This window comes from Triturus cristatus, chromosome 6 (genome assembly GCF_964204655.1).
Source record: "Triturus cristatus chromosome 6, aTriCri1.1, whole genome shotgun sequence".
Classification (NCBI taxonomy): domain Eukaryota; kingdom Metazoa; phylum Chordata; class Amphibia; order Caudata; family Salamandridae; genus Triturus; species Triturus cristatus.
This window is the reverse complement of record NC_140589.1, coordinates 1,513,082,315-1,513,154,403: the sequence shown is the minus strand read 5'-3', so window position 1 is coordinate 1,513,154,403 and position 72,089 is coordinate 1,513,082,315.

Below are 72,089 nucleotides of genomic sequence, written 5' to 3'. Positions count from 1 at the left end.
AACTTACTCTTTTCATCTGCCTCCAGCATTTTTTGTCTTTTTTGTCTTTTTTAATTGCCTCTTCAAATTACCTTTTGTTTCGTGACTGACACCTGACTATTATCCTTCTATATCTTCTGGCTGGGATCATTTTTATACTCAATCCTCACTCTGGATCCAATTTCAATCTGTTGCCTTCAATAAAACTTCACACCATCCAACTTCACCACTACAGATCGGAAATATATGGGAAAGTTGCGCAAGCCGACATTTGTTTTTGTTCCATCAAGACCTACCTCTTTGGCAAGTTCATCACCTTCCTCAATCTCGAGTCCTACTTCCACCTTAGGTCAAATGGCTGGAACGTCCTCTAATCGGACCTCATCGGCGCAATCTGCTCCAAGTAATCTCCCATCTCTTTCTTCAACTAAACGTTTGAAGCATGACCCTCCCTCTCTGGATAAACCATCATCTCCTATTTCTATGGAGCTGCTTCTGGAAGAAATACGTGCCTTGCGCCCGTTCGTGGAGGAAACTAACAATAAAATGCAATTCCTTGAAGAACAATGGTCTACTATGGACAATAGAGTCACTTCACTGGAGTTGCGGGCCTTAGACACGCAGGCTAACTCCCAACGAATTTCTGTTCTAGAAAAAACTGTTCTTGCCCTTCAACAGCACACTGAGGATTTAGAAAACAGAAATAGGAGGAATAACCTACGTATTTATGGTTTTCCAGAATCCGTGGAAGGTGATGACCCTGTTTCATTTTTCTCCTCTTTCCTCCTGAAGCTCCTAGAGATGCCACTGACCACCTCTCTTAGCATCCACAGAGCTCACAGGCTGGGCCCAGTCTTTCCTCTTCAAACACTCCAGCTAAGCCTCGAGGTGTCATCATTCTTTTTTTGAAGTTTACAGATCTTCTCTCAGTTCTCTCTGCTGCAAGGTCTAAACGCCAAATCTCTTGGCTGGGTCAGAGAGTGTTCCTGTCTCAATATGTCTCCAATGTGTTGTAATGTTATGCACTTTTCTTTTCCCTGCTTGCCTGTAGTCATGGCGATATCTGGGTGTTCTGGAACCTGACCATGACTACAGCTGGACAGAGATCATACTGAGGCAGTTGGGTGGATGAGCTGTTGTACATGATGTACTTAATAAACCTCAAGATGAAACTTCTCCATCTTCTCTGATTCATTGAGAGACTTCACTATTTTAACACTGGCGACGAGGATTGTCCGTTTTGATTAATGACGTTTTGGGTCATCACTGAACCGCAAGCGGAGTCTCATCGTTGCCCAGTAACAAGCTATCCTTGGATTCTTATGCGACGCTGACGCTCTTCAAACGCGTGTCATTTAACGCGTGAGAAAGGTTGCCTGGTTACAGAGTTTCCCTCGCTACCATCTGACTCGGATGCTTCACCGTTGCCTGGTTACAAAGATCGCTACCACGTGACACGGACGTCTCGCCGTCACTCTTACACGGGCTCAGACTCGGATGCCTCATCGTTGCCTGGTTACTAGATTGCTTCCACGTGACACGGATGCCGCGCCGTCACTCAAACGTCTTCCTCGGTAACTAGGATTGTTACTCTTCTAGCGCTGATGCGCACAACATCCCACAGAGAGGTTTTTCTATCTACTCCGTGGTAATGTACAGTTCTTCTATCTTCTAGCGCTGATGCGCACAGCATTCTGCGTGTGAGAGTTGGTTCTTTATTAAAAAATAAAAGGGGGACAATATTGATATTCTTTCCCCAGCTTCATTCAAAAGTTGCACGATCAAAGCAGGCATGTCGCGCTGATGTGCACAGCATTTCAACCTGCTGATACTGGTGGGTGTGTTTTGTAACTCTGTTGGAAGAACAAGTTTCTTAACATCTTATTGCATGATCCAAGCAGGCGTGTCGCGCTGATACGCACAGCATATTTGACCTGTTGTTACTTTTGGGTGTGTATTACAGTTGAGCATAGTTACGTCGCGCTGATGCGCACAGCCTCATAGACTTAAGGAAAACTATTGCAAATAAACAGTACAAGGCTTAGGAGGTTTACTTGTGCTAATGTGCACAGCTTTGGGGAAAACATTTAGTACGAATTACTTTTTCCATCTTGTTTGTTATAACTGTCATGAGCTTAACTTCATAGTGTTCATGTTACATAGCTTATACAGTTCACTCTCATATTGATTATTTTCATTCTCTTATTTTGTTAAATTCATTTATTTGTTTATTTAAATATTTTGCTGTATTAACCATGCAGAACGTCACGGCTGCACCATTTTTTCTACAAACACCTGGTGAACCTCCGATAAAGTGGTCTAAGTGGAAAAAGGTTTTTGAGCGATATGCTCGTGTATGTGGCACGTCTCTTAGTATTGAAAGGAAAACAGCCCTACTTATGCACTGTCTTGGTTCCGAGGGTCAAGATGTTTTTGACCACCTTCCTAGTGTTCCAGTCAATGCTGCAGTGGGTCTCAATGAGTTTGAAATTTGTATGTATAAATTAGATCTGCATTACCTACCCAAGGTTAGTACCATACTTGAACGTTATCATTTTGGGAAACGGATGCAAAAGGAAGGAGAAAGCATTGAGAACTACGTTACAGATTTAAGGAGACTAGCTTCCACCTGCAAATTTGACGCACTCATTGAGGAAAGGATACGTGATCAGTTCATGTTAGGTTGTGTTTCTGAAAAAATACGTGATGAATTGTGGTTAAAAGACGAACCGACTTTTGATGAAGTTTTACTGGTGGCTAAGAGAATTGAGCATTCCGTTGAATGTGTTAAAGAGATCAAAAAAGATTTATGTAAAGATGTAGCGAGTGTGAGTATCAATCCTGCCCCTGATGATAGTGTTAAATCGAAAGGGCCTCAATTAAAATCTCAGGTTAGAGACAAACAGCTTAAGAAACCTCGTCCACAGTTTAACAAAGAGAATAAATGTTTTCGTTGTAATAATAGTGGCCACTGGGCCAATGACAAATCCTGTCCTGCTTTGAATGCTGTTTGCTCATACTGTAAAAAAAGGGGTCACTTTGTTGTAGCTTGCAGAATTAAATCTTCTAAACAATCCATAAATGAGATAAGACAAGAAGATGTCAATCAATCAATCAATCAATCAGTGACACTTGTAAAGCGCGCTACATACCCGTAGGGTCTCAAGGCGCTGGGGGGGGGGGGTGCCGCTACTGCTCGAACAGCCAGGTCTTCAGCTTCTTCCTGAAGGAGAGGTGGTCTTGGGTCAGGCGCAGGTCGGACGGGAGGGAGTTCCAGGTCTTGGCGGCCAGGTAGGAGAAGGACCTTCCTCCTGTAGTTGCTCTGCGGATGCGGGGGACGGCGGCGAGGGCGTGGTTGGCTGATCGGAGGTGGCGTTTGGGAGCGTAGAAGTTGACTCGGTTGTTGAGGTAGCTCGGGCCTTGGTCGTGTAGGGCTTTGTGTGCGTGGGTGAGGAGGCGGAAGGTGATTCTCTTGTTGATGGGGAGCCAGTGAAGGTCTCTCAGATGTCCGGAGATGTGGCTGGATCGTGGGATGTCGAGGATGAGTCTGGCTGAGGCGTTTTGGATCCGCTGGAGTCTCTTCTGGAGCTTGGCGGTGGTCCCGGCGTAGAGGGCGTTGCCGTAGTCCAGTCGGCTGGTGACGAGGGCCTGGGTGACGGTCTTCCTGGTCTCTGTGGGGATCCACCAGAAGATCTTCCGTAGCATGCGTAGGATGTTGAAGCACGCCGAGGAGACGCTGTTGACTTGCCTGGTCATGGAGAGGGAGGAGTCCAGGATGAAGCCCAGGTTACGTGCATGGTCTGTCGGTTTGGGTGCGGTGCCCAGGGCGGGAGGCCACCAGGAGTCGTCCCAGGCGGAGGGAGAGGAGCCCAGGATGAGGACCTCCGTCTTGTCCGAGTTCAGTTTCAGGCGGCTGGTCGTCATCCATTCGGCTACCTCTTTCATCCCTTCGTGTAGGTTGGCTCTGGCGGCGGCGGGGTTGTTGGTCAGGGAGAGGATCAGCTGGGTGTCGTCGGCGTAGGAGATGATGCTGAGGTGGTGTTTGCGTACGATGGCCGCGAGGGGGCTCATGTAGACGTTGAAGAGGGTGGGGCTCAGGGATGATCCTTGGGGGACGCCGCAGATGACTTCGGAGGCCTCTGACTTGTAAGGTGGTAGGCGGACTCGCTGTGTTCTTCCGTCGAGGAAGGAGATGATCCATTCCAGCGCCTTGTCCTGGATTCCGATGTTGCTGAGGCGCCGTATTAGGGTGCGGTGGCAGACCGTGTCGAATGCCGCGGAGAGGTCTAGGAGGATGAGGGCCGCTGTTTCTCCATTGTCCATCAGGGCTCGGATGTCATCGGTGGCGGCGATGAGGGCGGTCTCGGTGCTGTGTTTGGCTCGGAAGCCGGACTGTGAGGGGTCGAGGGATCCGTTCGTCTCGAGGAAGGCGGCCATCTGCTTGTTGACGGTCTTCTCGATGACTTTGGCTGGAAACGGGAGAAGCGAGATGGGGCGGTAATTCTTGAGGTCGGTGGGGTCCGCTGTTATGTTATGTTAAACGGGGTTTTGTTAAGCGCTCAGCTACTCAAGCAGAGTGTCCCGGCGCTATCAGACCCGAAGCCACAGAGCTCTAAACAGGGGGGGGGGGGGGCTTATTGGCTAAAGAGCCAAGTCTTGAGCTCTTTTCTGAAGGACAGCAAGCTCTCACTCATCCGTACAGAGAGTGGGAGGGCATTCCAAGCCCGGGGCGCAAGGTACTTGAAGGAGCGTCCACCAATGCGGGCGCGCCTAATTGCTGGGACCGTGGAGAGAGATAGAGACGCTGAGCGCAAAGCTCTGGCTGGTTTATAGAGGATGAACCTCTTTCTGAGATAACTAGGGCCCATGCCATGAAGGGTTTTAAAAGCAAGGGTGAGCGTTTTAAACTCAATGCGCCTCTGGATCGGCAGCCAATGAAGGGTTTGCAACAGGCCAGACGCATGGGCGCGATGACCAAGACCAAAAATCGCACGAGCGGCCGAATTTTGCACAATCTGCAGGCGCGAGAGGAGAGACTTCGGGAGGCCCAGATAAAGGACATTGGCATAATCAAGCCTGGATCCTATTAGGGCCTGCACTGTCGTCTTCCTGTGGGCAATGGGGAGGAGGGGAAGGAATTTTCTAAGTGCTTTCAAGACCCCGAAACACTGGCCAACCAGACTCATAATTTGTGGTTTCAGAGAGAGGGAGGTGTCCAGCTTAACCCCAAGATTTTTTGCCACCGGTGTTGCATTAGAGGGGGGGGACATGTCCAGCGGCCACCAGGATTTCCAACACGTATCAGGGGGACAGCCAAAAAAGAGAACCTCGGATTTTTCCGAGTTGCATTTGAGTTGATTCATTTGAAGCCAATTAAAGACTGCCTCCAGACAGCCTTTGATGAGAGCACCATCGAAGTCCATATCTTTCTCGCATGAGAAAAGGAGCTGAGCTGTTGGTTTCTTGAGTAGAGCGCTGAGTTCGGCGTGTTTCCAGCTCTCGGGGAAGATGGCGGTGTCGAAGGATGTGTTGATGATGTCTCGCAGGTGGGGTGCGATGACAGCGTCGGCCTTGTTGAAGATGTGGTGGGGGCAGGGGTCGGTTGGTGATCCGGAGTGGATGGAGTTCATCGTGCGGATGGTGTCTTCTGTGCTGATCGGGGTCCAGGCGTGGAGGGTGGTGGTGGGGGGGGCTGGCTGGTCGGTCGTGGTGTGCGTTGGTTGGTTGTTGAAACTGCTGTGTATGTCCGCGATCTTGTTGTGGAAGTATGAAGCCAGGGAGTTGCAGAGGTCTTGCGAAGGGGTGATGTCGTTGTTTCCCGCGTTGGGGTTGGAAAGCTCTTTCACGATGTTGAAGAGTTCCTTGCTGTTGTGTGCGTTGTTGCCCAACCGGTCCTTGAATGCTGTTCTCTTGGCGGCGCGGATCAGCTGGTGGTGTTTCCGGGTGGCAAGTTTGTAGGAGGTCCTGTTGTCCGGTGTCGGATCCCTTTTCCAGACTTTCTCGAGGGCTCGGCAGTTCTTCTTGGAGCTCTTGAGTTCGTCGGTGAACCATGGGGCCTTCTTGCTGCCGGGTCTGCTAGGCGGGGTCCTCAGCGGGGCGAGTTCGTCCGCGCAGTTGCTGATCCACTTCGTGATGTTATCGGCGGCCTGGCTGGGGTTCGCTGAGCTGGCAGGAGGGTGTTGGCTCAGGGAGGTGGCGAGCTGGTCTGCTGTGATCTTGTTCCAGCTTCTGCGGGCGGTGTGTTGCTGGTGTTGGTGGGTCGTTGTTCTCTTGAAGGTGAAGTGGACGCAGCTGTGGTCCGTCCATTGAAGCTCTGTGGCGTGGCTGAAGTCGATGTCTGTGCTGGATGAGAAGACGGCGTCGAGTGTGTGTCCGGCGAGGTGGGTGGGGGTGGACACCAGTTGCTTGAGTCCCAGGTTGGCGAGGTTGTCGAGCAGGGTGCTGGTGTTGTGGTCGTTGTTGTCAATGAGAAACATGATTTTGAGTGCGGACAAATTATTGTCCAAGTAGGCAGTGAAGGTCCTTTGGATTACATTCTGGTAGAAGGGGAAAAAACAAAGGTAATGTTTGACTCTGGTGCTAAAATAACGATCGTATCGAATAAGTTCTTTAATGAGAATCTTAGCAACAGAGTTCATCTAATCAAGCCTGACATCTGTCCTACTGCGTATGGTGGGGACCCTATAGAGTTAAAAGGGTATTTCATTGGTTTGATTTAATATGAGGGTCGGTACGTATCTGGGAAAGTGTATGTGTCGAAGAAAGGGGACAGCATCATTAGTTGGTGGCATCAAAAGGACCTGGGAGTCATGTTAGATCCTAATAATGATCCCCCAATAATCCTTAAAGGGAAAACGAATGTGGAAACAGTTTGTCTTGATTCTTCCTTACAAGCACAACTTATGGCAGAGTTCCCTCGTGTTTTTGGTGATCAGTTGGGGTGCTTGAGGGGGTATTGTCACAAAATAAAATTAGCCTCAGGTTCCACACCTGTTTCTAGTAGAGTTCGCAATGTCCCTTTTAGTGTCAGGGAGGAGATGTTACGGGAATTACAAAAACTTAAATCGCAAGGAATTATAGAGGAAGTGGAAGGCACTTCTTGGTTGGCTCCGGTTGTAGCCGCAAGGAAATCGGATGGATCCTTGAGGTTATGTGTGGACCTCAGACAACTTAACAAGTGTGTGCTTGTTGATAAGTACCCCTTACCTAATATTTCGGAACTTTTAGGCATGGTATGTGGTGCGAAGGTATTTAGCACCATTGACTTAACTTCCGCGTACCATCAAATTATGCTTGATGAATCTTCCAGGGATTTAACTTCTTTTGTGACACCTTTTGGAACATTTAGGTTTGTGAGGCTTCCTTTTGGTCTCGTTCCTGCTGCCTCTGTCTTTCAGAGGGTTATGGAGAAGGTTTTGGTTAAAATTCCTGGGATTTGTGTTTATCAGGACGACATCTTGGTGTACGGTCCTGATGAATTGGAACATGCAAGGAGGGTTCGTTTGGTTTTAAGCAGTCTTGCTTCTCACAATCTTACTATTAAGCGTGAGAAGTGTAAATTTGGTTTGGACAAAATTGACTATTTGGGCCATTCAATCTCTGCAGGTGGTGTAGTTCCCAAAGCTGAGTTAGTTAACACTATTAGGGATCTCACTTCCCCCTCATCCAAAGAAGAGCTGATGAGCTTCTTGGGTATGGCTGAATTTTATAACAAGTTAGTAAAAAATTTTGCTGAGGCTACTCATCATATGAGGAATTTACTTAGAAAAGGTGTCAAATTTGTTTGGGATCAGTCTTGTGAGAAAGAATTTGGTGATTTAAAGGAGAAGTTACAAGCTGCTCCTAAACTTCGTAATTTTGATCCAAAAAAATCTTCAATCATTTCCACTGATGCCAGCCTCAAAGGGTTAGGTGCTGTGTTGTATCAAGGAGGGACTAATCCTGAGAATACCATAATGTTTATCTCCAGGAGTTTGAAGGGGGCTAAGTCCAGATATTCAGTAATTGAGAGGGAGGCTCTGGCAATCTATTGGGCCATCAAGAAATTAAAGAAATTTCTATGGGGGACGTCTTTTATGGTTAGGACTGATCATAAGCCGTTATGTGAGGTTTTAACAAACAAGGGGATTGACTCCATCTCACCAAGAATCTCTAAGTGGGTCGTTGGTTTACAAGGTTTTGATTTTTCGGTGAAACATGTGCCAGGTTCAGACAATGTGGTTGCTGACACACTCTCAAGATTAATTTCTTCTGATCATGCTCCCTCTCATGATGACTCTGACTGTAATCTATCTCATGATTTTGTTTGTGGGATTGATTTTAAGATAATCTCTCAAGAGCGTTGGTCTTCTGCATGTTTGGAAGATCAGTCTATTCAAGAACTTTTAAACTTGATTCATGATGGGTGGGGTCACAAGGAACAAGCAGGGTCTTTCGTGAGGGACTTTTGGTTTGTGAAAGATCAATTGTCTAATAGTGAAGGATTGTTGTGGAGAGGCCATAGACTGGTTCCTCCTGTTTCTTTAAGGGAAGAGTTACTTAACTTAGCCCATGAGGCACATCTTGGAATTTCAAAAACTAAAGAGAGACTGCGGTCTTCTTATTGGTGGCCAGGGATGGACATCCAAATTGAGCGGTTGATTAGGGAATGTGCAGAATGTTCTCTCAGTGAGAAGTCTTTGAAGATCAGGACTCAACCAATGGTAAAGAGGTCCCGCCCTTCTGGGCCGTGGAAAGACATTGCTCTTGACATTTTGGGGCCTGTGCATGGTGATGGCTCGGATACATTTGTCATTGTGCTTATGGATCTTTATTCTAGGTGGCCGGAAATATCATTTGTGAGGAATGTTTGTACAAAGACTGTGATTGAGTTTTTGAAGAACATTATCTCCAGAGAGGGCATACCTGAAAGTCTTCTAACTGACAATGGGGTGCAATTGGTGTCTAAGGAGATGGAGGACTTTCTCAGTAATTGTGGGATTGTTCACAAGAAGTGTGCTCTTTACCACCCTGAATCAAATGGTACTGTGGAGAGGTTTAACAGGGTGATTAAAGAAACCATTTCCTTAGCAAAACAGAACAATCTTGATTGGAAAGAAGAGGTTTCAAGGAGAGTTAGTGTTCATCGCTTTGCTCCTCATTCCGCTACTGGCAAATCACCCTTCATTTTGTTCCGAGGAAGGCAACCTGACACTTTTCTTGAGCCTCCTTGGTTTAATAAACTTCTGTCTGATAAGGGTGTTTGTCCTGATTTGGGTTCATGGAAGGATAGGGAGGAACGTGTTTGCCAGAAAAGTAAAGAGAATTATGACCTAAGGCATGCTGTCAAAAATACTAAAGTCAAGATTGGGGATCTGGTCAAGATTAAGTGTCCTGGGTTTGGGGTTTCTGGTTTCAAGTTTTCTAAGCCTTTTAAGGTAGTTAAGGTGTTTCGGAATGCAGTCAGGACCTCTGATCATAAAGTGTGGAATTTGAACAGAGTGGCTGTGTGTGGCAAGACAAATGGTTTGGAGCATTGTTCCACTGATAGTGGTGTTCAGGTTCAGGATGGATCTCTGAGAAGATCTGATAGGCAAAAGCATAGTCCGTCCTATTTAATGGACTATGTTACAGGTAAATAGTTTCATGTGGAGAACGCATATTTCTCTACACTGAAAGGTTTCATTAATTTATTTTGTTTTATGAACAAAATGTATGTAATGTTTTTCTCTTCCTTATGTGTTATGTTGTTGTATAAAGGAGGGAGATATGTTGTAATGTTATGCACTTTTCTTTTCCCTGCTTGCCTGTAGTTATGGCGATATCTGGGTGTTCTGGAACCTGACCATGACTACAGCTGGACAGAGATCATACTGAGGCAGTTGGGTGGATGAGCTGTTGTACATGATGTACTTAATAAACCTCAAGATGAAACTTCTCCATCTTCTCTGATTCATTGAGAGACTTCACTATTTTAACACAATGCTACTGCGTCCAGACGAAAGGAGTTCCTTAACCTCTTCGATCGCTTGGTGCCAGATATGGACTATTTCATCCATGTATTTTCAAAGTCATGTACCAAAACAAAACATGGACCTTTCAGGATCCTGCGGAACTTAAGAACTTTATCCTTCTTCACAATGCTCCTGGCATGGATACTGCTTTCTCTTCTAGTGGCTGAACATTTAACTAAGCTTCTTTTTCTTCCCTACAGGATATAGTTCATTGTTTTTTTGATTTTCTCCACAGTCTGTTCATTTTGTCGTTATATATCTCCCTGAGTTTATTTCTTACTGTTATGTTCTTCTAATGTAAGGTTTATCTCACAGGTTTACTATAAATTTCTGTTTATTTTGTTTGCTGGTCGCTCTCTTTGGTTTTGTATCATTCTCATGTTAATGTTAATTGCTTCTTTTGTTTCCTCATATAGGTCTGTTTATGTCTTTAACCATTTGGTCTTCCTTCTTTTTCTTTTTCTCTTCTCTCCGTCCTGATGCAGTCCGGATCCCCAATCTTGGCTGGTTTATCTTGTTGCGTGTCGCCATTGCTCCGTTGTCCTTCTTTTTGTTCCCCTCAGGTATGTCATTTTCAGTCATCCTTTTTGGATATGTACTGTCTCTTCTTATTATTCTTTTTTCTTTTCCTTTCCCTCTTCTTCCTTTCCCTTTTTCTTTCTTTTTCATTTGCTATCATACTACTCCATTTTCTCTCCTTCTTCTCCAGTTTTATCTCCTCAGTTGTATTCTGGTACTGTTCTCTCTCTTCTTGTATTTCTTCTTTCTCTTCTCCCTTTTCTTTTCTCCTTTTTTATTCTTTCCCTTACTCCTGCATTGAACTTTTCTTTTTTTCCACATGTTATTGCATAATTGGTTATGTATAAGTCTTTACACTTTCCAATGTTTTTACATTCAGAGTTATATCTTGGAATGTAAAGGGTTTTCTCAATCCTATTAAACAACAGAGAATCCTTTCCCACCTTGCTTCGTATAATCCTGATATAGTTTTCTTGCAAGAAACTCATCTTACCGAACAAGAATCCCTTAAGTTAAAAGGAAGCTGGGTGGGTACGGTCTTATTCTCCCCGTCTACCAACAAAACAAATGGTGTTATCATTTTATGTCATAAGAAATTGAAATGTAAAGTTCTCTCACAAGAAAATGACGCAGATGGTAGATGGATCATAGCAAAGTTGTTAGTTAATTCTGTTTCTCTCACTGTTTTCAATATTTATGGTCCTACACAGCCTGATTATTCCTTTTGGCCGTTGATTGCACAAAAATGTACTCAATTTCGAGATGATTTCTTCATTCTAGGTGGTGATTGTAACCAAATAGTAGATCCATTTCTTGACCGTAAGTCCACTGTCCGTTTCACCCCGCACAAAACTCATAACCGATTCCTGGATACTATCTCCCACATGCACTTCCTAGACTCCTGGAGGCTATCTCACCCTGACACTCTTGATTATTCTTTTTTCTCTCCCCCACATGTCTCTTTTTCTCGCCTAGACTATATCTTTCTCTCTCAATCTTTGTCTCAGAACTTATTGTCTTCCTCCATTGAACCTATGGTCATTTCTGATCATGCCCCAATTGTCACAGATCTTGATCTACTTCCTCCACGTCCACACTCTTCTCAATGGCGTTTCAACAACTCCCTCCTTGCCGATCCCCTTTTTTCCTCCTCCTTTCGCTCTTTTGCTCACAAATTCTTCTATCTTAACTCTTAGTCTTGTCCTTCTCCCCATACTCTTTGGGATTCCTTCAAAGCCTGAGCGAGAGGTTTCATTATAGACTTTGTCGCTAAGAAGAGGAAACGCTTTCTACAGAAACAGAAATCTCTCTTGGCACACATTAAGATTTTACAGCATCATTTTTATACATCCTCAAATAACTCTGCCTTACCAGAGCTCATAAGAGCTAAACTTGAGTTTAATAAGTCCTCTACCGATAATACATCCTCTATACTCCTCCGCAGCTCCGCTCGTTACTATGGTGGTCGCAACAAGGCAGGGAAACTATTAGCAAACTATCTCAAATCTCGTAAAGAACGCACGCTTATAGATTCTATTTATTCTTCTACTAACTCTCTTCTGCACAAAGCCCAGGAAATACTTAATGAATTTAAACTCTTTTACCAAAACCTTTATACACCAGAATCTCCCCCCTCCTCTGCTCTCATTCAGACTTATCTTGACAAGATTCCGATTCCTTCTACTTCCCATTTTATTTTTCTTGCCCTTTAAAAAGAACTTTCCCTCACAGAACTTTCCAGTGCTTTGTTTACTCTTACTAAAGGGAAAACACCTGGCCCAGATGGATTTTCTGTTGAATTTTATTTACATTATTCTGATGTATTACTATCCAAACTTTTAACGCTTTTCCATTCCTTTTATTCACTTGGCAGGACAGAAGGCACCTTTCAGGAAGCCACTATCTGTCTTATTCCCAAAGATGGGCGTGACCCTCAATTTTGTAAAAATTATCGACTGATCTCTCTTGTTAACGTTGATTATAAATTATTTGCTAAGCTCCTTGCATTACGTTTAGTTCCCCTCATGCCCCATCTTATTGGTAAAGAACAATGTGGTTTTGTTAAGGGTAGATTAACTTCTGATAATTCCCGTCTTTTCCTTAATGTTCTAAATAAAGCTTCCTCCCTCTCCACTTCTTTAGCCGCTATCTCAGTTGACGCGGAGAAAGCTTTTGATAGAGTGGATTGGTCTTTTTTGTTTGCAGCACTACGCTGGCATGGCTTTGGTCCTAAATTTCTTTCACTTGTTTCTTTGCTATATTCTGCTCCGAAAGCTTCAGTACTCGTTAATGGCTGTGTCTCTTCTTATTTTTCTCTTAAGCGTGGCGTCTGCCAACGTTGCCCTTTATCTCCTCTTCTTTTCGTTCTTGCTCTTGAATCCTTTTTGACTGCCATACGTAACAATAATTCCATTTCTGGTTTTCCTTATGGTATTCATCAATTAAAAATTTCTGCATATGCAGATGATATTCTTTTATTCATTTCTTCCCCCGAAACCTCTATCCCCCCTTTGCTAACTGAATTTGAAGCTTTTTTGCAAGTTTCCGGTTACAAAATTAATTCAGATAAAACTGAAATTCTTCCCCTTACAAAATGTTGCCTTCCTCACTCCTTTTCTTCTACTGGGTTTGCCTGGAATAGCTCAAAAATTAAATACCTAGGCATTTGGTTCTCTAATTCCATTTCTTCCTTGATCAAATTGAATATGTCTACAGTCTTATCTCATATTGAAAAATTAACATCTTCTTGGAATCCTCTTTTTCTCTCCTGGTGGGGTCGTTTAGATTCGATCAAGATGATGATTGCCCCCATTTTAATTTACATACTCTCCATGCTCCCTGTTCACATTCCCTCCCTCCATTTTAAGCTTATTGATTCGTGCCTTTCCAAATTTCTTTGGAAAAATAAAAAGCCCAGAATCGCTTTATCCTCTCTTCGAAAATCAAAATCTAACGGTGGCGTAAACTTCCCTGACTTTCGTCTTTATCATAAGTCCTTCTCCCTGCGCCAAGCCTCTAAATGGCTTGTATCGGGCACTTCCTCTTCTGCTCCTCTCTGGCTTTCCATTGAACGAATCTCATTATTTCCCCATTCCTTCTCGGATGTTCTTTGCTTTTCTGCCACATCTTCCCTTGTTTAGACATACTTGTTTGTTATTGAAACCGTTGTTTCGTCCTGTTACTATCTCTAGTGAATCTTTCTTAGACTCCCCTATCTGGTATAATTCACTTATCCTCTTGAATAATAGACCTATTTTCTGGAAAACGTGGAGATTAAAAGGCATTATATGGGTTAAACATCTTTTTGATGGTGTATCCCCTTGCTCATTCCCACAATTCCAATCCCTCTTCCATTTCCCTCGCTCCTTTCTTTGCAGGTTTACTACACTTATGGCAATTATTCTTGACATTTACTACTCTCTTCCCTCTTCACCTTCACTGGATACTCAACATCCTCTTCTTAAAATACTACATGCTTTACCTAAAGCCTCTCTTGTATATAAATTCTTTTTAGCCCCTAATCCTGATCGTGCTAAATCTAAATTAGAACTTTTTGGGGAATCAGACTTGGTTTGTTAATGGTCTATTCTCTTTTGGGATAAATTGTGGACCAGATCTTTAAAGATATCTCGCTCTGCCTCCCTTACCCAATCTATGTTTTTCTTTTATCACAGGCTTTATCTCTCCCCTGTTTCTTTATCGCGTTTTTCCTCCTCCACTGATTCTAACTGTTGGACCTGTGGTTCTCCTAATGCCGAACTTCTCCATCTATTCTTTCTCTGTCCTGCGGTTACTGTTTTTTGGGGTAAAGTTTGGTCTTACATTTCTCGTGTGTTCACAATTTCTATTCCTTATTCTATTCCACTCCTCTTCACTGGTAGTCTTTCTGACTCTTTAGATCTTCCCCCACATACTCATGGTCTTTTTGACCTCATGCTAGCTTTAGCTTTTCAACAAATCTCCTTCAATTGGAAGCACCTCACAGCACTATCCATACAACATTGGTGAAATACCCTTTGTCATTTTCACAGACTAGATGTTGCTTTTGCCTCCTCTTGTACTGCCACGCTTAAGAAGGATTTGTTCTGGTTGCCTCTCACCGCCTACCTAGACCGACTTGTATTGAAGAACGTCTCGCACTTATCTTCTGAAAATTTTAAACCTCCTTGAATGATTATATCTCTGGTTCCTCATATTTTATCCTGTTCCACTGTTATGTGTTTTGCTTTAACTTACAATTATTTTTACTCACTTGTGGTATGTATCCTAGTATGCATTTTTCTTGTTCTGCTTTTATATGTCATACTGCTGATACTTATTTTTTTCTTTTCTTTCTCCTTCTTGTCCCTCCTTTTCTCTCTTCCCCCCCTGTTTTATGGATAAACTCCAGAAAAAGTGCTTTTATTCTTCTTTTTCAGGTATCAACATATTCATCTGTTTTATTTCTACTTTGATCTCTTTATTTATTGTTGATCGATTTGTTGATTATTAATTGCTAATAAAGCCTTTTAAACACAAAAACATTGCGTGTTAAGCAATTTCCCAATATACTACTTGGTATTTCACTTAATTATCCCCAAAACCGCTATCATGCCACCAGTTCCAACTGTGCAAACATTATGAAATAAATACGATATATAAAAATACAATAGCAGCAGCAGAACCAGAAATATGGATGGAGAAAGACAAAATATGGCACTTAAAAGTACATAAACTAACTATAGTCCCGCAAGTGCAAAATAAGCAAACACTATATAATGGATACATTATATAAAATATATTCGCAACAGAAAGAGCAAAATATTAAAGACTAAAAAAGGCAGGATTCCAGTTGTAGAATTATTGAAAACCAGAATCCCATTCAGACTAAAACATCATTAATACAGCGAAAAAAAGCACTTAGAAAGCTAAATATTCTATAAGAAAACATTTCATTTAGAGGTGCATAAGGTGACTGTAAAACTGTTTAGGCTGAGAAAATGGACAGCTGCAAACATATGGGCCTCAGCCAATTCCGCCAAAGTAATAAGAGAGCAGGGCAGACGAATAAAACATGGTTAAGATCTTGGGGACCATTTTGACACAAATGGCAAACCACCAGATACCTATACCATTTAGCCAGAAGGGGATTTAATGGAAGCAGACACTGCCTCAAGAGAATCCAAAAAAGTCTCAAACCATGTGGCAAATTCCAAAGAAAATATGGGTGCGTTTTTATAAGCCCGTATTTGGACAAATCGGAGGTGTGGAGACTGAGGTTCTTAAAAGGTGGTTTTCGAAAGGATTTCCTTCAAGAGAGAAAGATTAATGATGATAGGTAGAAACATATGATAACTAAACAAAGCAGTGTGATGTTCCATATAATATAGTGTATAATGTTATTCCTCCTGGGGGTAAACAGTAATTAATTTATGAATTTTCTTGCTATGGTCAAAAAGTTGAGTCACACTTTGCTGGTTATGGTGGTGGTCCAAGCTGGTCCTTATTGGTCAACATGTTTCAGTTTAGTATCGCATAGGCAGGTTGGTGGCATTCATCAGGTCTAAGGTAGAGTTATATAAACCCTACATAAATCATGCCCTTAAGCCAGCTATGCATAAATGTTAAAAAATAGGGCACATTTGACAACTTACACTGAGAAAGGTAATAGAGAGCTGCTACACTAAACTGATTGCTGCATCGACTCTACAAATCTTATTGGTCTGTGGGTAAGATGCCATGAGGAGCAAGGTCCTGCTGTAATGCGGATAACCAGACTATCGTCACAGGTTGCACCTGTAAGTAACGGATTAAGTGCTGGCTTATGTCTTTAAAACATAGGTACAAATAAATAGTCATGCCCTTCCAGTATCCATGCTGCTGTCGGACCTCTGAGAGAGTCAGAAGGCTTAAGATTGTGGAGAAGTGTCACAATATCACTTTTAGGAATTGGATTTTTAATTGTTTTTTGATTAAAGAAACTACTTGGGTTGTCACGAAGCTCTTTACAAGGCATGACAGGGAATGACTGATAAGAGCCGTTTAAGGTTGAAGTGACTATTTTCCAAATAGCAGCATGGTGGCTTGTAGCGTTGCTGTTTTAAGTATCCCAATGGGCTTTTTTGCTGTCAAAATAACATATTTTAAATTTCTTCAGCAGGCAGAGTTATTCCAATTCAACTAGGGAACACATATTTTCATGCCACTTTGTTTCTAGGCATCACTTCAAGCCATCTAACTTCTGAAAGCAGCTTAATGAGATTGTGCCCTGGATTTACAGACTGCCATAAGTTGTAAAATGAAGGGTTCCACTACCAAAGAGAATAAATTAAAGGTCTCTCAGCAATGGTATTTAAGACTGCAGTTAAAGGGGGCATTAGTTGACCCCAATGACCAGGGCCTGCACTCAGATTAGAACAGGGAAGTTGATAACATTTGTGATGTTTTGAAAATGATAGGATGGTCGAGAGAAACGGACAGTGCACAGTATTTTGGTCAGATGAAGGAATAATGACGTAAATATTAGCAGATGCACTTTTACTGAACATATATGTGGCACATGACCTTTGTTGTCAGTAGGACTATAACTAGTCGCCGAAATAAATTTCTGCCTTTGAGCTACTCAAATCTCTCAAGATTGCTCATGAACTAAAACAGGCAGTTTTTTAAGGCAGGGTATGCAATCAAATGGATCTTTCATGTAGTGAAACTTTACAGGACACAAAAAGCATTAGCATCCATGGTATATGAGATTAGCGGATAGTGGTTTGTTATGGGAAGTGGATTTAAAAATTAGACCTACGACTCCTCCCATCGCCAACATGCAGTTGCAAAGAGCATTGTAAAACGGAATAATAACATAATGCCCTTAGCCACCACCCTTTTACTGTGGTATGGCGCTGCCTGGTTGGAATGGAGAATAAATACTTCTTGTCTTGTTCATTCCATTATAAAAGAGGACTAAATGCTCCAGAATTCAAAGGATAAACATGGACTGGAACAGCACATCATTGAAGTGTAAAGATTTTTCTTTTGAAAAAACTCTGTGAAAATCCTATTTTTTTTCCAGAATGCTACTGTGTAAAGACATACCTGGCAGAGAAACTGTTATACTTCAATCCTGATTATCCCTGTTGGTTACAATATGTCTTATAACTTCCGAACACAGCCAGTATTGGAATATGCTCAGTGAATACTGTAACATGTGGATGTCGGTGTGGTAAGTACCAAGATAAGCATGTTTTGCCCCATTTGTTTGGTAAAACTTCGAATTGGTGATACATATTGACTCTGATAACATAGCTACCAAGTTTTCAGTTAACCCATGCATGATAGTTTCATATTTTCATAATGCTTATGTGTGACACTTTCAGCGACACTTTACCAGTGCATAGGAGAGGAATAAACTGACAGGGACAGACAGCACAGCGCCATAGAGAGAAGAGGTGGAACAAATCGAGATGGACAGAAACAGAGCGCAGAAGACATGAGGACAAAAGTGCCACGAGGCAAAGAGCATGGTGAACAGAGAGGAGGAGGGGAATAGGATCGGAGCTGGCAGCATCGGTAGTATAAAAGACACGGAGGCACATAAGAAGGGCAGAGAGTACAAGGAGGAGAAATGGTGGAGGCGTAGCATGTATGGAGCAGACATATCACACTTCCCCTTATGCTGAACCCACCCTGTATTGTTGGTCGTGTCTCCTCGGTGCTCCAGATTCTGCTGCCACTTCAGTGCTCATTGATGCTCTCTGCTATGCCAGGCAGTGGGCATAGATGTACCAGGGGAGGAGGCAGGATGGAGGGTAGAAGTCCCCCTGTACAACGTTGTCAGAGGATCTCAAGTGCTGGAAGTTTTCAGATTTATGCTGGCTGCATTGAGCAGAGGTCAGTGAGGGTGGGGAGATTACAGGTATTGCCTGACTTTAGTTTTAGTTTCGTTTTTCAGTCAGACTATGTTGAAAGCCCAATCACTGTGGGGCAAAGCAAGACTTTGGTGACTCCAAGGCATCCTGACCTCTTCACTAACCCAGGCTGTGCCCGGGCACTTGTCACAAGAAGGCTGCAGGCAGTGTAAAGCGTGGTAAATATGTTTATTCAGGAGATCACTCTCTTTATTACTCTAACAGTACTGGTACTTTTACGATTAGACAATTTACAGCACTTCCATTTAGCAAAAATGATACTGTAATGAATCTTTCTCCCCCAATAGGAGGGGTGTAAATTAGGATGACCAAGCACCATGTTTGCTGACCAATGAGGACCATTAATTGACAGCCGTCTCACAAAATTCAGATCAGCTTCAGGTACACCACTCTTAAAACCATGCTATAGCAATAAGGAATAACCGCTGGGAGACCCAACCTCCTGAAGAAGTAAAGTCGAGCTAGCATTACACAAACCAAAAGCTCTGCAATGACAACACAGAATAAAATAAGTAAAACCTGATGTTCTGACAGAGCTCGCTGACTCTCCCACAATGCATTTAAATAATTTGTAGAACAACACAGTTTAAATGGGAGAACCAACAGGACTCGATAATAGACTCAGATATAATTAGATTAATTTGGTTATTGTATTAAGGATTCAAAATTTGTTGCAATAAGCAGTCTCTTAAAGATTTTAGTCAATATTACACAGCCTGCATTAAAGCACCAAACACTTAGGCAAATCGTTATCGGATGGTTGTTAATTAAAATTCAGTTTGCAGAATTACAGTCCCACTACCATTAAGTTAGAAGGATGGCTCTCTCATCTAACTGCTCAGATCTTACAGAGTAAAAGGAAAAGGTTCACATTTAAAAGTCTATTAGGGGCAAGTCCTTTAGCATAGAGCTAAAATAATAAAGGAAATGGTTTGGAACAGAATGACTCAGTCCATCAGATACTGGTTGCCGCATCGACAAGGCAGTTCAAAGTAAAAGATCGACAAGCATAGCATCCTCTTGCAAGGGGAAATTAAACAATATGGTGCTGTTCATTGCAGAACAAAAAATTAAGTGGTGTTGCCCCTCCTTTGGGGTTTCTTCTTTTATGAAGTCTCTACAGATGTGCCGGTGATGTAGCATCACACCACCATTGAAAGATCATTATATGGTCAGAATCACGTAATGTAACCTGTGATACTTGAAAAATTGTGGGGGTTTCCCATGCTAGTCATGAGAAACAAGAGATTCAAAAGGCCACATAGGCCTAACATTGATGGAAAAATAAATACAAAGTTGCACCATTGTGTTAACTCAGGGGAAAGGTCAGCTCAAGAGAAAAAGCATTTCGAAAAGGCCTTTAAGTTAGCATCACATGTTTAAATGAACATGAGCTTTAAATCAATGTCAAATATATTGAAATTAAATCAATTCATAAAACGATTTTGTAGCATATTCACCAGTCATAATTATATGAAACAATAGGTAGCGCTAGAAATACCCTACTAAGTCAATATTTCACAATATTCATATAAATGGATATTTTCTCAATTCATACCTCAAACAATGTTTTTACTTTTCTATAAACTATAAAGTCTCTAGTATTACTATGCAAAATGTAAAGCTTGTACTTCATTTCTACACATTTTTGCACCAACTTTTCTAAATGGTGCATTATCAAGAGACAGCATTTGAATCAGTAAACCACCTTTATTGCATTAGTAAATGTTAATAAAGAACATTTTCACAAGAGCACTTATTAGCGCAACTCATTTAAAAGTATTAGTGTTTTTTGGCATGTATGTTTTCTCTATCTCATGATTTAAAGCATGCTTTTACGGTACTCTTATTAAACTTGTCTCTAATTCTTGTGTGACTTTCTCGAACATATGCAAACTACTTTCAGCTTTTCATGTTTTTAGTTCGCAAATGTGTTGTGAATCATGATTTCTAAAATCTCTCTACCTCAAGGCTATATTCAAACCACTGCTCTGAGAAATTCCTCAAATAGTCCCAAAGGGTAGGAGGAGGTGCGATTGCATTACTAATGCATTGTGGTAATGTGGGGACAAGCACATAAATATGTTAATCTAACCCTTGATGTGTGGCACTTGGCAGGGCTATGATAAATACTGCAAACATTGGTGTTGAATTTTATTGGGTGCTTAAATTAACACTTTTGCCACAGTGACACTCATAATTAATGCCCAAGTGTTATTTTCCTATTGAATGTCACTGGGCTTAAAAAAGGTCTCAAATGCTAAGCTTGTAGATAACAATTCAGCTCCATTTTCCATGTTAGATAGTGTTGGTAATGGCCATTTTATGCGTGGCACCACCAGAGATTTTTGCATTGTCTGCTTTTACTGACTGTATGCACTTTATGCATGCTAGGCAGTGATAAACTGCCTCTGCTCCCCCTTTCACTATGAAGAAATTGGCAGCTCCCTGATTGGCATATATAGCTTACCAATAAGATCCTTGTATATGTTTGGTACCACAGTGTATCCAGGGCCTGTAAGATACATTTCACAAGTGGACTGCAGCACTTATTGTGCCATCCATTACAGTGGCAATGTAAACAAGACTGCAATCCTGCCACGTGTAGCTTCACTGTGCAGGTATAACCTGCAAATTCAACTTGTAAAAATAACCCCTTTACTCATGCCTAAATCCTGCTTTTAAACATTTATTAGTCTCTCCTAAGTTGGCTTACATGCCCATATGGCAGGTGTCATGATATGTAAATGTAGGACAAGTAAAGTCTTAAAGTTAAACATGTTCGTACATTGATAAAATGCCCCTATAGTTATTCTCATTGTAGTAGGGGTAGCTGTTCCATAGCAAAGCATTGGCATACAATACTACATTTGATATTAGCTATTGCCACTTAAGAAACCACTACAAAGTTCATATTTGCACATTTTAAATAAATGTTTAAGAAGAGGTTCTTTTTGAAAACTTACATGTTGCCTGCTTCTAGAAACCCATTTGCATGAATTTTCAACTGTCACCCAGGAGCTAAATAGCTCCTCTGATGAGGAATTAACTTGCTCCTAGAGCTGAGACAAAGGCCTTGGATGTTGGGAGGTGTTTTCTTTCTCTGGAAGGCTGACCATCTGGGCTGTGCCCAGGATCTAAATTCACTTCACTTTGTCCTCTTAGCCCAGGCAGGCACCAGACCCATTGGCAGAGGAGCTGCCCAGAGAACCAGTTTTGGGTGAACACAGAGAGGCGGGTGTTCATTTCTAGGGGTGCACATCTAGGGTGAGCACAGGAGCCCTGCACATGAGAAGAAAGGTTGATGAAAGACAGAGAAGGAACTATGGGATTGATTGCATTACAACACACAGGAAGTGCTTAAGAAGTGATTAAGATCATCCCTGGGAACTTTTAAACCTTGGATCGGTAGTGGCAAACAGTTCCCCCACCAACAGCCTTGCAATGGCATAACTGTGGCACTCAGAGTACCCTCCTTAGATCACTTCTGGGTCTGTGAAAGAATAAAGAGGACTAGGCCTGCTGTCTGGCATGAGTAGAGCCCTGGAGACTGGATCTGCTCTTGTAACCAGGACAAAGAAGTGTTCTCCACAGGTCATAAGGTTGACTTGCTGTTTGGCTACAGGGATAAAAAGAATTTCAAGAGGCCTTTTCCTGCACTTCCAGTTGAACAATTCTAATTGGACTTTCCCTGAACCCTCACAGCTGGAGAAAGTATTGACCCCCAAGTTCTGTACCCAAGGTCTGAGCCCTTAGCTGGTGTCAAAATATACTTGTCCATACAAATCTTAAAACCTGGGACTTAGAAACTTTTTGCCAACTTTTGCTCTGAGAACTAACGTGGTATCGGGATCAACCTGTCAATCCAGTCTGACGAAGGTGTATTGACCTTGGACCAAAGATTCAGGTATCTTACATTACATACTTCTCTACAGCAGCACATCCAATTTAGTTGTACCTCTCAGAGAAGGTATCTGGCTGTGTGGAGCCATCTTTGGCTACAGGCTGCAGCCTTATGCCACTGGAGGAATCTGAGCTCCAAAAAGTGACTAAGTCTGAAGGTAGAGAACTTCACCGGGCAAAGGCACCAAATGTTTCCGGCCAGCAAAGGACATTTTCTGGGCATGAAATTTAAATTTCTCCCATTCATGGGTTTCCCTCCAAAAGTCAACGGCATCACTGAGACCTCATTCAGTGACTATCTGACAGCATGGATCCCTCTTCGGTTGTAGCCTGCTGCCTTGCCCCGCTGAGAATGTTTGACATCCACTTCAGAAACTAAGCCCAAAAGTAAAACTCTTTACCAGGACGAATGTGGTCCTTGTACCTGACCTGCACTGCACATCCAGTTCTACTTATTGGATTTTTGTCGTTTTCGTGTCATATAATTTATTTACATTTACTCCATTTGTCTAGATTGAGTTGGGATTTTTTAGAGTTGTATTTTGACTTTATTACTGTTTGAGTACTGCAAAATAACTTTACACATTTCCTTTAAGTTAAGCCTGCCTGCCCTGTGCTATAGTGAGAATGCCCTGGGCCATTTCTTCCAATTCAACTCTGGTCAATTGACCTTTGTAGTAACCTGCGAAGAAGAGGGGTTAATGACAATTTAAATCTCAAAATACAGTACGATCATTAGGACCACCCAATAATAGTCTGAATTAGTAACTTGGAGTCAACAAGTTTTATTACAAATTCAAAGCCAGACTGATATATAAATCAATCTAAAAAACATAGAATAAAAGTACAAAATTACTAAAGAGAGAATAACAAGTCTTACAATATTGGTCCTCAACAGCAGAAAACATATAAGGATCTCAGTAGCGGCGATACAAAAAATAAGGAAAACAATTTGATGACTGGTCCAATAGTTTTGATCCTTCTCCCCATACATGGAAAAGATTTGCAGCATCTACTAAACACTACTCTAACCTAAGGATAGGGGAAACCCTATTGAATCAAGATAGCAAGAAAGGTGTCAGCATCAGAACCTCTGCAGCAGTTCTAAAAGTAAAGAGTAATGTATAGCATGAAGCCACACAATCAGAGATGTCATGAAAGGTTCGCCCCTCTTTAAGTCTAAAGGATGTCTGACTAAACCCAAGTCTGGTTTACTAACTATAATGCACAACAAACATTTGAGAGAATATGATCTTAATCACATCATAATATTTTTTCCAGTTCCCAGAAATGAACTGTGCACCTTGAACAATGCTCCCATATTCCAGTCTCTGCTTCTAAAACGTCCTTGGTTCCTCCCTTAGTCTGATAGTACCAACTGGTAACACTACCTTTGTTCTTCTTTAAAATCATTTGACCGTGTCAGTTTTTCTTTGCCTCTCTAACTCTGAAATACAATGTGCATTTCACTAACTAATGAATGTATTTGGTCTGCACCTGCAGATGAGAAAAACATGCATAAAAGCATCTTTCACTTTAGTATTAACTGTCTCGACTGTAAGCTTAAGGCCCAAAATCACACTAACTTAACATTTCTCTTTAAAACATATTAATTCTACAACCTACATATAATCCAATAAATTCAATCTTTACTAATGAATCAAGCTATATCGTGCTATACTCATATATGTGGTAGAGTAACGAATACATGTAATTTTAACCAAAATCTACAACTGGTCACAATTTAGAGGGGAAAGCATTAAACACATATGATGTATTCTCACTAATCCCTGACGAATGCACTGCATTAAATGCATTTTAGCCCACCACATTACAATCTAAATCTATAAAAGATTAATATCAGCAGTCTATGTGTTTCTGAAAAGAAAAACATTAATATGCACACACATATGTCAAAACACGCAATAGATGCTCTTGTGCACCTTCGGCGCTCAATATCTCTTTAGTATTACATAAATATATATGTGGCCTAAGCAAACATAAAAGAATGAAACCAAAATGATGCTACTCCAATAGCTAGTGTTGAGCTCAGGTTAATTTAGTGATTTTAGTGGTTCACCCTGACAAGGATTGTGGTTATGATATGTGTTGCTTATTCATCCACCTCAACTAATAGCCCAGTTTCTTACATATAGTTTTGGGTACAGTGAAAATGATCTCACTTTAAGGAGAAAATATTTTACCTAAGTGGAAAACTAATTTAGCCCAGGTGAAGGCAAAGGTAAAACAGGAAATGATATAACCTTTCCGAAAGGCTAAAATCCAAATAATTGCAATTGTTTCTCTGGCTGACAAAATGAAAAACCCATTATAATCACCTTGATAGAACCACCTTTAGAGACAGCTGAAATGAGAGACACATTTTACATGTTTTTTTCTTGGGCTCTGACAGTAGAAACACTGAGGGTTATGTATATTGATCATGGCCATGCTTCATTCCAAGTCAACAAGACTGAAGTGAAAAACGAGTGTAAAAGTTAAGAAAGCCCTGCCATGAAGAATGATTGGGCTTCCTCTGAGATGACAACTGGAGACAGCTTAATTGTAGATGTCAGCCAAATAAGCAGTTAGAGACAGTGGGGGCCATACTCGGAAGTAACAATGAAAGGAAACAACAACAAAAGGTATTCATGCAGTGTTACTTATGAACTGAGATTTGTAACATTAACTTAATTCAAGCAAAGGTGTATTTGATTACGGTAACATAGAAGAGCTAAAGCTGTATGAGCAGATCGCAAGGAGCACATGAACATGTACTGATGGGAAGGACAGAGGAAGAGAGGGAGACACCAATATCATTTACCTGCTCTACCTACCACCTGGAAACTGGCAGAGTCCACCACAGACTTCAGCAATCAGAATAGCAAGTCTCCCTCTGCTTCTTGATATAAGTGATGCTTTCACTGTGCATATTTGCACAAATCTCTCTAGGATCGAGTCAATTTAGATGAATCAAGTTTAAGAACCATTTATCTTGATTTGCCAAATGGTGAAAAAATTATTAAAGATGCAAGTAATGCATTTCCTCTGGGGAGTGTTATGTACCCCAAACTACTGAGCCATGACTTCAGTGAACAATGATACAATTTAGAGGAAGAAGGTGGCAGCTCAACACAGTCTTCAAACAGTCTAGATGGACATTTATGATCTGTGCTGCCTTTCATTCGGTCTCATTTTATTTAGGATGTGCAAGGGATGTGACAGCTTACAGCTGTCCTGTTGCTCTCTTGAAATGCAAATGGGCATAGGCAAGGCTTTGTTTCACCCACAGAGCCATCATCATACAACCACAGAGCCACTATCATATCCTTCCATACACAGCAACAGACTCACACTAACCATCAAATATACCAATCTGCGATCATATGTCCACACACCAACCATCATACTCACACACATCCAACATCAAATTGCAAAACCCACACCATCAAATGACCAAACACTTGTCATCAATATGACCACACAGGAACCATTATATACCCATTCTCCACTATCACATGTCAACACACCATGTCTAGATGCCCATATACACAGTCATACACCCAAACATTCACCAGATACCCACATACCCACAATCAGATATCCACACCGTCACTATTATACACCCACACAGCCATCATCATACATCCCACTGCCACCAACATACATACCCATTCCCATCATCTCATGCCCACACACATCATACTCCTGTACAGCAACCGTTATACACATATACAGCCATCAACCACTCACCCAACCACCATCATACAGACCATCACATTGTCACACACCGTAATACAGCTACAAAACAGCCACCATTATATATCCACATACCCACACTCAGTGGTGCATACAATCAGCATCATATGCTGACACAAACATGATGATATGACCACAAACCCACCATTACAAGCCCACATAACCACTGTCATTCACCTACATGCCCACTATCCCACACCCAAACACATACCATTCAGTCGACCACACACCCAGCATCAGACATACACTCATAACATTGTATGTTGACACCTACCATTAGGCACCCTCACACTGACACCCACATGTTATGTTATTTGAAGATCTGTAGAGCGCACTATGATCTGGGAGGGTATCCTGTGTTGAGCAGGTATGAGTCCAGCCATACCTAGTGCCTAGTGGGACTATTCAAAATGCCAAGTCTTTAGCTTCTTGTGGAATTTAAGTAGTGAGGAGGAAGCTCCTGTGTGTAGCAGCAGGATGTTTTATGCTTAAGGAGAAGGATGTAGGAGAAGGAGTGACCTACAGATCTGGTTTTCCATATGTGAGGAAATGTGTGCCGATGTGTCTAGAAGGTTTGTGAAAGAAGATGCAAAAGATGAGTTATACTGCACTGGTGTTATGTAGTGACTTGAAAATGTGGGAGTGAAGTTTGAATTGTGCTCGTTTGTGAACTGGGAACCAGTGGAGTTCTCACCTTCATGTCACCGGCTCAAAAACCTACTTCAAACAGCCACCCTCATATATTCTCTTACTATCATATGCAAACACACCCACCATAGAGTGACCACACAACCATCGCAGTAGCAGTATTTCTACCATCATATGCCCAAAAAACCCACCATTACATACTAAAACACAAAACTGAGAAAAACAAGAAACAGTTATTCTTTAAAAGGTTGAAACGGAAAGGGAGTTGAGATGATTAATAGATTGGCAGCGACTGTGGCACTACACCTAAAAAAAGACAAGATATTCAAATGTTAAGGTATTACTTGAACATAATCTCCTACCACCCAACATACAAGGAGAACCTTAACTCCCACCATTACAGTATTCCATTTTGAACTTGATAATTATTTTCTCAAAAAAAATAACACAATACCTAATGTGAAATATACTAAAGAAAATGTGCCATAATTGCCCAGTTGTTTCTGTTGTGTACTCTCATGTTTGCATGCAAATGGGTAGTTAGAATGTAGGTGTGTTTGGTGTGTGGTGTGTTAGGGTTTGAAACAGATAGGGGCCTATTAGGATGGCGGGTGGAAAACCACCCGACTGCCATGGATCGGAATTCAACCGCCCACCGGCACCGTGGAAAATCCAGCTTCCAAATTAGGAACAACCGCCCCAAAAAAACAGGCGGAGATGGCCAAAACTCGTCCGCGGCGGTCGCATTCGCGGAAAACAATCAAACCGCCGCCAGGCCAGCGGAGACACCGCATGGAAAATTAGGATAACCCCGATGCCCACGCGGTATGTTCCGCAGTTTCCAACCGCTGCAGTCACAAACAGTATTGAATGGGAGAGACGGAGTAAGAGCTGCAGCACAGCCACCGCTGCGGACGCTCCGTGACAAATATGGCGGACAAAAGAAAAAACCCACAACAAGGCCACAAACTGCACACAGCAAACTAGCCATACACCCAAAAACACAGAACACACCCCAATGACACAACCACATGGCAAATACAAAAATACAAATCCCAGGACAACCCACACAACACACCTGACAGAAATAACCCATTTGGACACACCCACATAGCTGAGTATAAAACTAGCCCCTTCCCAGACCACAATCCCTTGCAACATCCCAAGACTGAAGGCCACTAATCCTGACAAAAAAGGATAGGCAAAGCAACACACAGCACCACTACCACTTCCACACATGTACCTCTGACCCCCTGCACATCACACACCATACACATCACTCCCTCCACCACTCACACCCCTGCACCCTTAACCCCTTTGCACATCACACACCATGGCAACATATAAAATGCCAAAATTCACAGAGAGTGAGTTGAAGGTAATGGTAGATAAGATAGTCAGAGTGGAACCACAACTGTTTGGTAGCCTGGTCCAACAGACACCATTAGCCACAAGAGCTCAAATGTGGGCAAGGATAGTTGATGAAGTCAATGCAGTAGGGACCACCCGCGCTCAAAAAATGAAATCATGAAGCGGTGGCATGACCTGAAGAGGGTTGTCAAACAAAAGAGGAGCAAGAACCGTGAGCTGGCTGAAAGGACTGGTGGTGGCCCTCCCATCCCACCAAAACCATTCACTGCATGGGAGGAGAAGGTGCTCTCCATACTGCATCCAGAGAATCTCACAGGAGTAGCCTGGGGTGTGGAGGCTGGTAAGTACACACAAATGACTACCACCACACTGCTATGTACTGTCTTGCACAACTACAAAGCTACACCCCCTAGGCACAAGTACATTCATAGGCACCACACACTCCCCAACACATGTCTCACAGATCCAGCATTCACTCACTCACATCCACCCCAAACATAGCTAGCAAGATCATCATGGGGGCATGTGCTCAGGCAGCCAGCACAACTCCCACTAGGCCCCCTTGTCCCACTGCTCAGCAAGATGGAACATTCCACACCACCTAGAAGCATTTGGAAGCCATTGTCTCACTACAAACAAAGTAACAGGTAGGTAGCCATCTTGCCATGGAGGCTGTGTCGGGGTGGGAGGCCTGCACAACAACTCCCACCATGCCCCCTCGTCCCACAGACCATCAAGATGGAGCATACCTTTCCACCCAGATGCATGTGTCAACCATTGTATCACTACAAACAAACTAACAGGTAGGTAGACATATCATGCTTGCCTGCCACACCCCTGAGCAGGATTCAAGCCTCCACCACACACACACACACAGAAGTGTCAAGTCAAAGCCAAATGGGAAAACAGAACAGGTAAGTAGCCAGTATGTGCACACAGCCATTGTCCTCAAAAAGCATGGTGCCACATGACAACACCAGCCTTCTCATTGCACACACATACACACAGATCCCATTGCCACTCACAGTGTGCACACAGCTAAGCAAATGAGACTGTCACAGCAACCAAAGTATAACACACCAATGCACATGTAGAAGAAAGTCTGGGCACAATCATGCACAGCACTGAATTCCATGTGTAAGTGCCATGGGGCCAGAGCAGCATGGACCAAATGAGAAACAAGAAAGCATGGTTGGTGGTACAAATCCAGATATGCACATGACAAGACCAAGGTATGCAGGATATGACAATGGCCAGTTCATGCCCAGATGTAACGTCTGCCAGGGCAGAGTAATCAAAAAATAGTCCTCACCAAACTTTTTTCTTGCGCTAGTCCCTAGATGGCAATATATCCCTATACTCACAAATTATGCATGTTGCGCATGGTAGGTATTGACACCTCACACCATGGACAAGTAATGCATGTACCACAGCACCATGCCAGGAGGCACAGTAGTGCTCATACAACAAAATGTAATGATTAGTCAACTGTGTGGTGTACAAACAGTGAATGACATACAGCTAACACAAAGATTTCGGGGTGCACTACAATGACCATCTCCCATCTGACCCACAGGTGACCAAGAACTCATTGCAGAGGACAACACCAGCAACCTGCACAGCCACTCTCCCCCTCTGTACATGGACTCTCGGATGTGGACTCCCAGAATTCTCTGGACGATGAGCTTGAAGCCGGCCCATCTGGTGTGCCAGGGTGCAACAGGTCCCAGGATCCCATCATCCCCCCACCACATCTGCTGCAATAACAACATCTCTGCAGACCCCTGCTGTTACGGCCTGTGTGTCTTCCACCCCCACCATAACCACCACCAACATCACCACCACCAGTGCTGCCTGCAACACTCCCCCTGGCCCAGAGGATGACCACCCCACCCCACTGACTGAGGAGAGCAGGGAGAGGATGTGGGTGCCTACAGTGGTGAGGCAGCAGGTGCATGGCAGCAGGGAAGGTGGGAGGGGCAGGGTCACTCAAGGATAACAAGAGGCTGGGACCCAATCCCTGGACCACATCAACAGAGTCCTTGGGGCATATCAACGGGCCCAGGGACGAACGTGCCGATCGGACGAACTGTTCGGCGAGCTCACCCTGCTGATGAGGTCCATTAACACCCACATGGGACACATTTTGGACCTATTGGGCCAGCATGTGGTGGGACTGAGGGACAGACCTGTGCCACAACCAACACCTCCACCTCCCTCTGGTGGGCCACAGGATGACAGTTCACCATCCTCCCCTGCGCCCACAGAGAGGGGTGAGTCCTCAGATCCCACTGGCCTTACAGCAGGGGCCCCCCTGCCAAGCAACAGAGGGGCCGTCCTAAGAAAACCCTGAGAGTATCTGGAGGCAAAGCCAGTCACAAAGCCGGCCCTGATGGCAACCCTCTTCACCACTGCATTGACATTTTTGGATTGTCCTTCCCCACACTGCCTTGTGAATGACATCTGTCTGTTGGACTGGGTCACCACATCAATGTGGTGGCAACTCGATTATCTCATCTACCATAAGTGTCAACTCACTGCTCCACTAATCACCTCAATGTAAATGTTCACCCCCCTCACATGTCACCATTGTAAATAAAAAATCCTTACGCACATGTTGTTGTGTCTGCTCTGTCTTTATTCCAGGATGTACTGTCTTCAACATGATTACAATGTACCAGGAGTATGGAATGTATGTAGGCAAGGAGAGGTTAAAGAAACCTAGGAAAACACAACAGAACAACATTCACTAGTCTTGTTGTGGCATCACAGACATCACACAACACCTACCATCAAGATAATCCAACATCGACACATCACAATGGGCAACAAGTGCCAACATACACATCCTGTCGAAGTACAAAACTGCCCTGTTCCAGAAACATTGTAAGCCAACACTGAGTCAACAACAACCGGCTGCAGTCACAAAGCCCACATACACCTTCACATCAACAGCAACATCATCAGACAATGGATCCGTTGTACATTGTCACTCACCTTCAAGTGAAGTAGCGGGTGATGAGCTGTTGACACAGGTCAACACCTTCCTCCTCTCCACTGTCCTCATCACTGGACACGGGTTGGTTAACAGGCGTGGGCCTTTTATGCTCATCAGCATCCAGGAGCAGGGGGATCTCCTTGCAAATGGCTAGGTTGTGGAATACAGCATGCCACTACAATCTGACACACCTTTTTTGGCGAGTACATCAGTGCACCTCCGGTCTTGTCCAGGCATCGGAAACGTGACTTCAGCAGACCAAAGGTGCGCTCCACCACACAACGTGTCCTCCCATGGGCATCATTGTAGCAGACATCAGCTGGTGTCCTGGGATTCTGCAGTGGGCTCAGCAATCAAGGAGGGTTGGGATATGCAGAGTCACCTATGTGTGACAAACACAGATACACATTGCAATGTTGCTGGGTCAGAGGACAGCATGTAACACACACCGCACGCTATTTGACTAGGCATACCCACCCACAATCCATGCATGCTCGGGAAGCAGATTAGCCATCAGCCGTGGTACAATGTTGTTACGCAGGATGTAGGAGTCATGGGCCGAGCCTGGAAATTTGGCACACACATGCGAGATGATCATGTCTGCCGAGCACACCACCTGCACATTTATGGAGTGGAAATTTTTCAAATTCCGGTAGATGTGCTCACGTGCCTGTGGTGGTACAAGCACAACATGGGTGCAATCAATGGCACCAATCACATGGGGGATGTGTCCAAAGGGATACAAATCTCCCTTCACAGCAGCCAATTCATGCCCCCTGGGGAAATGGATATATGTGTCCTTGTATCTCATCATGGTGGACAGGACATCCCATAGCACCATGCTGAGCATGGGTTACGACATCCCACCTGCGCTGGATACCGTGTGCTGGAACGATCCAGTGGCAAAAAAATGCAGGGCTGCCATCACCGTCGACGTGGGGTGAAAGCTGTTGGATATGTTCTGCGAGGCTGCAGGTGGGGCTCCAGCTGAGCACAAAGGGTCTGTAGGGTGGCTCTATCCTGACGGAATTTCTGGATGATCTCCTCATTCTCCATGTCTGCCAGCACTGTAAAGGGACGATGCAGATTTGGTCTCCTCCTAGTTGAGATGAAAGTGGACACATGTCAATGCAATACATCATGAGATGGGCACAGCATCTCACGTTTTGGTGGACACACTGCCAACAATGACAGTCATCTAAATTGTGTTACAACTGACACACAGCAAGTACATCCAAATCATACTCGCCATATGAGAATGCACATATGGTATGGCCACGTTCACCATGGGCATGCCTGGGAGTATATCATCCAGCATTGGTGTAAAAATACAACACCACTGCCTAGCTGCTGCACCTGACACACCTTCAGGCGTTAGTCGAACCGGGCACACATCAACAACACAATGACCACAGGCTGAGCGTACATGATAAGTGTGTGCATGGTCAAACATAAGCTAACAGGCACATATGGACAATCTTCAACTTGAAATACATCACAGTGATATTCCCTGCACTTTTACACCTTGACATGTGTACACATTGGGGAGTCCATAACAACACTGTCCTGTGTACAGGCACATCCATATCACAAATGACATGTGAGGGAGTACATGCCAATCTAAGAAATCATATACACAAACATGGCATGTGTGCTCAGCACTGGGGTACATGGCACATTGGCATTGTGTGCACTGTGAAGTGCCATCAACCATGGGGACACTGTGCACTGTGGATGACTGCCAGATGGCCATTGACACAGCATGAAGTGTCCATTGCTGCTGTCACAGTCACCCGCCATCCTAATCCCGGTCACCCATGTCACTGTATGGCACCCAACTCGCGGTAGCTACCGCCTGGCCTCTGTGGTGTGTCACCGCCAATGCCCAGGACACAATCGCGGTAGTCATTGATATATACGTGTTGCCAAATGGCGGTTGGCATGCTCCGCCACCCAAATCCCAGTCACCCATGTTACTGTATGGCACCCAACTCGCGGTAGCTACTGCCTGGCCCCTGCATTGTGTCACCGCCATGGACCATGCCCTTACAGATAATGGGATCCACCATCGCGGTAACATGATGCAATTTTGAAAATTGCAGTAGGCGTGCTCCGCCACCGCGGAGACGGTCATTGGATGTATTTGAAAAAGGCTGACCTGGAACACCAATTGCAGCAGCTTAGAACCACTGAAACGACACCAGGGGGCTATATATGTGTGGGAGAGAGCCCCACATTTCCATTGCTCACAGAGCCTGCTGCCTGAGACCCCTCATGTGCTGCTGCCTCCAGGGACTGCTGCCTTAGACCCCTCACCTGCTGCTGCCTCCAGGTACTGCTGCCTGAGACCTCTCACCTGCTGCTTCCTCCAGGGACTGCTGTCTGAGACCCCTCACCACCCACAGTCACTGCTGCTGTCTCCTGTCCACAGTGATGGCAAGGACAGAGAAGATCCGTGCCAGTCCCTTCACAAGCGAGGAGCTGGAGGTCCTGGTGGACTAGGTACTCACACAGTACCCAAGGCTATACGGTGCCCCAAATGTTGTGGTAAGTCTTCAACAGTGTAGTGAGAATGCAGGGGGGGCACACATGCAATCGGTCTGATGCAGTATGTGCCTGAGAGTGTGGGGCTGTATCAAGCACTGCCTAACATGCTGTTTCTAGGGTGAAGGGGGTGTACCCTACTCCACATATTTCCCTGCCTGCACATCAAGATTGGAGGGACATGTCTTGTCTTGTCAGCCATACAGTGACGCAGCAAGTTGGTAATGCAGGAGTCAGGACAGTGATTGCTTGTGTGGATGGCTGTGTGGGTCCCTGTTGTCCATCTCAGTGTTAGCACACCTGGCCTGCACAGTCACCGCCCAATCTGACAAGGACACCACTGAATGTACAGAGTGTGACATGTGTTTTTGCAGGACTCTCCATCAGTGAGCCATATCAGCCCTGTAGATTGCACATGACTGGCCCTGTGAGAGGGTGTGGGTTTGTGAGATGATGTCCCTCAATGTGACATCAATGACACAGTGAGCTATTTACAGGGCAAGGTCGTTGAGGCCTGCGCAGTGTGGACACAGTGAGTCTCCCCTCAAACACATGTTGACATGTGACGTATGTCTTGCTCTACCTGGAAATGAACAGTAGATGTGGGCAGACTACACATGGCTTTCTGTGCCAGCATCCTGCTTGTATGTGAGATGTGCAGGTACTGTGTCCTCCCTCACACCTGCATGCATTTATGTGTGCTTCTCACATGCAGATGTAACCTGTGAGATACATTCCTGTCTCTGCAAGACATATCTGTGGATTTGGGATGAGTCAGTATCATGCTACTGTATTGAGAGATTTTTTTACATAACTGTGTCACTGATGTTTTCCCACTCTTGTCTCCCATGCCTGCAGCTCAAAGTACACCAGCGTAAGGCTGTGTGGAGGGCTATTGCGACCAAGGTGCGGTCCCTGGGTGTGTCAAACCGCCGGCGCACCCACTGCCACAAGAGGTGGGAGAACATTTCAAGGCTGGCAAAGAACGTTGCGGAGATGACACTGGGGCTGCTCCCTTGCAGTGGCAGGTTGGCACGGTGCAGCATGACACCAGTGATGTACTGCATCTTAGCCGTGACACACCCTGAGCCGGATGCGTGATTGAAGGAGCATCAGCAGCAAATTAGGGGTGAGTATTCTGGGAAGGGTGACTTTGGCTGTGTGTGGCTGCATGTGTACCAAGCCTGTGTCAGCGCTGGGCTATTTGATGTTGGTAGTGTGATGCAGTGGCTTGTGAGTGGCCTCTGTGCTGGGTGCAGCTGTCATGCATTTGTCCTACCTGTATTACCTAAGGAAATTCGAGTACTGGGCATTTCAATAGTATTCTGGGCGGTGGGCTTCATGTCTGAGCTATTTGTGTTACTGTTTGAACTGAGCCACATGCAGGATGTTGAGCTGTGTGTCATCACATGGCTCACTTATGCCTGGTTTTCTTGTTTACACACACTGTTTGAGTAACAAAAGTGTATTTGCACAATGTTATTATACCGGTTGGCGTGCAACATGTAGATTTTGTAATCCTCAGTGTTGTTTTGCTTGCATATGTTTGTTCTGTTGCTGCCACTGAACAGACCCTACATCTCTCTCTCTCATGCAGCATCTCCCATGGTCACGGAGGGACAGGGGACGGACACCAGAAACAAGCACAATAGCTGCACAGGAACCCAGTGACACAGATCTGACCAGCGCCTCGGAGGGGAGACAGGAGTTTGCTGGAGGAATTACAGCCCGAGACGCAAAATTCAACGTCATCTGATGCCAGCGGTGATGCATCCATGTTGGCGGGCACAGGGAACGGAGACTCTGCATCATCTTCCACCAAACAGCGTACAGTGCCCACCCTCCCAGCCACTTAATAATAATCCACATTTGTAAAGCGTGAACAATCACCTGTAAGGGTCTCTAGGCACCGGGGATCGAACCATGATCCCCAGATTCCGGCATCAGTCGCCCTGGCCGTGGTGCCACACCTCTTCCCTGCTGCCCGTGTCCGCACCAGTAAGAGGGGAAGAGTGTCCTACACCCCTGGCACAGCTGCCCCTGCCCCCCCTGCTGCCATCAGTGCTGAGTCTGTGGACCTTTTGTACCAGCTGTGTGTAGGCCAGACAGCTCTCCTCAATGCATTCATAGACCACGACAAAAAATTGGCACAGCTGGTTGCTTTCATGGAGGGCATGCATTCAGACATGGGTGGGTTGCACCGGACTGTCCAGTCAATGTCCTCCGCAGTGACGGCAGCCCTTCAACTGGCACAATCTCGTAGTCCAGCTCCAGTCCCTTTGTCCACCCCCATGCCAGTGGCCTTGTCTGACGATAGTGACAATGCCCCGCAGACCTCAAGGTCACGATACAGCACACATAGCACACAGCAGCAGCAGCCCAAGCGGTCCAGGCCACAGACACCATTCCCACAGAAAACCAAAGCCACCCCAGAGCACAAACAGAAAACCCCGTCAGGCGACACCAAGGCCCAAAAAGCGAAGAAGCAGACCTCAGGATCACATACCTCAGAGCTATCCCCAGCCAAGGACTCTCCTGTCCCAAACGCGTCTCGCAAAGACAAGCAGACAGTTTCCGTGCCCACTGAGAAGGTGGTGCCTGCCAAGGCTACACATAAGAAGGGCTCCAAGGCAGATTCACCCACTACCTCGACTCCCATTCCAAGCCCAGTGAAGCAGGGAAAGGAGGGCACTGTAGGGAGATCACCTGGTAAACAGGGAATGGAGGGGCAGAGGCAAGGCCAGGCGAAGCATCCCGCTGGATCCAGCACGTCCCCAGAGGAAGGGCCAGCGTCTGCACCTGATGTAGCGTTGGTGTTGTGTGTGCCTGTTGTGTCCACACCACTTCCCGGTGATCCAAAGTCAGGCAAACCATTTAGAATCCCCAAGAAGTGGAAAGGCACCCCTCCACAATCTCTCACCCACACTGTGTCTCACGTCAGCATGACTCCACCTCCACGTGCCATTACAGCACCTGGTCCAAGCAGCCCTCCGGCTTCCCAAGCCACTGATAGCACTACCTCAGCTGGGCCTCTCTCTCCCCAGTCAAGTGCTCCAACTTTGCCTGACACACAGCCAGCTTCCAGTCTGACTGACACCCAAGTCTGAATGTTGGTCAACCTCACACATCTGTTTCTCCCACAGCGAGGCCTGTGCTGCCCATCGTGACACCCTAGACTGTGGTGCTGACCATGGCAGGGTACAGTCACACACATTCCCTGTGCAGCTTCTCATGGACTCACTCTGCACTTTATCTTGCCCACTGGCCTTGTTGTTTACTGCTGTGTGCCCCTTGCCTGTCCAGCTTCTCATGGACTCAGTCTGCACTTAGTCCTGCCCACTGGCCTTGCTGTGTGCCCCCTGCCTGTGCAGCTTCTCATGGACTCACTCTGCACTGCACTTAGTCCTGCACACTGGCCTTGTCGTTCACTGGTGTGTGCCCCCTGCCTGTGCAGCTTTCCATGGACTCAGTCTGCACTTAGTCCTGCCCACTGGCCTTGCTGTGTGCCCCCTGCCTGTGCAGCTTCTCATGGACTCACTCTGCACTTAGTCCTGCCCACTGGCCAGCGTCTGCACCTGATGTAGCCTTGGTGTTGTGTGTGCCTGTTGTGTCCACACCACTTCCCGGTGATCCAAAGTCAGGCAAACCATTTAGAATCCCCAAGAAGTGAAAAGGCACCCCTCCACAATCTCTCACCCACACTGTGTCTCACGTCAGCATGACTCCATCTCCACGTGCCACTACAGCACCTGGTCCAAGCAGCCCTCCGGCTTCCCAAGCCACTGATAGCTCTCTGGGACTGTTCTTGTGAGTCTGGACGAGGTGTCAGCGCCAGGAAGCCGCTTGGCAGCAGTGCGCTTTAGCAAATTCCTTTTTCATTTCATTTCATTCATTTCATTTCATTTCATTTCATTTCAGCTCTACCTCAGCTGGGCCTCTCTCTCCCCAATCAAGTGCTCCAACTTTGCCTGACACACAGCCAGCTCCCAGTCTGACTGACACCCAAGTCTGAATGTTGGTCAACCTCACACATCTGTTTCTCCCACAGCGAGGCCTGTGCTGCCCATCGTGACACCCCAGACTGTGGTGCTGATCATGGCAGGGTACAGTCACACACATTCCCTGTGCAGCTTCTCATGGACTCACTCTGCACTTTATCCTGCCCACTGGCCTTGTTGTTTACTGCTGTGTGCCCCTTGCCTGTCCAGCTTCTCATGGACTCAGTCTGCACTTAGTCCTGCCCACTGGCCTTGCTGTGTGCCCCCTGCCTGTGCAGCTTCTTATGGACTCACTCTGCACTGCACTTAGTCCTGCACACTGGCCTTGTCGTTCACTGATGTGTGCCCCCTGCTTGTGCAGCTTTCCATGGACTCAGTCTGCACTTAGTCCTGCCCACTGGCCTTGCTGTGTGCCCCCTGCCTGTGCAGCTTCTCATGGACTCACTCTGCACTTAGTCCTGCCCACTGGCCTTGCTGTGTGCCCCCTGCCTGTGCAGCTTCTCATGGACTCACTCTGCACTTAATCCTGCCCACTGGCCTTGCTGTTCGCTGCTGTTTGCCCCCTGCCTGTGCAACGTCTCATGGACTCAGTCTGCACCTTGGACTGGCCACTGGCCTTGCTATTCACTGCTGTTTGCCCCCTGTCTGTGCAGCTTCTCATGGACTCAGTCTGCACCTTGGACTGGCCACTGGCCTTGCAGTTCGCTGCAGTTTGCCCGTTGCCTGTGCAGCTTCTTATGGACTCAGTCTGCACCTTGGACTGGCCTTTCTGTGTGCCCCCTGCCTGTGCAGCTTCTCATGGACAAGTTCTGCATTTTGTGCCTTGCTCTTCTCTAATGGGGCCTATCTGTGCAAATTGTGAATAAAGACAGTTGCTCATGTTGTCTGTTTTGTCAGTGTCCTTACTGAATAAAGTCTTTCCTGTGTGTATATGGTTTCAACATTGCCAATGGCTTGTCTCACTTTTTCTAAATTTTACAGGTGTGATAGGGACTTCATTTCCTCCTGACTCTGATGCTTGTGGGTGCAATGATGGTGGTTTACAATGAAATACCGTTATCATTATAATTCTTTCTTCATGTTAGCTATATTGTACACATGTCAGGTTTGGGGGCACTGCCAGCACAGTGTGTGATTATTTCCACAGGATTGCAGGCAGGCTGGCCAGGATCATCATGTGTGTGTTCTTACTTTCTGTGTGCCCAGCAGTGTAGGTGTATGGTCATATTGTGATGGTCAGTCATCCTAGTCACATGGGTTGCTTTCAATGTGTGCACTTGGTTGGTCAAGAGGTGAGCAGTGTGAAGGGGTGTGTTTGTCGTGAGTGTTGATGTGTGTGTGCCCACGCTATATCAACTACACACGTGTCACCCAGGAGTAGAGTGCCTGTTTGTGTGATTGTTTGAGCCTGTGATTGTGAATGTGTGCACATGTGTGAGTTGTATGTTGTACACTGTGCAGTGTGTTGGTGTGTCCTTGCAGTTCTGGCTTACTCCTGCTTGTTGTGTTTGCCAATTGTGAGTATGCAGAGTGTGTGTCTGGCAAGTCAGTGTTTTGTTTTGTTGAACAGCCGTGTGCCTTGATACTGTTTGTACTCACTGTGCATAACTCCTCAACCACACTGACATTGTGCCTGTGATGTTCTCATGCATTGCTGTCACATGGTGCTTTATTGCCTCCAGTGTGGCATGTGGTGTGCGGTGTCATACCATCCCCTATCTGTGCTTCAGATAACTTGACATTGTGAGTCAGCACTCCCTCTGTCAAGAACGGCAAAACGTGTTCCTGCACGGTTTCCCCTGGTTCTGATCGCAAAAGAAAACTTTTCAATTACCCTTGGAGTCGGCTGTTTCACTTCCCTTCCTTCAGACGTTCCCAAAAGAAGACTAGTCTGTTAAAAACTATTACCAACAGGGCGCCCGTTCTCAGGGCGGTCTGTGGGTTAGCGGTCTAGTGTTTGACAGGCAGTTGTTTGAACGTGCGCGCGTTCCCTGACCGCGGCGCACTTCAACTGTAGAAATTTGTGAGGAGGCTGTGTCGTTCGAGTCTCTCACAGAACTTCCAGAAAGTATTCGTTGGGGGTTGAAAAAGTTATTCTTCGCTGCCCAACAGATTCCGGAGGTGGAGTTAGTAGTCTTCTATCTCATCTCGTGTCACAAGAACTTTCCTGTTATTTCCAGTGAGTGGAAATTCTCCAGAGTCTCTACCAGCGGTGTCTTGTGGAAGGTCTTTCAAGGCAGGAACTATTTCAGAGAAAAGGTCAACAGTCATTCCTCGGTGAGTGACCTAATGCATAAATGCGCTGGTATAAAAGCAGTGTAGCGTATTGAAGCATAAAACAACTTGAGACTGTCAGGCTGCTAATATTCCCTTACAACGTTCCTGGTTGTAGAACAAGAAGCAGTCCCCATAGACTTCCTTAATCATTGTTTGGGGTTCCTGACAGTAATTTCAAGAGAGTACAATTCAGGCTACAGGCTTCTAGTTTCCTTGAGGAACTTTCTTCTGCAGTTCTGATAACAAGAAAAGAATCTACTTCATCTCGTTGTATGTTAAATATATATATATATATATATTGCTTACCACCAACTGCCGCAGCAGTAATCATCAAGTGTAGCAGCAACCATCAAGCGCAGCAGTAACCAACAAGCGCAGCAGCACCATCAAGCGCAGCAGCAATCATCAAGCATAGTAGCGCTTGCTTAGCGCGGAGCACAGAAAAAGCAACTAAAAGAGAGAGGCAAATCCACAGTAGAAATCAGGTAAAGGTCAGGGCGTAGGGAGTGGGCAGGGAGTAGTGAGGGCCTTTAAGGGGACTTCCACTAATTCTCTGTTAACTTCATTCACAGATGCCAGAGTAACCACACTAGTCCAGGAGAAGCAGGAATACTAGTCCAGGAGAAGCAGGCATCACAGTGGAGTCTCTCTATTATCCCATTCCCCTTTCCCCCTTCTTGCTGGAAGTGAATTTTATTCGCTGTAGCGAGGCAGGGGAGCTGGGAAATTATCATCAATTGAGTCCAGGTCTTCAGTCCAGCTGTTCCCGTGGTGGAAGGGAATTTCAGGTGCGTGGTACCTTCTTTCGCTTGTCTTGACAGATTGAAGTGCCATTCAACTAAATCCCACCTGAGCAGTATGGCTGAGGGTCTGGATGTTAAGACATTGGCAGCAGTGCTAGAAAGAATTCAGGAACAGTTAAATGTCACCATGGAGGCAAATAAGACTCTCAGTGAGGAGGTCAGGAAGTCTAGTCAGGAAGCGAATTTCCTTAGGCAGAGGGTGGAAGAATTGGTTTCCGGAGATAGTGCTGAGTTTAAGGCCCCAAAATCTTTCCATTTCTCTCCCACGTCATCTACGTCTGAACTGACCACTCAGGTTATCCATGCCATGTCTCCCACTATACCTTTGGCAGCCCCAGAAAGATTTACAGGTGACCCCCATAAGGCGCAAATTTTCCTCACACAATGCTCTTTGCATTTCCTTTGCAAGCCTATCGTTTTTAAAGAGGACCAATCCAAGGTGGCCTTTGTACTGTCTTACCTGAGCGGAGATGCGGCAGCCTGGTCTATGCCGCTTGTGAGTTGCAATGACTCAATTCTGTATAACTTTGAGGAATTCAAGGAAGAATTTCTTCGCATCTTTGATCGGCGCACAGTGTCACAAACGACAGACAATGAACTTTTGGATCTCAGACAAGGGAGTCGGGAGTTAGTAGCCTATATTGCCCAGTTCAATAAACTAATAGTGGAAACCAAGTGGCCAAAGGAAAAGAGGGCGGCCATTTTTTATCGAGGACTGAAAGATGAAATAAAAGATGGGTTGGCACAAATCCCTAGGAGACCCACAGATGTGTCAGAATTAATGGACCTTGTACTTCAGATTGATTCGAGGCAAAATGAGAGGCGGAGTGAGCGTCGCAAGGAGGTACGGCCTTTCCTTCCGCGTTTCGACAGAGCCAGGTCTGATCCGGTTAAGTCATCTGAGACAACTTCGGGGGAAGAACCAATGCAAATTGGGTCAATTAGAGGCCCATTAACTAAGGAGGAAAGGGAGAGGCGACGTAATGGAAAATTGTGTATGTATTGTGGAACTGCCGGGCATTTTGTCAAGGAATGTCCACGAAAGCCTAAGATTAGCACAGTGCCAAAAGACAAGCCCCACCAGTAGGAGGAGTTGCTCTGGTGGGCGCAGAAGAGAAGTCAACTCCAGATCCACAAATGCTTGCTAATACCCTTCAGTCCGCGGCCCCTCATTTGATTATCCCCTGTGGGATTAAATTTGGAATAAAAGCTATGGAGAACATTTCTGTTATGATTGATTCTGGGGCAACAGGGAATTTCTGCGACATAAAATTTGCCAAATCCCTAGGAATCCAGTTTGTCCGCAAAATCAAGCCGGAACCGGTGCGGGCTGTTGACGGAACAAATCTCTCTTCTGGCCCCATCACTTGGGATACTGAAGAAATCATCTTGGAAGGTCCAGGGAGCCATAGGAGCATTTTAAAGTTTGCTTTGATTGATGCCCCTCAGTTTCAGCTGATTTTGGGTTTGCCCTGGCTCACGGAACACAACCCAAGGATTGACTGGGCAAGAAGATCGGTGGAAATGAGCTCGGATTATTGCAAGGAACATTGCTTTCAAGGAGAGGAAACCCATCTCCAGCCCTCCCAAGCAACGTTATTGGCGGAGCCGTCTTTGGTGGTCTGTGCTTTGGAGGTTCCAGCGATTCCAAGCGAATATCTGGATTTGAGAGATGTTTTTGATGAACAGGAGGCCAATAAATTGCCCCCACATAGGGAGTATGATTGTACCATAGAATTGGAACCAGGGGCACTCTTGCCGTGCAGTAGAATCTATGCCCTCTCTGAAGCTGAGAATGTACATCTGAAGGAGTATCTGGATCGATATCTAGCTAATGGATTCATCCGACCCTCTCAGTCTCCGGCATCTTCTCCTTTATTTTTCATTCCTAAGAAGGATGGGAAGCTTCGCACATGCATAGATTATCGTGCTTTGAACCAGGTGACAAAGAAGAACCGATACCCGCTACCACTGATTTCGGAACTTTTAGATCAGGTGAAGGATGCTTGCATCTATACTAAGTTGGACCTTCGCGGAGCCTACCATTTGGTTAGAATGGCTGAGGGGCATGAGTGGAAGACAGCTTTCCGGATGCGATTCGGCCTCTTTGAGTACCAGGTAATGCCATTCGGCCTGTGCAATGCCCCAGCTGCCTTTCAGCATTTTGTAAATGATATCCTTCGAGAATTCCTTGACCGCTTTGCAGTGGTATATATTGATGACATCCTTGTTTTCTCTGCTAATATGGAAGAACATGTACAACATGTGCGCGCCATTTTGAAGAAGTTGCTAGATCATCAGCTTTTTGTCAAGTTGGAAAAATGCGTTTTTCACACCACAGAGGTTGAATTTCTGGGATTCATTTTGTCTCCTGAAGGAGTGGCCATGGACGATTCCAAGGTAAAAGCAATAAGAGACTGGCCCCCTCCACAAAATGTCAAGGAAATACAAAGATTCATTGGATTTGCTAATTTCTACAGGCGATTCATTTCAAATTTTTCGGAGAAAGTTCGTCCAATCACTCTTCTTTTGAGGAAAAAAGAACCTTTTGTGTGGGGACCAGTGACTGAGGAAGCCTTTCAGTCTTTAAAAAGGGCCTTCATTTCCGCTCCAATTCTGCAGCATCCAAACATAGAGGAACCATTCTATGTGGAGGCGGATGCTTCTGATCAGGCGATTGGAGGAATTTTGTCGCAGAGACATCGAGAGACTGGCCAACTTCATCCCATTGCTTACAGGTCACGGAAGTTAACAGCGGCTGAAGTCAATTATTCCATTGCAGACAAGGAACTTTTGGCAGTGAAAGATGCTTTTCAGGACTGGCGACATTACTTATTAGGGGCCAAGCATGAAGTAACAGTCTATACAGACCATAGAAATCTGCAGTTCCTGAAGTCTGCGCGAACACTCTCGCCACGACAATTGCGATGGTCATTGTTTTTCGCAGATTACAACTTTGTTTTGACATACAAACCAGGAGCAGACAATGGAAAGGCGGATGCCTTGTCCCGGCTAAATTCAAGTGAGCAAAGAGAAACTTCCCGAGAAGTTCACATAATTCCTGAGGAAAAGATAATTGGGGCAATACTTTACTCAGAATTGGAAGAGAAGATCAGAGATTCAATGTCGCAAGAAGATCTGGCAAAATGGTTGAAAGAGGACCCAGAGAGAGAAAGCAGAGATGGGAAACCCTATCATCACGGAGTATTGTTCGTTCCACAGGCTGATCTACAAGAAAGAGTCATACAGCATTGTCATGATGATCCTTTGGCCGGCCACAAAGGGGTCACGAAGACCATTGAATTGATCAAACGAGACTTTTGTTGGCCCGGTCTGGAAGCTCAGGTGAGACAGTATGTGGCATCTTGTGCTAGTTGTGTCAAGGGGAAGGCCGTAAGACAAGCCCCACAAGGGTTACTTCAACCTTTGCCCATAGCACCAGCTCCTTGGCACACCATCTCAATGGATTTTATTGTGGATCTTCCTTCTAGTCAGGGGTTGTCCGTTATATGGGTGGTGGTAGATCATTTCACCAAGATGGCTCATTTTGTTCCATTGAAATCCCTCCCAACTTCAACTCAGCTTTCCACTCTGTTTACTCAACACATAGTCAAGGCACATGGGATTCCAAAGGTGGTCATATCCGATAGGGGTCCTCAATTCATTTCACGATTCTGGAGAGCCTTCCTAGGCAAATTAGGGGTGGACTCTCGTTTGTCCACCAGTTTTCACCCACAGACTGATGGGCAAACGGAGAGAGTAAATCAAGAACTGGAGCAATATTTGCGCTTGTACTTGATGGATCAGGAGGGAGATTGGCCAGAGTTAATTTGGGCAGCTGAATTTGCATATAATAACGCAGTTCACTCTTCTACCGGATTTTCCCCGTTCTTTTTGAATTCAGGTCGACACCCCAATACCTTAGTGAATAGGTCTGAAAGTCTAGTACCAGCTGTGGAAGAGAAGGTGCGTAAATTACAAGAGACTTATAAGGTAGCAACTCAGAACTTGATTAAGGCAAAGGCAACACAGAAGGTGCAGGCAGACAAGAAAAGAAGGAAGAATCCCGTTTTTGAGCCAGGGGACAAGGTTTGGCTATCCACTCGATACATGCGCCTCAAGGGGAATCGTAAATTCCAGCCTAGATTTGTAGGTCCATATGAGGTAGAAAGGATGATGAACTCAGTTACAGTGAAACTCAAGCTTCCCATTAGTCTAAAGATTCACCCAGTGTTCCATGTATCGTTAGTAAAGAAAAACCCCGTGGGTATGAGAATGGGTTTGCCTCCAGCTCCAGTTCACAGACAGGCTGGAGAAGAATTTGAAGTCAAGAGGATTCTAGACTCAAAACTGAAGAAAGGAGAAGTTTTCTATTTAATTGACTGGAAAGGGTTTGGTCCGGAGGATCGTTCTTGGGAGCCCAGTTCAAATATCCATGCCCCCAGATTGGTTCGTGAGTTTCATAGGACATATCCCAATAAACCAAAGGAGAGCGGAGGGGAGTTCTTGGTGGGGGGTACTGTCAAGAACGGCAAAACGTGTTCCTGCACGGTTTCCCCTGGTTCTGATCGCAAAAGAAAACTTTTCAATTACCCTTGGAGTCGGCTGTTTCACTTCCCTTCCTTCAGACGTTCCCAAAAGAAGACTAGTCTGTTAAAAACTATTACCAACAGGGCGCCCGTTCTCAGGGCGGTCTGTGGGTTAGCGGTCTAGTGTTTGACAGGCAGTTGTTTGAACGTGCGCGCGTTCCCTGACCGCGGCGCACTTCAACTGTAGAAATTTGTGAGGAGGCTGTGTCGTTCGAGTCTCTCACAGAACTTCCAGAAAGTATTCGTTGGGGGTTGAGAAAGTTATTCTTCGCTGCCCAACAGATTCCGGAGGTGGAGTTAGTAGTCTTCTATCTCATCTCGTGTCACAAGAACTTTCCTGTTATTTCCAGTGAGTGGAAATTCTCCAGAGTCTCTACCAGCGGTGTCTTGTGGAAGGTCTTTCAAGGCAGGAACTATTTCAGAGAAAAGGTCAACAGTCATTCCTCGGTGAGTGACCTAATGCATAAATGCGCTGGTATAAAAGCAGTGTAGCGTATTGAAGCATAAAACAACTTGAGACTGTCAGGCTGCTAATATTCCCTTACAACGTTCCTGGTTGTAGAACAAGAAGCAGTCCCCATAGACTTCCTTAATCATTGTTTGGGGTTCCTGACAGTAATTTCAAGAGAGTACAATTCAGGCTACAGGCTTCTAGTTTCCTTGAGGAACTTTCTTCTGCAGTTCTGATAACAAGAAAAGAATCTACTTCATCTCGTTGTATGTTAAATATATATATATATATATATATATTGCTTACCACCAACTGCCGCAGCAGTAATCATCAAGTGTAGCAGCAACCATCAAGCGCAGCAGTAACCAACAAGCGCAGCAGCACCATCAAGCGCAGCAGCAATCATCAAGCATAGTAGCGCTTGCTTAGCGCGGAGCACAGAAAAAGCAACTAAAAGAGAGAGGCAAATCCACAGTAGAAATCAGGTAAAGGTCAGGGCGTAGGGAGTGGGCAGGGAGTAGTGAGGGCCTTTAAGGGGACTTCCACTAATTCTCTGTTAACTTCATTCACAGATGCCAGAGTAACCGCACTAGTCCAGGAGAAGCAGGAATACTAGTCCAGGAGAAGCAGGCATCACAGTGGAGTCTCTCTATTATCCCATTCCCCTTTCCCCCTTCTTGCTGGAAGTGAATTTTATTCGCTGTAGCGAGGCAGGGGAGCTGGGAAATTATCATCAATTGAGTCCAGGTCTTCAGTCCAGCTGTTCCCGTGGTGGAAGGGAATTTCAGGTGCGTGGTACCTTCTTTCGCTTGTCTTGACACCCTCTATTTGTGTATGGTACACTCCTGCCATGTCCACTACTGAAGTGCACACCACTTCACTTTGATGTCAGCTGTCCTCTTGTGTTGCCTGTGTGTGTGTCTCCCCATCACTTCATTAGTGACACTGTGCTTTGTGGTGCATATATTTGGACAGGGGTACTGTGCCACTCATGGCATATACCCAATTAGTTATCTGTGTTGTTCTTGTACTGTTCAGCAGTCATGGTTGCTCATGTGCAGTTCAACTGTCTGTGCTGGCCAGTCCTCTGGTCAAGTTGTTTCTACTTTTGTGTCCCATACTTGTGCATCTGTGGGTGTTGTGTTAGGTGTATGTGGGTATGCTGGGGTACCGCTTGACTTCCTGGGTGTGATGTTGTCAGTGTGCTGTTTTGATTGTTGTTGTGGGTGTTCATGGTGTGTCACTCATGGCTGTGTGGGACTGTTGTGTTTTGTGTGCACACAGTGCTTGTTGTGCATGCAGTGCTGTGGGTGTACGTTGCTTTGTCCTGGCGTTTTCCATTGATGTTCTGCCGTGTTTGCTATGTGATTCATTGTCATGTGCATCTGTTGTGTGTTTGATGTGGCTGTGATGTTCTGTGATGGTGCACTTCATGTCTGTGTTGTGGTATGTTGTCTGTACATTGTTCCTGATTGAGGAGGATGTGCACTCCTGTTGTGTCTATGCTCTATTGCCTTCCCATAGTTTGACTGCAGAGGTCATGTGTGGTCTTGTTGTGGTTCTGTGTGTGTTTCTGTTGAGTTATGTGTTTGGCTGTTGTTTTGGTGCAGACATTGGTTCTGGCATCCCTGTGTGTGTGTGTGTGTGTGTGTGTGATGTTTATAGATACCCCCCCCCGGAGGGTGATTGTTTGTCTGTGTATTAACTGAACATTATTGACACCCTTCTGTGTGTCTGACACTGGGGTTGTGGGCTGCAGGGGTGAGGGGTATGTGTGGATAATCCTACTTGTGTTTGACAGTCATGGAGTGGGTCAATGTGCCCTGTGTGTTGTGCTGCTGGCATACCCCAGTGTAGTTGTTGCGTACATATGTGCGGCTGTTCACAGTTTGACTTCAGGGCCTTCCTCTCATCCCTGTGCCTATACATGGTTTGCCTTGCTGTCTCCCTGAGTTATTGCACTGAGGTGAATGCGGCTTGAGTTCACTCACTGTGCCAGCCATGTGTGCTTTCATGGGGTGAGGGTGTTGTTCTCTTCTTCCTTGTCTTGTATGTGATGTACACATGCTTGTTGGTTGTCTCCTTGGCCTCCCATTTATGTGCACCACATTTTGGCCTTCCTATATGTTGTGCTCCATTGGTGGTGGCATGTGGTCTGTGTATGTGGCTGTGTGTCAGTGTGAGGTATGTCTGTGTGACTTGGCAGGCTGTGTGTCCAGTAGGATGTTTGTTCATTGTATGTGTGTGTGTTCATTGTGTGCTTGTACTCAGCTTTCTTGCCATGAATGTGGTGTTGTTGTGGTGGTGTGTGTGTTGCCCTGGGCCTATGTTTCTGTGCTGTGTGTTCCTCTGCAGCCACTCCTGCTGTGGCTGTCTCCCTAGTTGTTTGTTGTGCGGTGCAGGGTGTGGATTCACCTAGCTTGGTGTTGGGCATGGAAGTGCACATGGGGGTGCACATGGCATGTCCATTCATGTTGGGGGGGCAGTGTGTGGTGTGTGGAGGTGTGGCCCTGTGTACTTTATGCCCTGCCCATGCCTGGCGCTGGCCCTGCCTTCTTCATTGTGCGCCTGTTTTCCCTTGTCCTGACCGCTGCGGTGACGTGACCGGGACATTACTTGGAGATCGTGGTGATGTGTGACCTGGCTGTGGAGGGGTGACTTGATGGCAGGTGGGAACTGTGTGGGTACACTTGTGGATGTGTTCCTGTCCCCACCAGGGTGTCTGATGTGGCCAGAGACCAGGTATCAGCCTATGAGTTGTGTGTTGTGGTTGTGTGCGTTCTTGTGTAGCTGCGTATCTGCGGCGGCGTCCGCGACAGCCCTTGAGTTGCTGGTGATGAATCAGGTACAGCACCGGAAAGTCGTGAAGAGCTGGATCCATTGCGGTCAGGACCTGGAATTAGGTTTCACGCTCCGCTGTTGAGCTTTCGCGGTCTCTAGTTGGGCGGTTTCTCCGCTGCGGTGCGACTGGCTTTTTGAGGTATCCTGATTTGTACAGCGGACGGGACGTCATTCCGCACGGCGGTGAGTCTCCATTGGCTCCCACCCCTGCGTTGGTGGGCGCACTTGACAGGAAATGGGCTGTGTTTGGACATACTAATATGGCGGGCGTGTGGCCCGCTGCTGGCATGTGGAAAAAGGCATTTTCTGCCATCGCAGGCACTGCAGTGGTGCCACCGCCCACCATCCTAATAGACCCCATGGTGTGTAATGTAAGGAAAAGATGGTCAGTTTGTGAATTGTTTTTCTTCTGACAACTTCCTGTTACAATATTCTTAATAAAGTTGCTTACTGATGAAACTTAGTTCCTGATTTCCTTCCCTTCCCAGCACATGCTCACGAATAGAATAAAAATGTCCACAACACCAACATCAAAAAATATGGAACACTATACAACAAACTATAATTTGACATTCCACAACTTCCCAACTTTCATGCACTGTACACATCAAAATAAGTTTTAAACATAAAATATCTCTCAAAGAATATAAACTTTTTGGTATTCATTGCAGTGTTTAAACCAGGTTTTAAAACCACAAATACCTATGAAAACAACATACAAATCAATAAGTATTATCATACACTTACATATATAATAAATGTTTCATAACCAGCAATGACCATCGCCATCACTGAATATCCATAGTACAGTCTACAACTATTTTTTAATATGGTACTCAATTTACTAAAATGCAAAATATGTTTCCACCATTAGAGAAAGATTCAACATTTTTGAATTGTCACTCAAGCTATCTAATCATACAAACGTCTACATACACAACTCAGCCATAAAATACATCATAGAAATGCATCAGGCTATTCTAATAAACATATCAGCAAATAACAATGTATAGCAAAGTCATTACAAAAACAAATCCATTAGAACTAGTCCTTACCAGTGTATCTTAATATGACATGCTGCACTTGATTGCAGAAACTACCTCTGCAAGCCTAAACAACAGACTAGTAATGGTAAAAGAGGGGTTAGTAAAAGGACCTTTCAAGACAGCAGCCCTTTAATTAAATTGCAAGTGTGTGAACCATGATTCAGTTGTGATATAAGCGTTGAGCCTAGATGTAGTAGGAATCTGGTGGGAGGTCAGCCTATTCAAACTTTCCAGGAAGCTGTATTACAAGCATATGAACAATCCTTCCCAGCATTATTTCTGATTGAGAACTTGTGTTCCGCAATTGCCTTTTTGTAAGAAGTCCTACTGAAAAATTGTTCTTCAGGATTCCATGGGGAGAGTCTCATGGAAGCCTGAAGTTTCTGACCCGCCAAACTACATATTTTATCCAACCACTTACTAGCCACATGATAGGTGTGGCCAACCAAGGTTGTTGAGAATGATGACTGTAATTGAGTGAAAAGCAGCAATGATTACATTGACCTCAGCTACCTCATCTAAGCAAAATCGAATCTTTCTCATGACAGGAACAACAACCTTTTGACTAATTTAGGCTTGATCAATCGGAATATAGTGCAATCCGGTGTCTTCAGTTGTACGCGTCTGTTTACAGGAAATTTTGTGACCATCTAATTGATTGAGGGAAGTAAAGCAATTGTAATTGGTATAGTGTTGTGGCTGATTAATGGACATGTAACTTTAGTTTAAATATTAATACCTCTTACAATTTGATGTATATGAAAACATAGTCAACGGTGCTAGAGTAAAATTTCTCAGAGAATGTAAGGGAGGAGATTCAGCATTAGAGAAGTGAAAATGGGTATCACAAAAAATCCTTTTATCTTCCATATACACCATATAGAACAAACATCTGCTTATCAATAGTAGGAAAGTTAATACTGAAAATAGGACCTCATCAGAATTTTTCAGCTCTATCATTATTTCTCAAGGCTTAAGTCATCAACAAGATTATTAAGGGTACGTTTCCTATTAGAATTTAAATCAGTGAGTGTACTTGAACTCCGAAAGATTGACAATTTTAGCATCTTTAGATGTAATAAAATTATTGTTGTAAAAAATTGCTGAACAGAAAAAAATCTCCCTAGTTATAATTCAATTCCAGGGTTTGAATGTATGAAGGGGCAGTTTACCTATCAATCACAGTGCAGTTTGCAAAAACTGTTATCCAGATTAGTAAGGACTTTTTTTGCTGTTCCTGATAAAGCTGAAAAACCGGGTATGACATGAATCATAGATGACAAGTTTGTTTACTATGTAGTGCTATTAATTATCTCCATTTCTAATTCCACTGTTTAGCATCCAAAGTGTAAAGTAATTTTTGAACCAATTTTAAGGGTTTGTGGAGTTAAAGGCAGAGGGGTCACACCTTTTTTTTCTGCTTTCATGTGTATGTGCTGACAGTAATCAGGCCTGGTAACTTTGCTGGGTATAATTAAAAGCCCATTTGAGAAAGGAGTACCATAAACATTTTACTGAGTTTTGTTTAAAGGATCAGTTAACAGTAAAAAGGCTGATTTGCTCAAGGTAATGCACTTGCAAACATGGCCGCAATGTAAATGTATTGCGGTGTAACGACCACGTTGTAAAGGTCGTTTGCCTGCACATGTATGTAGATAAAGGAAGACCAAACTTTAAGAATTTGTAGAACTTCTGGTTGACTCAGTCCTGGCAAACTCTGATGTTTTATTGGGTGCACACTCACAGTAAAAATGTACATCTCTACACATTAATAACAGAATGAAGTCAAGTCAGGCTTTATTTCGACAAAAACATGTCTTAAAAAGCAATACATATACACACATTGTTTAAAAAGATAAAAGGAGCCAATTCATAGGAAAAAATGCATACAGTTCATAATATGAAGGCGCCAATAAATTACATAAAAAGATACAATATAAAACCAGAATTAAACAAGATACAAAAGCCTGTTTGATCTGATCAGCCATGCCCAGCTTAAAAACTTCGCCAAGCCACAGGCAAAAAGGGGCCGTGAGTCCGTTTTCAAAATTCGCCAGGCCACCCTATGGTGTCTGGTGCCTAACTCTCTACAAAGAGGTTTCAACCACCTACGACGTGGAGCATCATAAGCAGGGCATTCGAATAGGAGGTGGGGAACTGACTCTATCCTTGTCATACAATGCGGACAAAAAGGAATCGTCTGGGCCGGGGCCTTCCACCTGGCAGTTAGTTCACCCACGGGAAGTGTTCCTAAATTTAAAATACAATGCCCTGTCTCTGGGATTTGATATAATATCGAGGTAGAGCTCGCAAGATGGGACCTCCTTCACTAAAAGAAATTCAGCAGTGGACCTACAATGTTTAGGATTAGTGTTTCGCCCGTCTAGCACCTATCTCCAGTATAATTTTTTCAAAACAGACTTGGGGGGAGCAGTCCTTGACTGCCAAGCTTCTTCTAGACCCAATTCAACCAGTAGTCGCTTGACTTCCCTCAACCAGCTAATTTTGGGCCAACCAGGCATCAATAGGATCTCTTTCAAACCGTCTGCGTAGCTGGCCAGTTCCGGGACTCTCCAAATGCGAGCCCAAAGAAGGAGAGGACGTAACCTTGCCTGATCACTAATGGGACAACTACCCATGTCAAGCAGTAGTGGTAAGGTTGGAGTGCTGTATGGGAGCCTCATTAAGTCCTTGAGAAATGTATTTTCTGAGTAAGACAACTGGTCCACATTCTGCACACCCCAAAGTTCAGCCCCATAAAGCACCGCACTCACGCCTCTTGCCCTATAAATATCAATTACCGGAGCAATTGGTTTAAGGGAGGGGGCCCGTTGTTCTTTAAGTAATGCCCCCACCACCCTCTTATGGCTCAACAGCATCTTGTGGAGGTGGCAATTCCATGTCACAGAGGCGAATTCCTAAATAGTCAAATTCTTTGACCCTTTCTAGGGGGACTGATTTTAGTGTGGGTGGCCTACCAGTCTTCTTTGGGGGATTCAGGACCAAATACTTGGTCTTTCCAGTATTAATTTCCAATCCCCTCAAGTCACAGAAAGACTGGAAGCTAGTTAAAAGGGTCTGCAGCCCTACCAGGGTCTTAGAGATCAGGAGGGTATCGTCTGCAAACAGAAGGGTAGGTACCCTCCTGCCTGCCAACGATGGGGCATCCGAGGGGATTTGTAAAAGGTGGTCCACCACTCCGTTAACATACAATGAAAACAGAGCGGGGGCTAAAACGCACCCCTGACGGATGCCTCTATTTACAGGTATTCGTGATGTCTTTTGACCCTGATTTCCCCACCTGATCTGCGCAAACTTTTCAGCGTGCAACTTGATTAACAGGGACAATAAATATGGAGGCAAACCCAGCCCAGATAGCACCCTCCAGAGATGGCTACGGGGGACTAGGTCAAAAGCAGTCCGCAAATCTATGAAAGCAAGATACAGACTGCCTTTGCCCAGTACAACCACTTTCCAGTAGAGCATCAACAACCGGAATGTTTGCTCAATGGTCCCAGTACCTGTTCTAAAACCTGCCTGAAAATCGGACAGGATACCCTTCTCCTCTGCCCACTGCAAGATCCTCCCTAGAACCACCTTTCCTGCCACCTTCTGTGTGGAATCTAGTAAACTTATAGGACGATAATTTGCTGGGTCGTCCCGACACCCTTTCTTGAAAATCGGGACGACCTCAGCACCCCTCCAGGATTCTGGGAGAGCTGCGTCTGCAAAAGTAGCATTTAATGGGGGGAGGAGCCTAGCGCCGGACCAAGATGGCCGCGTGAGCTTTGAGCTCCCGAGACCCACGCGCCCTCCGTCGATTATCCTGTCTTCAATCCTGTATTATATGCACGGCATCTTGCAGATGACTCGTTATGGAGGCGATTGATGCCGCCCGAGCTCGGATCGCCCACCGGGAACCGGAGTTGTGCACGGCGGAAGTTTGAGGCCTGTCTCCGAGGGATGCCAGGGGCTGGCGTTGGCAGGATGCCCGACCTCTAATTGAACAACAGCGGCCAGGCGAGGTGTGAACTGTCGGACGGAAGACCCCGTCCTTTCACTTTCACTTTCTCGCCCTTTGTCTGCCTTGGCCTGGGAGTGCTCTCGCCTGCTTTCTTATCCTCTGGACGCTCTGCGCCCTACCCAGGCGGGCTACTGCAGTACTGACTTCTCCTGCTCCCTCTACCTGAGAGAGGGCCGTCTTTTGGCACCGGACTGCTTGGAGCCAGACATGTCGGGTAAACCAGAGGTGGATCGTCTGAAACCCAAGGCTACCAGGCGGGGAGCTTATACTCAAGCTAATAACATGGACCGGTATGCCCAGCAGAAGGGGTCGCCCGGTGAATCGAGCCAGTCCCTGGACGGACAGAAGACTGCCTCACCCCCGTCCTCGGAGCTCTCGTTGCAGGACGTCATGGGCGCACTCGAAGGGATGCAGGCCTCGATTGGGAGACAGTTTGATGCCCTGGCGCATAAAGTGGATACCATCTTGGTGGACGTTAACCTGATCCGCGCGGACTTGGGCAAAACCAATGAACGGGTAAAAACCCTTGATCTTAAGACCACGGGCCTCGCTGACGATGTCTCGGAACTTCAAACTGAGGTTCGTAAGCTGCGGGCCGAGAGTGACCTCTCCGCCCGTCGGCTCGAGGACTTCGAGAGCCGGGCCAGGCGCAACAACGTGCGCATTATCGGGGTCCCGGAATCCTCGGACGAGGTTTCAGTGGATCTTCTCGTTGAGGACTTGGTGCTTAATCATCTGAAGCCTAAGGGCCTTGGGAAGTTCTTCGCAGTTGAGCGAGCCCACAGAGTGCCAGGCGGGAGGCCCAGGGTGAGAGCTCCACCGAGACCGATTGTCGCCAGGCTCTTTCACTTCCGAGATCGGGACGCTATCCTGCAAGCCTCTCGGGTGACGGGCCCGGTCCCTTTTCAGAACGCGTTGGTGAGTTTCTATCCTGACTTCACCCAGCTGGTGCAAAAGCAAAGGCTAAGCTTCCTGGGGGTGAAGATACGGCTTCGGGAGAGGGACCTGAAGTATGCCATGCTTTTCCCTGCCAGGTTACGGGTGGTGTATGAAAACCGAACTTTCTTCTTTGAGTCGCCTGCTATGGCCGGTGAATGGCTGGACGCTTTGCCCCGACGACGGACTGGTGAGGATGCCGCCACAGACGGGGACAGTGGCCGGGATGAGCAGGGTTGATGCCTTTGGAGCCGGACTGACTTGATTTGGTTCCGGATGATGACTTGAACCATTGCAGTACAATACGGAGGGTTGCGGGAGGACAATGGGAGCTCTTTCCTCCCTCAGGGTACTTTTTGTAGATTTGGGTATTGGTAGGGCGACAGGCACACTGCAAGTTGGGGGGGCTTTGTAAGCTGCAGCAGGGGTGCAGGGTGGGGGGGATAGTTGGGATTTTGGGTTTGTTGTTGGGGGGTTTGTTTTTGCAAGGCGCAGTAATCATTGTCAGGATTTTATCATGTTGGCTCTTCGGGTGTGGGGTGGGTCTCTTGTGGTGTGGGGATGGGGGGTAGGGGTTTAAATGTTCTTAGCTGGAATGTTAATGGTTTGGGGGATCGCATTAAGCGGGGGATAGTCCTGCAGTTCTTGAAACGGTCTTTGCCGGATGTCGTCCTACTGCAGGAGACACACCTTATAGGTAATACTTGCCATGCTCTTAATAGGAAAGGTTACAAATTCATAGCTCACTCGGGATTCTCCTCTGGATCCAGGGGTGTGGGCATCCTAGTTAGAGCTTCACTACCATTTGAGGTGAACTCCACCATTGTTGATGATAGAGGGAGGTTTGTGGCGGTGGCGGGGAGGTGGGAAGGCAGAACTTTGGTTTTGGTTTCGGTCTATGTCCCTCCTGCCCTGCAGGCCTCCACGTTCACAGATCTGGGTAGGGCCTTGTTGGACCTCCCGGAGGGTATGTTAGTGGTGGGGGGCGATTTCAATGCTGTCGGCTCTGGGCTGCTGGATAGGTACCCGCCCAGGGATACCGGGGGGGCTCAGAAGTGGCTTCCAGACTTCCTAGACACACTCGGCCTGGTAGACTGCTGGAGGCTCCGGCACCCCACACAGAGCCAATACACCTTCCACTCCGGGGCGCATGGTAGCCTCTCTAGGATAGATTACCTGCTTACCCTGGCTGCGCATGCCTCGTTGGTATCTGAGGCCAGGCATATGGCGCGGGGCATATCGGATCATTCGCCAGTGTGGGTTCGGCTGGATGTCGGGCGCGAGGGAGGGGGCAGGGTTGCTCCTATAAACCCCTGGTACTTTCGGGACCCCAAGATGCGCAGTGCGCTGTTGAAGACAGTTGATCACTTTTTTAAGGACAACCAGGGGTCTGTTGACTCGGCCGTGTCGTTGTGGGAAGCATTTAAGACTGTGCTAAGGGGAGAGGCCCTCTCCCTGGTAGTGGCGGCCAAGCGGCGGAGAGATGGCGAGGTTATGCAGGTTGAGGAGGAGATCGCGGCTTTAGAGGTGGCCTTGGAGGAGGAGGTTACAGAGGCCTCACTGCATGAGCTGAGCCTGAAGCAAGCCGAATATAAGGACCTGGTGACTAATGCCGCCAAGACCCTCAGTAGGGAACAGCAGGGCCGCTTGTATGATGTTGGGGATAAGGCCGGGAAGCTCCTAGCTTGGCTGGACAAAAAAGAACGGGTTAATAGAGTAGTGCCGGAACTGACGAGAGAGGGGGGAGAGGTAGTTGTTGACCCTGAGGGGATAGTACAGTGTTTTTCGGATTATTTCAGTATGGTTTATGCCGCAGTTTCGGATAGGCCGACCGAGGACTCGCTTGACCTCCTGCGGGACATTGATCTGCCCTGCCTGTCTGACGTAGATAGGGACGACCTCGATGGAGACATAACGGTCGATGAGGTGGCGGGTGCCATCCGTGCGCTGAACTCGGGTAAGGCCTCAGGCCCTAATGGTTTGCCGATTGACTTGTATAAGCTGTTCCCGGATAGGGTTGCCCCTCACCTGTGCGCCATGTTTGTGGAGGCGCGGGGGGGAGGGGCCCTTCCGTTGGACCAGAGACTGGCTACGATTGTTGTAATACACAAGGAGGGTAAACCCCGAGATAAGTGTTCCTCCTATCGGCCAATATCACTCCTTAATGCCGAGCCGAAAATTCTGGCTAAAATTCTGGCAGGCCGCTTGGTCAGGGTGCTCGGAGACTTGATCCATCCGGATCAATCCGGCTTTATCCCGCACCGTAACACCGCGTTGAACCTTCGGCGCCTCCATGGAGTGATCGCCAGGGCGGGCACGATCCGAGAACCAGCTATTGTGGCATCTCTTGATGCCACGATGGCTTTTGATACGGTGGAATGGGCATATCTGTGGGCAGTGCTTGCTAAGTTCGGTTTTGGCCCTGGTTTTTTGAGCTGGGTGAGATTGCTGTATGAGGGTCCCCTTGCGAGTGTTGTAGTAAACGGGCGGGCGTCGACTCCGTTCCAGCTTGGGAGGGGAACTCGGCAGGGATGCCCCTTGTCGCCTTTGTTGTTCGCCCTTGCCCTCGAGCCGCTGGCGGCGTGGATACGCTGGCATCCAGATATACGTGGACTTAGGTGGTCGCCCGAGCACGAGGACCGTATCTCGCTCTATGCCGATGACATCCTGCTATATCTCGCCTCGCCCAAGAACTCGCTTATAGTGGTTTGTGACGTTCTGACGTCCTTTGGTAGGAACTCGGGTCTCGTCATCAATTGGAGTAAATCGTATTTGTATGTTCTGAGCGGCGAGGTTCCGCCTGTCCCGCGAACGTGTTCGATCCAGATTGCCCAGCAGGGCTTTGTGTACCTGGGGATCTTTATCTCCACTGACTCCACCCTGCGGTATGAGAGAAACCTGCTCCCCCCATTGGCGCGCTTGCGGCGGGATGTTGCGGGCTGGCGGAAGCTGCTGCTCTCCCTCGTTGGGCGCGCCGCTTTGTTTAAAATGATGTCTCTCCCCCGGTTCCTCTATGCTTTGCAGAATACCCTTGATTGGGTACCGGCCAGTTACTTTCGGGAGGTTGAAAGCCTCCAACGATCATTGCTGTGGGATGGTAGGCCGCGCATAGCGATTGCTAAGTTGACGCTTCCGTGGTACGACGGGGGTATTGCGCTTCCGGACATTCGACGCTATTATTGGGCCACCCAGTTGAGCGCGATTAATCATGGTTTCTATGGTCCGGCTCTAAGCCCCGGTTATGCCATGGACCGATGGTTGCTGCGCGGCGGTAATTATCATAGAGCGCTGTACTCTCGGGCGCTGGACTCGTCCCTCACGGGGCCCACGGGGGTGGCGGTGCACGTGTGGAGGTTGGCGACTGACTCGTTGGGCTGGAAGGATAGGCTCACCCTAGCTACCCCGTTGTTTGAATCTGACAGATTGGGGAAGCTCTGGCATACGAAAGGTTTTGATAAATGGGACTTGATTGGAATCTCCAGGGTTGGAGATTTGCTGAGTAAGGGGAGGGTGAAGTCCTTTGAAGAGCTGCAGCAGGAGTATGAGTTGGGGAAATCCGAGTTCTTCCGCTACGTTCAAGTGCGTCATGCCCTGCGATCAGTTCTCGTAGACGGAGAGAAGGTGCCTGAGTCCTCTCCATTGGAGGATCGGATCCTCGATGGCCATATGCCGGAGAGTACGATTTCTCTCATATATAAGAAATTGATAAACGTTCGGGTGGACCTGCTGTTGGGGCTGAGGGACCAGTGGACTAGGGACGGGCTCGAACTGGATGACGAGGATTGGCAGTCTGCGGTCTCCTCTCCTAAGGAGGTCGCGATCCCATCACGACTGAGGCTGGTGCAGCTCAAAATACTCCACAGAACCTATGTCACGGGGCCTAGGCTGGTTCGTATGGGATTCTCGGAGGAGGGTTTATGTAGGAGAGGATGCGGGATGGTGGGTACCTTTATGCATATCATTTGGGAATGTGACGTTATCAGGGAATTCTGGAGGAGAGTCCATACGGTGATGGGGGAGGTGACGGGCATTGTTATGCAGCCGGAGGCACGGTGCTGTCTCCTGAATGTTTGGGGGCCTACCGATCACGATGTGGGACAGACCCAGTGGGTGACCCTGGGTAATATGGTGGCTAAGCGAGACATCGCGCGCCTTTGGGGCTCAGCGGCTCCCCCCACATTGACTGCGTGGCAAGAAAACATGGACTGGAGCATGCTGAGGGAAAAGACAGTATATTGTGCTAGAGGGCGCACCCGGAAGTGGCATGCCATTTGGGGGAGGTGGAACCAGTATAGGGGTGGCATATGTCTTGCCCCTGATTTGGATCTCCCCGATGAACAGCTCTCTCCTTAACATTCTTTCCAGCATCTGTATATGTATCTGATTGATAATTGACTTTTTGGGCCTCTGCTTTTCCCCCCTTTTTCCTCTTAACACAGAGTTGTGACTGTCAGACGACGGGGGTCTGCTCTCCCCTGAGGGGCAATCACCAGTGGTTTTCAGTGTTATTCGCCTTGCTGGGGTTTTGTGTGAGTTTGTTTTTATTTAAAATAGAACCTTTTTGATTCTCCTCTATGCACTGTGGACGTTTCCTTGTTTGCTTTCTCAAAGCTGCCGAACCTCCGGGATGTCGGCTAAATAGCTGTGTCCATGTTTTCAAGAATAAAGGTTTTAAAAAAAAACAAAAAAAAAACTAGCATTTAATAATGAGGCGATAAGTTTCCCCCATTCTATCGGGTTAATGCGTAACAGGTTCCCTGGTAGACCATCCGGGCCCGCAGCTTTGTTGGGGACAAGACACTTAATTGCGTCCACCACTTCCTTAACTGTAAACAAAGAGTCTATACTCAGCTCAAGGTGATCAAATAAAGGGGCATCAATGGAAACTTCCCCATTACCCGTTGCCACATTATATAGATGGGAAAAATGGTCAAACCACGAGGCCTCAGAGATATTGCATGTTATAAGTGAGTCTACAGGTTTGTCTCTAGCTCTAATCAGTTCCCAAAAGCCCCTCGAGTCCCTAGCGGAACTTGCCAGTTTCAGATCACACCAAAACTGGTTCTCCCACTCTACCTTTGCCCTAGAAATGGCACCTCTATAAATTTTCCTAGCAGTACTAATCAGACCACCGTCCTTGAGTTTGACTGCATTAATTAGGTCCCTTTTGGCTATGCGACAGGCAGACGAATACCAACCAGGATTGCCCTTAGGGAGACATCTGTTGTTAGCCCTAGTGCTTACATTGCGAACTGAAAAGAGATCCCTAGGGCTTTGGTAGTTTGGACAAACAGCGTGGAGATCTCGTGGGCGCTAATTGTGGCAAGGTCCAGACTTGACAGGACATTTGCCATGGTTGATCTTACTTCCAGCATCTTGTCCTCATTGCCAACAATATTCCTCCATTTTAGCCGCCTCCCACAATTTGAAGGACATACTTCGCGTGTTGACTTCCAGTCATGTGGAATTTGATCATTAGTCCCTGCCGTCCACAAAGGGGACAGTGACAAAGACAGGGGATTGTGGTCACTATCAGTGCAGGGGAGAACCACCATATCCAACAAGTGACCCCAAAGTTTATAGTTCAACAGGATATAATCAATTCTGGAGGATTGACCTACCCTGTTGAACGTATGTGCCCCGCAAGAATCTGACTTTGTCCTGCCATTTACAGCCCTTACTCCGTGTTCCATGGAGAGGGCATTAAGATCAATGGCGCTTTGAGTCCATCTCTTAATTGGTGATACTGAGAGATGGGGGATGCCTCTCCTAGCATCGTCCTCCTGGGTGCCCAGTATATCTTCCGCAGCTAGGGGTTCAAAGGTGCAATTAAAATCCCCAGCGAGCAAGACAAACGAGTCAGCACCACAAGATCTAAGCTCGTCATCAACGCCCGTAAGGGACAATGTCGGCATACCACTCCTAGTTCCTCTAACATAAATGTTAAGAATCTCAAGCGCCCTCCCCCCACATGGCCCTCTAGCTGTTAGTCTCTGCAAATCCAGGGACTTAGTAACTATGCACCGAATGGAATAGCCTAAGGAAATGTTTACCCAGATTAGTAGGCCACCGGAGGGACGACCTCTCCCTCCGGACGAAGGGATAGCCGGTACAAAGTAACTAGTATAGCCCACTTTGTATCGGGGCTCCAAGCACCAGGTTTCCTGGAAAATACATATCCCGAATGATTCAATAAATGAGTTCCATTCGGGTATGTCGATGTTACGTGCCAAACCAGCTATGTTCCAGCTAACAACCTTCAAGGCCCTGTTGCCATCTACGGCCTGCCCCGGTGAAGACTCTTTTTCAAAAGAGCTATCCCGAGGGCCAGAGTTAGATGTCACTCCTGTAACTAGGCCCTCCCCACTAGAGACCACCAAGATGGGCGTAGCAGGCTCAGGATGTTCGGTACACTCCCATTCAGAAAGGCCAACATTAATAACAGGAGGTGAAAGATGGTAAGTAGGTGGCCTCACTACTTCCATTCTTGTGGCTAGACTGCTGCAATCGTCCTCCCCAAGCACTGCGATTGGCTTCGCTATTGGCTGGCAGACAGCGTGTCAGTAGCCATGCCATGACCAAATGGGCGGTGGACATGAATATTTACGAAGCAGGCTAAATTGTGACAGGTTTTGGTGGGCTTGTCTGCGGGCTCAACCCTCCCAAATGGGGGATTTAACTGGCCTAGCAAAGGTTTTTCGGGGATTAAAGTAGCTGAGGTCATGCATGCCAATGCCTCCATTACCTCCAAATAAACTGCCCTCTCTAGTAGAAAAGCTACACACATATCTGGCAACCCTAGGATCATCAAAGTTAATTATGATACAATCCCCCTTATATCTTTCGGCCTAGTGCCAATCCAACTGACCCTCCTTACGTGAATGACCCGGCCACTCATCGAGCTAGGCAAGGGTCTATTTTCCTTTAGCCAGAAGACTGTTTTGTTCTTAAGTTCGGCATAGGTCTCATGTTTGCCTGGCTTAAGGACTGGCACCCCGGTAAGAACTGCCACAAAAGGCTGGCAGTCAGGGGGTAAATTGATAGTAAGGGCCGGCCCTGCGTCAGAATCCATTCCTGACTGTAGGGTAGGGACTATCATCGGATTGACTATACTAGCGTTATCCGTCTCAGGGCCATTGCTATCCTTTAAATTGGCTGGACAACTGTTACCAGAGTCCTTTGGCCGTGCGGTTCTTTTAGTAGGGATGGTACTAGCCTTAGATGTCTTGGGTCGCACTATGCCATCCGTTTTGGCCAACCCTGACTTCCGGGCGACCCCAGAGGAAGCCACAGGATGTGCAACGGGAGCATTTACCGCGACCACCCCGGGTACTGATACCGCTACAGTGGTCGGGCTTTGTGGGGATGTAGGTGTCGCCCGGGGTACAGGTTCTCCCCCTAGACTTTCCTCCCTGATTCTTGAATGTAATTTGATAAGGGATTTTATGGAGAAAAAATTGTCCAGGGTTGCCTGTTCAAACCTATCGAACCGCTCTGTGAGCCCCTTAACCCTCTCCAGAACCGGAATCAATAATGAATTCATAATTTTCTCTAAGTTGGCAATCGAGAGAGATTCGTAAGATGGAGCCTCAGCAGAACCAGCCGTCAGGTCAACGCAGGTATTTTCTACTATAACACCTTGGGGTTCCTCCCCCTTCTCCCCCTGGGGGCAACTAACACCCTGCCCTACTCTCTTGTGGGTCCCTCCCCCCCTAGCACCTGACCTCCTAGGCTTTTTGTAGGGTTTGGCATGACTCCCTTTGCGTGGGCTAGCAGTTCTTTTTCTTTTGCTTAGGGCTAAATTGTTGACTGCCAGCGATATCAATACTGTCTGAGGGAGGGAAATCCCATTGCTGGAAGGGATAACAAGAGGGAGCATGGGAACTAGGGTCTCACTAGGGAGTGGATCTGATGCAGCATTATCATCGTTAAGCTGTACTATAGCTGTTAAATTCTCCAGCCTGTCCAAACTGGCCCTTAGGGCTGCAACCCGTGGGTGGTCTAAAGGGGGTGAAGCAGCCACCAAGGGATCAAGTGGACGTACTGGGGATGGCACTAGAGCCAGCGGACCCAGCGATGACCATTTGTCGGCAAGATGTTCCCGAGAAAGACGCCGCTCTGTCATGGCGATTTCCTTCTCGATAACTGTGACAACACGGGTAATGAACTGGTCCATGGTACCCGTTACAGAACCTGGGCCTCCCCCACCACCCCCTCTCAAACTCTTACCCGAGCGAGTGGACATTGGCTTGATCACTCTAAGCAGTATGTATGGAGTGTGCCTATAGTAAGGACCTCCTGGCTGGAAAACAACAAAGCACGGGAAATCACTAACTGAACATGCAGCTGCTGACAACTTATCAGGAGGGTGGCCCAGCCCAGCCTTGGCCAGCCCCGGACGGCCACAGACGGCCCGCCCTTTGCCCGGGCTTGGCCCGGCGCGTCCGCGCGTGTCCTCGCGGGACGAGGGACCGAGCCCGCCTTTAAGCGCCTCCTGGCGCGTGACTGTGAGGCGTCCTGCCCCTAAGGATGATGGGGGTTGTGGTCCGGCGGAGTCAAGCCCGGCCGACCAAGTCCGATAGTCGAGGAAGCCCCGGTAAGTTCAGAGCAGCGAGTGTAAGGGGCGGAGCCAAGCCCGGCCCCGGGAGAGCAGGGATACCGAGTTCAATGCCGCCAACAGGAAACCAACAGCACACCGAGGGACTCAGCACCGAGCCTGCCTTTAAGCGCCTCCTGGCGCGTGACTGTGAGGCGTCCTGCCCCTAAGGATGATGGGGGTTGTGGTCCGGCGGAGCCAAGCCCAGCCGACCAAGTCCGATAATCGAGGAAGCCCCGGTAAGTTCAGAGCAGCGAGTGTAAGGGGCGGAGCCAAGCCCGGCCCCGGGAGAGCAGGGACACCAAGTTCAATGCCGCCAACAGGAAACCAACAGCACACCCAGAATCTGGGACAGTACCTGCAAAAGAGAAATGCCATATTCACTACCAAATGTCTTGTAACTGATTTTAAAAAGAGAAAGCATTCTCTGCACAATAAAGTGCGGAAAGATCACACCATGCCTAAGGAACAGGAGGTAGGTGTCTCTTAGAGCTTAACCTTACAAATGTTGAATTGAAAGTGTTGGAGACTATGGATCCTGCTAGTTTGGAAGGACTAGATGGAGTTGATACCACACTGGAACAAACAGTAAATGAACAGTCAGGCAAGCTTTTTCGCTGCTGCTTTTGTTAAAATAATGTAGGCCCTGGTGAAATTTCAATTAAGTGGGCCTACTATTGCATAGTTTAGGTAATTTTTGCATTACACTTGTTAAATGAAATTATCGAAATTACTGTATTATGCCATGTTGTGTAATTAAGCGCTTCATATGCAGCAAACATTTAGAAAGGAACAACTCGAATGACGACAGCTCAGGTGGCTGCTGTTTGTAGTGTTTCTGTTCTTTGCACTATTTATTTCAGCAAGAAATTCATCCTCTCATCCAAAATGGTCATAAACATACAATCTATGCTAAATGACAGTATGGCATTTCGTGTACCAATTAATAATTTTACATACTTTTTCAGAAGGTTCACATCATTATGCAAAATCAAATTCTACATTTTACATAGGCCTAAGTAATAAACACTCTTAAAAATCTTTACATACTTTTTTACAGTCTGTGCACCACCCAGAGACCACACAGGCATCAGGCAGGATGTCATATCTACACAACCATTTTTGGAAGCTGTTTTTTAAAAAAACAGTGAATCTAAAAAGAAATGTCAGCATAAATAAAGTTATGATGGTGGAAGTCAGAGTCAGAGAGGTAAATCGATTGTCAAGACCACAGTTCTTGGGAATGTGCAGGATGTTAAAGACTTTGAGAATGAAATAATTCTGCTAGAGTGTGGAGACACTGGAGAACTCGAGATAGTGCAAGCCGCATGCCTGTAAGAAATGTTGACATTCATGAAACTAAAGACATTGTTCAAACTGTAGACAATCTATAAGATGAAGTGGGTGAAATATGTGAAATGAGTAAGAAAGATTAAATGAATGTAAAGAGGCTTAGGGATCTAAGTAGGTTAAAGGGTAGAAAGGGTCAGAAAAATCTGACTGGTGTAGTGGGAGACAATGGTGAAATGGGTAGAACAGGTAGGAAGAGTCAACTGTTTGGTTAAATCAGAGGATTGAAAAGGGTATGGAGGGTAAATTGGGCAATTAATTTACTGTGGTCAGAGTTTAAGAGGTTCAAGATAAATTATTGCAAAACGGTGACAAGCAGTATCTATTGACTCGATGAATCGTTTAATATATGGTCCTACAGTGGAAATTATAGAAAAACAGATGACATTTCATGTGGACAACTTTTTTACATGATTACTCACACTAGGTACAGCCTCAATCAGGCTAAAGGCACAATTGTATTAACTCATAACAAAAGAGAAAAACTAGAGTGTTGTGTAAGGAAGGGGGATCTTTTTTGAGGACACAAACCCTCACTGACCCGAAGGTGACATGTCCATCATAGGGTTCCCTCCTCACACTGGGGCCGCAAGGTCCCCAGTGTGGGCTTCAACTCCCCCCCCCCAAAAATTGGAAGAGTAGCTTAGGTGTTTTGTTTGTTTGTTTGTAAGAGGGAACCAATAAACATGGTAAGTGAGGGGCAGAGTGCAAAAGTGAAACAGTAACAGTGTGAAAAAATATTAAAACTGTATCCAGGAAACCAAATGACTTTATTGTGCGGTGTCCTGGGGCAGAATTAAAAACTATGAGGACTAGGGGTTAGCAACAAATATACCCCTATTATGTGCTCAACATGTTTCTGTCATCTAATAAACCGCCAAAGGGGTTCAATGGGCATTTATCAGGACCAAAGCTGTAATTAGTCACTCTGCATAAAAAACAAAAAAGTAATGTGTACATAGGAAACAGAGGGTTATACTGGCGGTCAAAGATTGGTAGCCGTATACACAGAATTTTTGTAGAGTACGCCCTCCTGTCTTTAAAAAATAAATAAATCATAACCATAATTCTTCTGGTTTGTCTACGCAAACAATCTTGAAACAACAGGAAGTTGAAAAGGAGAGACAGATAACCAAACACCAGTAATCCCAGGTGTCTAAAAAACATTTTTTATTTTAGAAACAACCTGGTCACATGTGTTCAATTACCTCTCTTTAGCCAAAGGGTACCCCATAAATGCTCGGCTAAAGGAGAGAGTCCAAAGAAACATGGAAATAACAGCAAAAATTAAAAACAGTCAGTGTATCACAAGTCAATGTACCTCATCTATGTGTTTGTTCTCTCATCAGTGGGGTAGTTCATGCACCTTAAATAACACTAAGGGGTCGATTCCGATCTGGGTCGGACACCCCTCCGAGAGCTATTCGTAGCCTTACCTTGCGACCGACACGTTCCAGGAGCCTGTCTGTCCGGGCAATGAAGTACGATGTGCATAACTGACACAATTCCGTCCGATACGTAGGCTGCGATTCCAGCAGTATTTCCCGTACGAGCCGTACCTCCGATCGCCGATTCGAGTTGCCCGGAAGCAGTTCCCAAAGCAGTTTACGGCCAGACAAGTACGATGCGCAAATCATATGCGCCGGACGGGTCGCCACTAGCAGCACGTCACAGCATCCGGGAGAGCTGCATATCAGGTCCGATTCGTGCCACAACACGATCCACGGCTACGAGACGGACCAATTCTCAACATGTATGAGATGGAGAAAGGAGCAGCAAGTACGAGACGAACCAACGATGAATCCCATCGCGCAGGTCATCCCAGTACTGTACATCTATGACCGTATCAGGAACAGACGCGCACAACGCAGACGGTCAGTCAGAAACCCCCACAAATTAATGTCATGAACACGCAAAATGCTACAAACACAAGGGTGGGTCAAATCCCTTACACCAGCAACAGCAAAAGCACAGGAGTAGCATGGTCCCCACTACCAGCAGTCACCACACCAAGGGGGGGTGCCCATTACCACTCCCCTCCCCACTCATAGGGGCTGTATGCCCTGCACCACTACCCTCCCCACTCATAGGGGGATGTATGCCCTGCACCACTACCCTCCCCACTCATAGGGGGATGTATGCCCTGCACCACTACCCTCCTCACTCATTGGGAGATGTATGCCCTGCATCACTACCCTCCCCACTCATAGGGGGATGTATGTCCTGTACCACTCCCCACAACTCATACAGTGCTGTATGCCCTGCACCACTACCCTCCCCACTCATCGGGGAATGTATGCCCTGCACCACTACCCTCCCCTCTCATTGGGGGATGTATGCCCTGCACCACTACCCTCCCCACTCATAGGGGGATTTATGCCCTGCGCCACTACCCTCCCCACTCATAGGGGGATGTATGCCCTGCACCACTAACTTCACCACTCATAGGGTGATGTATTCCCTGCACCACTACCCTCACCACTCATAGGGGAATGTATGCGCTGCACCACTACCCTCCCCACTCATTGGGGGATGTATGCCCTGCACCACTACCCTCCCTACTCATTGGGGGATGTATGCCCTGCACCACTACCCTCCCCACTCACAGGGGGATGTATGTCCTGTACCACTCCCCACAACTCATACAGTGCTCTATGCCCTGCACCACTACCCTACCCACTCATAGGGGGATGTATGTCCTGCACGACTACCTTCCCAACCCATAAGGGGATGTATGCCGTGCACCACTACCGACATCTCATACAGTGTTGTATGCCCTTCACCACTACCCTCCCCACTCATAGGGGGATGTATGCCCTGCACCACTACCCTCCTCACTCATAGGGCACTGTATTTCCTGCACCACTACCCTCCCCACTCATAGGGGGATGTATACCCTGCACCACTACCCTCCACACTCATCGGGGGGTTTATGCCCTGCACCACTACCCTCTCCACTCATAGGGGGATGTATGTCCGGTACCACTCCCCACAACTCATACAGTGATGTATGCCCTGCACCACTACCCTCCCCACTCATAGGGGAATGTATGTCCTGTACCACTTCCCACAACTCAAACAGTGCTGTATGCCCTGAACCACTACCCTCCCCACTCATAGGGGGATGTATGCCCTGCACCACAACCCTCCCCACTCATAGGGGGATGTGTGCCCTGTACCACTACCCACAACTCATACAGTGCTGTATGCCCTGCACCACTACCCTTCCCACTCATAGGGGGATGTATGTCCTGTACCACTACCCTCCCCACTCATAGGGGGATGTATGCCCTGCACCACTACCCTCCCCACTCATAGGGGGATGTATGCCTTGCACCACTACCCACAACTCATACAGTGCTGTATGCCCTGCACAACTACCCTCCCCACTCATAGGGGGATGTATGCCCTGCACCAATACCCTCCCCACTCATAGGGGGATGTATGTCCTGCACCACTACCCTCCCCACTCATAGGGGGGTGTATGCCCTGCACCATTACCCTCCCCACTCAGGGGGATGTATGCCCTGCACCACTACCCTCCCCACTCATAGGGGAGTTTATGACCTGTACCACTACCCTCCCCACTCATAGGAGGATGTATGCCGTGCGCCACTACCCTCCCCACTCATTGGGGGACGTATGCCCTGAACCACTACCCTCCCCACTCATTGGGGGATGTATGCCCTGCACCACTACCCTCCCCACTCATACAGTGCTGCATGCCTTGCACCACTACCCTCCCAAGTCATACTGTGCTGTATGCCCTGCACCACTACCCTCCCAACTCATAGGGGGATGTATGCCCTGCACCACTACCCTCCCCACTCATTGGAGGATGTGTGCCCTGCACCACTACCCTCCCCACTCATAAGGGGATGTATGTCCTGTACCACTTCCCACAACTCATACAGTGCTGTATGCCCTGCACCACTACCTTCCTCACTCATTGGGAGATGTATGCCCTGCACCACTACCCTCCCCACTCATAGGGGGATGTATGTCCTGTACCAATCCCCACAACTCATACAGTGCTGTATGCCCTGCACCACTACCCTCCCCAATCATAGGGGATGTATGTCCTGTACCACTACCCTCCCCACTCATTGGGGAATGTATGTCCTGTACCACTACCCTCCCCACTCATAGGGGGATGTATGCCCTGCACCACTAACCTCCCCACTTATAGTGGGATGTATGCCCTGCACCACTACCATCCCCACTCATTGGGGGATGTATGTCCTGTACTACTACCCTCCCCACTCATAGGGGGATGTATGCCCTGCTCCACTACCCTCCCCACTCATAGGGGGATGTATGTCCTGTACCACTCCCCACAACTCATACAGTGCTGTATGCCCTGCACCACTACCGTCCCCACTCATAGGGGGATGTATGCCCTGCACCACTACCCTACCCACTCATGGGGGGACATATGCCCTGCACCACTACCCTCCCCACTCATAAGCGGATGTATGTTCTGTACCACTCCCCACAACTCATACAGTGCTGTATGCCCTGCTCAACTATCTTCCCCACTCATAGGGGGATGTATGTCCTGTACCATGCCCCACAACTCATACAGTGCTTTATACCCTGCACCACTACCCTCCCCACTCATAGGGGGATGTATGTCCTGTACCACTCCCCACAACTCATATAGTGCTGTATGCCCTGTACCACTACCCTCCCCACTCATAGGGGGATGTATGTCCTGTACCACCACCCTCCCCACTCATAGGGGGATGTATGCTCTGCACCACTACCCTCCCCAATCATAGGGGGATGTATTCTCTGCACCACTACCCTCCCCACTCATAGGGGGATGTATGCCCTGCACCACTACCATCCCCACTCCTTGGGGGATGTATGTCCTGTACCACTACCCTCCCTACTCATAGGGGGATGTATGCCCTGCACCACTACCATCCCCACTCATGGGGGATGTATGTCCTGTACCACTCCCCTCCCCACTCATAGGGAATGTGTGCCCTGCTCCAGTACCCTCCCCACTCATAGGGGGATGTATGTACTGTACCACTCCCCACAACTCATACAGTGCTGTATGCCCCGCACCACTGCCCTCCCCACTCATAGGGGGATGCATGTCCTGCACCACTACCCTCCCCACTCATAGGGGGATGTATTCCCTGCACCACTACCCTCCCCACTCATAGGGGGGTGTATGCCCTGCACCACTACCCTTCCCGCTCATAGGAGGATGTATGACATGCACCACTTCCCTCCCCACTCATAGGGGGATGTATAACCTGCACCACTACCCTCCACACTCATCGGGGGGTTTATGCCCTGCACCACTACCCTCTCCACTCATAGGGGGATGTATGTCCGGTACCACTCCCCACAACTCATACAGTGATGTATGCCCTGCACCACTACCCTCCCCACTCATAGGGGAATGTATGTCCTGTACCACTTCCCACAACTCAAACAGTGCTGTATGCCCTGAACCACTACCCTCCCCACTCATAGGGGGATGTATGCCCTGCACCACAACCCTCCCCACTCATAGGGGGATGTGTGCCCTGTACCACTACCCACAACTCATACAGTGCTGTATGCCCTGCACCACTACCCTTCCCACTCATAGGGGGATGTATGTCCTGTACCACTACCCTCCCCACTCATAGGGGGATGTATGCCCTGCACCACTACCCTCCCCACTCATAGGGGGATGTATGCCTTGCACCACTACCCACAACTCATACAGTGCTGTATGCCCTGCACAACTACCCTCCCCACTCATAGGGGGATGTATGCCCTGCACCAATACCCTCCCCACTCATAGGGGGATGTATGTCCTGCACCACTACCCTCCCCACTCATAGGGGGGTGTATGCCCTGCACCATTACCCTCCCCACTCAGGGGGATGTATGCCCTGCACCACTACCCTCCCCACTCATAGGGGAGTTTATGACCTGTACCACTACCCTCCCCACTCATAGGAGGATGTATGCCGTGCGCCACTACCCTCCCCACTCATTGGGGGACGTATGCCCTGAACCACTACCCTCCCCACTCATTGGGGGATGTATGCCCTGCACCACTACCCTCCCCACTCATACAGTGCTGCATGCCTTGCACCACTACCCTCCCCACTCATACTGTGCTGTATGCCCTGCACCACTACCCTCCCAACTCATAGGGGGATGTATGCCCTGCACCACTACCCTCCCCACTCATTGGAGGATGTGTGCCCTGCACCACTACCCTCCCCACTCATAAGGGGATGTATGTCCTGTACCACTTCCCACAACTCATACAGTGCTGTATGCCCTGCACCACTACCTTCCTCACTCATTGGGAGATGTATGCCCTGCACCACTACCCTCCCCACTCATAGGGGGATGTATGTCCTGTACCAATCCCCACAACTCATACAGTGCTGTATGCCCTGCACCACTACCCTCCCCAATCATAGGGGATGTATGTCCTGTACCACTACCCTCCCCACTCATTGGGGAATGTATGTCCTGTACCACTACCCTCCCCACTCATAGGGGGATGTATGCCCTGCACCACTACCCTCCCCACTTATAGTGGGATGTATGCCCTGCACCACTACCATCCCCACTCATTGGGGGATGTATGTCCTGTACTACTACCCTCCCAACTCATAGGGGGATGTATGCCCTGCTCCACTACCCTCCCCACTCATAGGGGGATGTATGTCCTGTACCACTCCCCACAACTCATACAGTGCTGTATGCCCTGCACCACTACCCTCCCCACTCATAGGGGGATGTATGCCCTGCACCACTACCCTACCCACTCATAGGGGGACATATGCCCTGCACCACTACCCTCCCCACTCATAAGCGGATGTATGTTCTGTACCACTCCCCACAACTCATACAGTGCTGTATGCCCTGCTCAACTATCTTCCCCACTCATAGGGGGATGTATGTCCTGTACCATGCCCCACAACTCATACAGTGCTTTATACCCTGCACCACTACCCTCCCCACTCATAGGGGGATGTATGTCCTGTACCACTCCCCACAACTCATATAGTGCTGTATGCCCTGTACCACTACCCTCCCCACTCATAGGGGGATGTATGTCCTGTACCACCACCCTCCCCACTCATAGGGGGATGTATGCTCTGCACCACTACCCTCCCCAATCATAGGGGGATGTATTCTCTGCACCACTACCCTCCCCACTCATAGGGGGATGTATGCCCTCTGCACCACTACCATCCCCACTCCTTGGGGGATGTATGTCCTGTACCACTACCCTCCCTACTCATAGGGGGATGTATGCCCTGCACCACTACCATCCCCACTCATGGGGGATGTATGTCCTGTACCACTCCCCTCCCCACTCATAGGGAATGTGTGCCCTGCTCCAGTACCCTCCCCACTCATAGGGGGATGTATGTCCTGTACCACTCCCCACAACTCATACAGTGCTGTATGCCCCGCACCACTGCCCTCCCCACTCATAGGGGGATGCATGTCCTGCACCACTACCCTCCCCACTCATAGGGGGATGTATTCCCTGCACCACTACCCTCCCCACTCATAGGGGGGTGTA